The following is a 53,612-nucleotide window of genomic DNA, read 5'->3' on the forward strand; positions in this document are numbered from 1 at the left end:
TGGCTGTCGTATCCGATTAATCAAATAATCAGTTTTTGTGTTTGATTCCCATAGAATGGGATTTCATAAGGTCAACCAACCGCATAGCCCTCAAATAAAGGGGTAGATCATGACCCTGACAGCTTATAAATGACAAGTGCCCTTCTAAAGATATTGTTAATTAGAAAAACTTGGCATTTACATCAACTTGATTGTACTTTATAAAATACACATTAGATGGTTCAATATAAACTAATGAAACTACTAAATTATGCATGTTACTATAATCACCCTCTCCAAATCTCGGATCATTCAAAATCAATGAGGGCATGAGGAAGCTGTAGTAGGGGTGGCCACCCAATTAATGCTTCCCGATGAAACACTTAATTTTATTTTTGGTTAAGACATCAAGGGTATTCTCTAAGCAATTTTTTTCTAGTAAATTACTCTGAATACCTATAAATTTTCAAAGAATTGCATAAATGTCTCCTGTTTTTTTACATTTACAATAATCTACTTCCCTATGGGAGGAGGGACACCGTTTAATATTTTTTAAATAATTAAAGAATGTTAATGTAATATATAAGAAATGTTGGTATAATGTTTTTTCTTCAAATATTGAAGACACTTGTTTATTTATTCAGAATTTTCATCTAAAACTACTAAATAAACTGAAACAATTTAATTTATGTCGTGAGATGCTAAATTCAATTTTTAATTAAACTGAAACTGATAATCCACTTACTAATGAAAACAAAGATGCCCCTTTGTTTGTTCGAAAGCTGACAAGTTGTACAATCCAATTATTTAGTATGAATAATTTTACCATTTTAAAGTCTATCATGCAAGCAAGAGAAGGAATTGAAATTGCCCCTTTGGATTGAACACTTGATTAAATAAACTGCGCAGCCCTCCCTGAAGTTTTACTATGACTAATATAAACAAAATTACCCCTGAAAAACAAATAGTTGACAATTGACCTTTGACAAACTAACCACTAAATCCAAAACACCCACGTTGAGACCATGCAACTTTAAATATGTGATGGCATGGATTCAACCATATAGGAGACCAAGTTGAGCGCAAATACTTGACTTAACCAAGGAATCCTATATATTCATGTTACTGATGTAGGTTTGCATTTTATTTTTTTTTATGTAATACAATGTTATTTAGGTACTTGACGTCTCCATTATAATTGACTTTGCTTCCATTGCCGTACATTGCACATAACCCGAATCATAGTATCTTACATTGTCTTAGCCACCATTAGTCCAATCAAAAGCACTTTCACATGAAGCACGTACAAATATATATATATATATATATATATATATATATATATATATATATATATATATATATATATATATATATATCAAGATTCAAAGAATAAAATTGCAATTTTCCCTATAAGTCAACCATACAATATCCTACAACTCTACCCTATGCTACTATGTATTACGTTAAAAAAAACTTAATAAATGAATTCAATACAAATAATTTAGGAATTACTATTGATCATAATTCTTAAGCATAGGTCTCTATGCCTAAATTTTCTCCCTTTAATTTTAATTAATCAAACTTTTTTCTTGAAATTTCACCCTTGTTACTCCAAACTTTCAGCAGTGTGATAGTATTACTAGAATCAATTAATTAATCCTTAAGATTTCAAAATGAGTTTAATATACATGTATTATTTGCGCAAAAGTTTACATAATCATCAATAAAAAAATTATTATTAATATAATTTTTAAGTTAATTATTATAAAAATTAATAAATTTATCATAAATAATTATTTATGATTGAATACGGTGTACTAAACTTTTATATTATTCTCCTATATATTATTTATTCTTCAAAAATAGCTGCAACTATATATAATATTGAATTATTATCGATATAAATTCATTATACAAGCTTGACAAAGTGCCAGCTGATCCTAAACCGATAGCTACTACCAACTACATAGTAAAATAAGGCAACATGAATACCAAGAAAAAGAAAGTTATTACAGTCCAATACAATTTCTTGAGGAAGTGACTCCACCATCCACAACAAGATTATGACCACTAACATACTTAGATTCATCACTAGCAAGATAAAGAGCAGCCTGAGCAATGTCCAAAGCCCTCAAAGTTGGTCCTCTCAAGTTGGCAAGCCCTCTAACAAACTCCTCAATCTTCTCCACCTCCTCTGGGAAGGGCACCCCGAAATTAATGCCCTCATCATCACCATCACCACAAGGCTTCCATGCATTCACAAGCATGGAAGTGGCCACCCCAAATGGTGAAATGCAATTGACCCTAATCCCATACCTCCCCAACTCACAAGCAGTGTTCTTTGTAATCCCAACTATGGCATGCTTTGAGGCAGTGTAGGCATGTGGTCCAAGCCCCCCCATGACCCCAGCAACACTAGAAGTTGAGACGATGCACCCTACCCCTCTTGGAATCATCACCCTTGCAGCATGCTTGATCCCTAAGGCCACACCCTTCACATTCACACACATCACTTTGTCAAACTCATCAGGGTCAAAGTTGACAATGCTCTTGTTCTTGGACTGGTTCCCTAGCACCCCAGCATTGTTGAACATGATGTCAAGGTGTCCATAGCGAGAAATGGTGGAACTAATCAAGTTTTCAACCTCTTTTTCAATGCTGACATCACAGTGGACATAGGTTGCTGAAGGAGATAGTGTCTCTGCTAGCATGCCTCCGGCTGCATCTTCAACATCAGCAATCACCACCTTTGCACCATGCTTCACAAAAACTCTCACGGTTGCTTCACCTATGCCCCTGGCACCCCCAGTTACTATAGCAACTTTGCCTTCCAGTCTATATTAGTATCAAACATAAGAACATTGTATAAGAGAAAAAATAATAATAAATGATATGCTTTAGTTTGTTCTTTTTATGTGTATAATCTAGCAGGATACTAATTATTTCCTTATATCATGTGTCATGAGTTTCATCCGCAATGTATCTAAAGATATCTACCGCAAGAAAGAAGTCAGTTCCTTAAATAAAATTTTATATTTTAACAGATTAGTATCTGGCTCTCAAGTTAAAATAAATAATTCCATGTATATTATTAGACCATGCTAAAAATGTACACTTTTATACAAAAATAAAAAATAAAAAATTGTGCTTTATCTCCTTAGATTAAAGATTGTGGACTAGCCATTGGGTGGAAGAGACTTTTTTTTCCCATTTTTCTTTGTCAAACAAAAAATGATTTGCAAAATGTAAAGAGAAACAGAGAAATTAGATTAGAGATATATACAAATATTTAAATATTTGGTACCTTTTAGATGAAGGGGAAAAAGTGGTGTCTGTGATCTGTGGAGGAACTCCCTGAAGAGGTTTCTCAGACATTACAATCATGGTTGAGACTAGTGAGGGAGCAAAAGGAGAGAGAGACAGACAGGAGAAGCAGAGGGGATTGAGAAATGAATGAGTACGTGGTGTTACAAGCGCAAAACCAGTAGATATATATACACACATAACACGTATGTGTCGTGTGTGAGGGTTGCTTGCATCAAAAATTTGTTTCTTCCTTTTCTATTTGGTATCTTAAATAGTATGAATCTGACAACAAATTGATCTTTTAGTGTCATTTAATGACTGTTAAATTAATCTTTTAAAAGTTTAAAAGTTGAAATGCTGTTGAATATATACTTGAATTGGCTTTAAAAGGATAAAATTTGGTCGAGTGAATGGATATCGCAGTGGCAAGTAAAATTTATCTGCAGTGTTTTTCTTTGGATTAAGATTTTTCTTTATCAGTTCTTTGGATTAAGAATGAAATATATATAGAGAGAGAGAAAAAAAAAGAATGAAAAAGATATGTTGTTTAGATGGAGAAAAATAAGAAAGAAGGAAATAAAAGAATTTTTCTCAGTTTGTTTGAATGGATGAAAAAGAAAATAAAAAGAAATTAATGAATTACATAAAAAATAATTTATAATAGCTTAAAAATATATTTTTGTTATTTAATATTTATCTTAAAATAAAATTATTTATTATTCTTTAGACATATATACTATAAAAAGCTTAAAAAATTAATTCAGAAAAATGAAAAAAGAGAAATCATTCCTCTCATATTTGATTCCAATTTGGAGAAGAAATAACTTTCTAATAGATCCTAGAAAAATAATTATACACATAATCTTTAAAATTATTATCAAACCTTTCGTGAAACATGGATGTATATATAATAACCGATTAATAAACATTCAAGTAGTCATTAATAAGTTGCACATATTTGTTTAAATTTTTTTATGCAAAATTAATTTTATTGGGTCTCTTAGGATGAAGTTATTAATCTTATTTTTACTTAGGAGTAGTTAGATCAACTCTTTTATTTTTTAAAAATAAAATTTATAAGTCATCTAATTTATCCAGTGTAAAAATGGAATTAAACTACCTCATATTCAATAATCAATAGAATTTAGACAATTATCTTATTTTAATCATTAATATTATAATCATCACATTATAACAAGCGAATGCAAGAATTCAAATATTCATTAAATGTGCATCTTTTTTAATTATATTTATTAATTGGTTTAACAATACCTAAATATAAATGTGCATTTAAAAACCACTTTCTATTAAATATTCAACAATTTAATACTTCTTTCGCTCATATTTAATGGCCTAAGTTTAAAACAGTACTTGTTTATTTTTATAAGACTCATATCTTTGCATTAATTATTTTTAGACTGAAATATTTCTTATAAAAAAAGAAAAAGAATGTATTGACAAACTATTAGAAGAAAGAAAAATATTAATGACAATAATAGTTTTAAAAAAAGTTATAAATTTAAGATAAATTTATTTTTTTCAACTAAATTAACTAATTTCCTTAATCTTAATGAATTAGGTAATTTGATCTTATATACAAGAATATATGAAATATAACTTATTTAATAAATAAAAATAAAATAATTAAAAATATTTCTAAAGTGCCCCTATTTTGGGCCGGATAAAGTGCATAAAAACTTCCATACTTTATACTTCATTAGGACTAAAATATAAGAAAAATTAACTACTTATTGTGGTAGTTAAAAAACTTAATTTATTGGTTCAATCCTCAATTTTATATATGTTTTTTTGGGGTCAAATTAAACCTTAGACCTTAAGAATTGAAAACTATATCAAAGAATTTAAAATACTCACACATTATGTTCAATCAACTAAACTTAAACCCATTTAAATTGGGTATCATTAGTGGATGGGCCTAATCAAATAGGTTGATCTACATATTCAACTCTACTAATGAGCACTTAGACAAGTAGCATCATCTCTAGAATCAATGGATATTGTTTTTTGGGAATATTTCTAGCTAGGTTTTTCACAAAAACTTTTCCATGAAGGGTACTGAGAATCTAACTTTCTTAAGTTAATTTTTTTACTACAGCTAAAATAGAATGTTACTCTTATTAGATTATATTTAATGGGATAAATAATTAAAATGATTGATAAAAATATCACATGATTTTTTTATTCTCAAAAAACTTATATAAATATGTCCAAGAATATTTATGACCAAAGAAACAAATTTGATTCATATCTAAGAATCACAATTCTTAGGATTCATATTATTTTCTTTCAGGCATGCAAAAAACTTTTCCCTTAACACTTAAGATATTGAAATTCATTCAAGGAATTTACATCTTTTAACTTATATTCTTTCATACCTATGAACCAAAGTCAAACATCTTAACATGGAGTTAATTTATTTTAAAAAATAATTAATAATCAATAGAAAAAAATGAAAAGCAGGATTTAAATATATAAAATATAAAATTAAGGGAGACAAAATATATACATATTTAAGATATTTATATGTAATTTTTTAAAAATGAACAAATGCATGTATGTCCCTCAAATAAATGCAGATTTGTCACCGATATTATATGTCAAGTGCCAACTTCACACCATTAAAAAGTAAGCAAAATATATAAGTATGATTTATTTCCTATCTTAGATATATAAATATACTTAAAAGACAATGTTATATATTGAGTGTCAACCATATCACACCAATAACAATGTTATAAATATGCTTTATTTTGTTAAAACCAGTGGATATATAAATTAAAAACTAAGCAAAATATTTTCTTACAAGCTATGCATGCTTTATTTCCTATCCTTGAAAAATTCTTATGTATGTTTCACATGAATCACGTGTTAATTAATAACGTCTAAAATTGCAAACAAAGCAATTCTCATTAAATCAAAGAATAGTATATGTAGGAAGACCTTTTGAGACCAAAAAACAAAAGGAGAGGGACCACACCATTGATGGATTTTACACCACAAAAGACCTTAGTGAAATGCTTCCGATTCGCTGCTACTGTATTGCGCTTCTGGTCCCCAAACGTATGTTCATAGAAAACTTAAAGACAATGAAAGAAAGTAGAAATATACAACTTACTCGGCCCTATTCGCTTTTTATTTAGTTGTGCATTATCTTCCATCATCATAATTAAAAGACCAACTTTGAACACTGTCACTTGTTCTCTTATTGAAAATGCTTTTGCTTCAATTTGTAACTAGTTCTAAACCAAAACTTTGAGGGCAACAGGAATAAAGAAGAAATATTGTGCTCAAACGCAGGCACATTAATTAACTTGGACCACGATATACGTGACATGAACATAGAAAACAACGAAGGTAAAGATAGTTATTATATTATAACACAACCAAAAACAACTTTTAAATGGCCAAATACATTTTTAAAGAATATGTCGTGTTTCATGCATTGTGCCCAACATCTTTCCATCACCGTCATTTTTGAAATGTGCTTCATGCTTTTGAAATATGTGATTCATTTAAAAGTCTTGGAGGACCCGGCGGCAGTAATTACTATAAGGATAACACATTAAAGCTTTTCCTACATCAGGGAAAAGAAAAGTGTTTTGATATTTTTATGATCTTTAAGTTTTTATAGACTTAATATTAAGGTATATTTCACAGAATAATCAGACTACTGAGCCTAGCATGCACATCCATGTAGCCCATTTGGGCATCTGGTACGCATGCACTAAGTGGCAATGACCAACTCTTACACAAAATGCATGGGCTTCACAGATGTATTTTCAGATGGGCTTAGGCTTAAAACTCGACAAAAAGCCGAAGGTTTTCCTACAATTTTTTTAATAAAAAAACTCTGTATGATTCTTATGTTCTGTTTTTAAGTTTTCTTCAACTAATTAATGGTATACATTAAAATATAAAAAAATTGCCGAGCCTATGCTTCAACTTAGTCCATTTGGGCATCAATCGAAGATGCACTATTTGACAAGTTATTGTTTCTTGCACCTTCAAGTTGATTTTTGCACCTATTTTTGGCTTATGGAATGAACAATCCAAAATATAAAATTACAGGATTGATTACAGATTTTAAATTTTGGAATAACCAATCAGTAAGGTAAAAATAAACATTCTGGAAATGATGCAAAAAGAAACAACCCATTTTTGGCCATTACAAAATATGGGCTTCAGTTTTTTTTTGTTTTATGGGCTTCACAGTTCACACAAGTATTGCTGATGGGCTAAGGTTGATTTCTCAACAATTCCCTGAAAATTCATTCCTGCACCCCATTTTTTGCTTCATGCACTCTCAAATGTTGTAAAAGTTCCATGTAACCCTCCCTTTATTACAAAATCATCATTCTAAAAGTGTTTAGGTATTCTGGAATAGGTTTTTGGATTACTTATACAATTCCAAAATAGCTATTATGGAATATGAATTCCAAAATAGTTATCCTTCAAGTATATAAGTAATCCAGAATAGCTATTCCAAAAACCTATTATGGAATACCTATTCTAAAATATATGAAAATCATATTCTAGAATAGGGTGGCAGAATGTTGAGAACTCAAAGGTGTGTGCGCTAATTAGAGTGTTGAGTGATACTTCCAATGATGCTTTATATAGAAGTTGGTCATCTCGATTGTTATCTCCTCCACGATTGACCAGCTCTTGGATGTCTATACCTAATTCTAGACCTTGGGTACTTCAAGTTGAATCGTTTAAGGTTGTTGGATCTTGTTCATATGAGCTACAACTCCCGTATGTAAGATACTTCCATTGCATCTTCATCTTTATCATATGGAGTTTATTCATGATGTTATTTTTTATATTTCTTTATCATATAGGGTGTGATGGTAGTGAGGGTGGTGTTTGTGTGTGATGGTTGTTGGATGGTTGGGTGAAGGTGGGGGTGCATTGGTTGACAGCTAGGGTTGTGAAAGTGAGGGAAGGGGTGCTGACTATTACACAAAGGATAATTTTGTCCTTTAATTATTATAGTAGGTGCAGGAAGTAATTCCCTTGTATCCTACCCAGCCTATGGTGATCGAGGTCCCCCAATTAGTCAAGAGAGGTCCATTGTGTTAATTAGGTTCGTTCAGCTTTGACCAGAAAGGAGAGAGAAAGATAGTAGTACTTTACATTCATCTATCTTTAACTTTTTGAGCAAGGATATATATTCTGCTATTCTCTTATATTTTATATTTCCATTTTTATTTATAGCAACAGCCATTTTTAGACCGTGCATTAATATATAATTTCATATATATTGGAGCCACTAAATTCAAATATATATTTGTTCAACACCTTTTAGAGAGGAATTTCAGTTCTATATCTGCAGTCTAACGTTTAAGTCAGTGTTCATAAGAGGAGTATGATTATATAAAAGTTTAAGAGACAATACCTAAGGCACATATGATTTATTTATATTATTTCTATTTGGGCTATATATTGTAGTGTTTCATATGTGATGAGACGTAAAACATGCCTCCAAAGATGAATCTAGTTATAAAATTTTGTAGTTTTCTCATTTGGGCTAATTATTAGAAGTAATTTTGTCTTTTTTAAGAAGGTAATGAAGAGTGAATACAAAGAAAGCATTGAGTGTAGTTAGTGAAGTGACTAAGATAAACTAAGCTTTTAGCTAATATTTACTTTAAATATCAAACTCATTAACTTGTACTTGTTTTCTTGCTTCCAAATTTAAACCAACTCAATTTTCAATCTGTTTTTGGCTTTTGGCTTTTTACTTCGACTATGGCTGATCATGACCTTCTAGAAGCTCATTCCTATCTATGAATATTGATTTATCCTCTTTTTTTTTCTTGCTAGTTGATAAAACTACTGTTTTACTGTTCTGAATATTTAATCTCTCTCTTCCACACTTCTTCTATTAGTATTATCCTCAATCAAAGAGAAAGATAGTCAAGAACTCTCTGTTTCAAAAGATAAAGGATGCGTATAGTTTAGCATTATAAACAGTTAATATATTTAAGAATGATATTTTAGAAGTGAGTTTAAAAGAACTGATTTTGTTTAGATAGTAGAGTATAATTATTTTTTGAACTGTAATATAAATATATTTTATGAGTCTCACCTATAAAACCAATTCTTACCAACTTAAGGTGTAACATTTTATGATTTTAGAGTTGAAAAACTTAGATTATATATCAAGTGAAGGTAATATAAGTAGTGTGTGTAACACACATAACAAGAGTAGTTCATTTGGTGGGGTCCAAAAAGGCCAATTCAGTCTTAGGCAGGTGAAAACACCACATTGAAGGTCACCAACCGGAGATTTGTGTGACACAAAAGGGAAAGAGAGCAGTTGCTGTATAACCGAACTCCACTAATAAACTAGCTATTAGGCTATGTATGAGTCAATGAAGAAACTAACCAAAAGCATAGAGTTAGCTTAACAATAAGAAAAGGTGCCAACGGAATTCCCCCACCATATATACATACATTAATCAACCGACATTTTGATGTGCCTATGCAGTGTCTAGACTGTTTGTTGAAGGTGATCTTCATTCTTAAAATTGAAAAAAGTTCCTCAATTGCTTCCCCCCACTTCCGAAAGCAATTCCCAAAGCTTTCAAGCAAAGTTTACATCATTGTATGCAAGTTTATATATATACAATGTTATATTTTTCACTTCCTATTAAAAAAAAAATAAGAAAAGATTGAAGAAGAAAAGTTTAATTTTATATGCCAAACATAAAGATTTTTAAACTATCAATTAATTAGACAACACCCTAAATATAATTTTTTAAAAATAATTAATATAAAAGTTCAGAAATCTATCATACATAACAATCTAATATATGAGAATTAAATCTAAAATCCGTGTAAAAAATCTTTACAATTGTATGTTTGAGTGTGATCGATTAAAAGTCTTTACTGGACTGCCACGTTAGTTCTTTGGTACCAACAATGAGATCATTATTTTGATTGAGCAAAGCATGCAATTAAGATGAGTGGGTGGTCCTATATCTTCTTGATTCTGTTGCGCTTAATGTTAGTATATGATTAAAACTGGCCCTCTCGATCCCGTGATTGAGGCTTCTCCTAACATATTATTAAAGACCGAGTAACTTGCAATGGAAGGCTCTGTATAATGGGAAATTAATGGATCAAGTCATATTAAGTATCAAATTTATTAACATGAAAAGTGCATGTACGTAGAAGATGAAAAGGGAAGAGTTCCACAGTCCACTCATGTGTTGGAAAGCGCTTCTCAAATTCAATTTCACATGTACCTAACAACTGAACCTTTTGTTCTTATCTTTGTGATTTTCGAAAGTTTAATCATAATTACTTAATACATACAGAGAAAGAATCAAAGTCTTTAAAGGGTAAGCAAATATTTTCCAAGAAAATGCAAGGAAATAAACTTCTTCGATCGATATATGGTCTGTTCAGTGATAGCTTAAGGATTTTTTTTTATCAAATTAGGTGATTTTATAAAATTATATTACCAAACTATGTAGTTTAAAAACTATCATTAAAAAATAAGTAATTTTGACTTTTAATATTAATCATAATTATAACTGATTTAAAAATATATTTTTCTAAATTAATTATAATTATAACCGAGATTAAAAAAGTGACTTTTTATTACTAATGTAAAAAATTACTTCTCTAGATCATTTATAATTACAACCATTATCAAAAATTGAAATCACTCATTTCTTGTTAATTCTTTTAAACTAGACTAGCTAGTTTAGTAAATAATTTTACCAAATCGCTTATTTGTAAAAAAATACATAAAAATCGACAACTTCATATCCAAAACGCATCATTATAAATTGTAGTCAGACAGTATCATATGATTTTTATTTTTTATTAAGATAAATATATGTAAAGTAAATTTCAATATCATCTTCACTTTAACGAAGGAAAGGGGTAGCGTAAATGCTTATTTGAAGAGAAAATGTTTACTTGCACTTGACAATTAATAAACAGTTCTTAAGCAATCACTAAAGGATCAGGTTTTAGATTTGTTTTGAAGTAAATACTGTTAAATATTCATTGTGATTTTGCGATACTCATTGATCAACTTTATACTTAAAATATTGACATGAATCCATAAGTTTACCTTTTTTTTTAATATCAATCCATAAGTTTACTTAAACTTTAATTCTTAAGATCAAAGAGCCTAAGCACGTACTAATACCTGAGAAAAATTAATAAAGGAACTTTTCTTTAAGATAAAAGATTTTGAGATAAATGATATATTAATTTCTAACAAGGTTTATTAGTTCAACTTTCAGTTCAATGTTTAAAGAACAAATCAAACCAAATATCAAGAACGATCAAACTATATCTAACATTAAACATAGAAGAAGAACATTAATATATATATATATATATATATATATATATATATATATATATATATATATATATATTTTGAAGTATGAAATCAGATTAAAAATTATAAAAAATACATATAAGAATCAACTTAGTTATATCTAATCCAACCCAACAAAGGTGACTTTAACTCTTCATAGACATGTGTGGAACAAAAAATGAGTAAGAAATGAAAAAGATGGATGATGGAGCCATAGGACTCTAAATTATTAAAAAAAATTATTTACCAATTAACAATACTTATAAAGTGAAACAATTTTTTTAACTAATGATGGATGATGGAGCCATAGGAAGCACTATAAAGAATGATAAATTTAAATGCAGATAAATGACTAAACTAATGTTCACAGATATTTTATAAATCTGGTTAATTTCACTATCCAATCTTCTGACATTGTTTATTTTTCATAATTATTTTCTCATTGAGAGAAAGAGAGAGTAATACGTACTAGTATCATTGTTAATTTCTAATTAATATTATGAGGGAAAAGAAAGAGATAGAGAGTAGTAATAAATAACACGTTGAATATAAAAAAGCACGAAAAGTGATTTCCATAATTGCATGCGGGTATGTCCCATTGGCATCCAAGACCGTTTGGGTCCACACGGGCGCCGATTTTCTTTTGTCTGATCAAACGCCGTTTTCAAAAGGTCTTCCTTAACAAACGCTCTTTCTCTGTAATCATAATTATTTGGAATTTCTGAAGGTATTACCTGCATTGTAAATTATAACTATTATCTTTACTTTCCTTTTTAATTACTGGATCGTGTATCAAGGATTCAGATGCAAAATAAGTTAGATTAGTAAGAATTTATGGTCTTAGTATAGTATTATGTTTAGGCCCTGTTAGATTATTTAATTAAGAAAGTTAGACTCAAGTTATTAATTTGACATAAATTAGTCTTAATAAACTTATTTTTTATGTAATATCACTAAGGTCAAATTAGATCTTAAAACTAGGTCTTATTATTTACGTACTATTTGTTGTCCGTGAAAATAGTAGTAAGATTTTTTCATGTTACAAGTGTAGTTATGTTTTAATTAATACATTCATGAAACAATTATATTTTTTATTTTTTATATAATTAAATAGGTTAACAAAATGAAAAGGAAATTCTTAATTAATGAATGAACTGAAATTAGATGAAAGGATTGATTGATAAAGGATGCAATTTAGGGAAAGTTTAATAGTTCATGGTAATAAAGCAGTTAATTTTATTTATATGATAAAATATCACCACTTATAAAATAAAAACATAAATATGTTGTTTTTTCAAAAATTTAAAAGTCTCATAATTGAAAACGATTCTGCTTAATAAAAGAACTAGAAATATTATTCAAATTTATTTTACTAATTGTAAATTGGTATTTTTTTTTAAAGTTCTACATAAAAAAAAATATACGTACGACCTTTTGTAATTTTTTGTTTTTTAAAGGCAAAACAGTGTTTGCTTGTCTCAACAACAAACAAAACAAATAGAAGTTGGGAACATGACAAAGTAGACAAGATGATGCTTGTAATAATAAATTAGGGTCACAATCAGCTATACCCCAAGTTCCAACATTGTCTCCTTTTGCTTAAAAGAGTCTTCGGTTTGATGTGGAAAGTGGAATATCTATCATACTATTTTTTTTTAAAATTTAGATACTTTATTTATTCGTATCGTTCCAAAATTTTGTTCAATAATGTAGTAATATTCAACTTTAGTTTAGATAATTTTTTCTGTAAATATTTATAAAAAATACATGAATATAAATTTATGTGTATATATATATATATCTATCTTATTTTTAAGAAGTTAGATAATTTTTTATTATCAATATTAAGTATATAAGTTAATTTTAATTTAAAAGAGAAAGTCAATATTTTATAGAGAAATTTATGAAAACAAATCCATACAGTATTTGTTAACATTTGATTAATTGTTGTTTATGCAATTATAGGTATGATTTTGCTTTGAAATGAATATTGGTAGTGGCAGTAGTCTTACTTGGCATAAAAAAAGAAGGGTCGCAGGTGTGTGTACAGGAATTGATGTCGGATTTGAACAGTAAGTCAAGATTAGACTTTGGTAATCTCAAACTACCTGTTCACTAATTACATCTCTCTCCTTCTTTCACTAATTAATAATAAAAAGTTTATTATAATCACAATAAAATACATCGACAATACAGTATTTCTTAACAAAAAATAACTTTAATTATTTTTAAATTCTTTAACCTATATTTTTATTATTATATTATTATATTATAAGCTTATATATGATAACAAAAATATATATATTATAAGCTTATAGGAGTAACTGAATCCAAAAGTAACGTCATCCAACACCACCTACCGCATCATAAGCGCCACAATGCGCGCCCTTCAAAGGATTAAAAAAAGGTAATAGCATAGCACCATGACCCTCTCAGTATTTAATTCATTTTAAAATATGAGTTTATAAAAGTTTACATTATTTAACCAATAAAAAATTATTTTAGGTACATTTTAAAACTAATTATCATCAAAATAAATAATATAATCATTAAATTCAGCTATATATATTAAAATCTAAAATATCTACCAAGTGAGTAAATACTAAAGTCAAGTCTTAACTAGTATTTTTAACCGATAAATATCTCTCTCTCCTACACACAGAAACAGTACCTGTCTTCACGTCTCTAACTAACACTCACTCCACCCCATATATTAAATTAGTCATTCATTTTCTCTTTCCTAAAGACAACAAAAAATAATTAAAAAACAAAACTCTCTCTCGCTCTCTTTCTCTCTTCCATTCCCACGTTGAAACTGCCGGAAAACACAGCGTCGCCGGAGCGAAGATCGGAAAACGCAACCGGACCACATAATTAGGGTTTCTCGAAGAATGCCACTCTGCAGGCACCACATTCGGAGCGCGCACGCTCTGGCGGATCCGGAGCTGCGCCGCACCGCCGATAGCGACGACTCCGAAGTGCTCCTAGAAGCCGTCGCAATGTCCGGACTCGTCGGCTTTCTCCGCCAGCTCGGCGACCTCGCTCAGTCAGTTCGCATTCTCTCTCTCTCTAACTTCTCTCTCTAAAACCGCTTCCGTCGTCGTTGCGGTGGTTACGCAATTCGAGCTGCGCTCGTGGTTTGCTTGATCGCGATTAGTTTAACAGTGTGTTGCTGGGTTTGATGAAATAAAAAAAGTTCTCGTTTAATGCAGTGTTTAAAGTTTAATTCTTGTTCAGTTTAAAGTTCATGGAGTTTGTTAATGGAGCGTGAGTTGATTCAGCTAGTGTTTTTTTTTTTTTTTTTTTTTTTTGCATTTCCTTTTCTCTTTTGTCTGTGTTTGGAGCTTTTTAGTTCGTTCGGTGGATGGAGTTGGTGGCTGATAAGAGCTTCTTCTTCTTCTCTTCTTTTTTTTAACTTTTTTGTAATGTTTTGTGATCGTTGTTTATTTTTGTTTCCGTTTTGATTATAATTATTGCCTTTTATTTGTGTTTTTTCCTTGATTTTTCATTAGCTTTTGGTTCTTTTTCTTTGTATGTAGCTACTTTTTGGGAGGATGAAAAGGGGAGAGAAAAGGCGATTGGTGCATAGATTGGTTTAAATTCTGGGTTGAAAATGAGAAGATGTTGTATGGCTTTGTATCTATGTATGGGTGTTTGATTGAACGATGTGTGGATTACAACTCTTTGATTGATGTTTTCGATTTAAAGAATCGATGTATTTGGCTTAAATATGATTTAACTGTTGATAAAGTATGCTTTATGATGTTTTTGGGTATTTGCAGATTTTTAACTTTTGAAATCACTGAAGGAGAAAATGCAATTTAAGTACCTTATCTTTAAGCTGATTAGAATTAGAATTATAGATTTTTTGATTTTGAGTGAGTGTTAAGGATTCAAGGGATCCACTATCTGCAACCTCTTCATCAACCACCTGAACTGAGCCCATGTGGCGTAAGGCTTGGTTGATTGTGTTTTTCTTTTAAATACTATTCTGACAAATAGTTTTTAAGAACAGTTTGTTTGGTAAGTATCAATTTGAATGCAGTTTTAGAGATGAAAAATAAAAATAAAATTGCTTGGTAAATTTATTTTGAGAATGTGTTTTGGAACAGGATTAAAAACAGAATTAATTGTTTCCTTGTTTCTAGAATTAAAAAAGCCAAAGTGAAAACAGCCTGTAGCTGTTTGTGTTTTTCAGTCTTGAAATCAATTTAACTGGAAATAGTTTTGAAAATTAGCTTTTAAAAGGAAGCTACTCATTTTTTATTTTAAAAAAAACTGTTGAAACAGTTTAAACAGGACCTTAATCTTGTGAGTTTAATTCAAATGCTTCTGGTATGAAAATTTATGTATCTCACAAGTTGCAGTAATAGTGACATTCTTTTCCTTGCCATTCATTTTTAGAAAATTAGTTCCATTCTATAGAGTGCCCATCATCAATAGTTGACACTTTAAATTATAATTTTTACAGCCACTATCGTCTGTAATTTTTCTGCATTTAACTGTATCATTTTGTTTAGGTTTGCTGCTGAGATGTTCCATGACTTACATGAAGAAGTACTGGCTACTACCGCAAGAGGCCACAGTCTTATGTCTCGTGTTCAACAGCTTGAGGCTGAAGTTCCAGCACTAGAGAAAGTTTTTTTGTCACAAACTCATCATTCATCATTTTTTACAAATGGAGGTTAAATTAATCAGTACAGAGTCTTTTTGTTTATTGTTTGCTGAAATTTGTCATTGACAAGCGATAGCGTTCCCTTGACAACTTTTAACAAACTTCTTGCATTGTAGGGATTGAATGGCATCCTAATCTTCGGTCTGAACAGAATCTTGTTACACGTGGAGACTTACCTCGATTTATAATGGATTCATATGAAGAATGCCGTGGTCCTCCAAGATTGTTCCTTTTGGACAAGTATGGTGACTTTATTCATAAAACATAAATTTTAGAACAAATAAAAGATTTATTACTATGTTATGTTATTGATATTCGAAACTTTTTTTTTCTTTTGGCTCTGAAAGGTTTGATGTGGCGGGGGCTGGGGCATGTCTGAAGCGTTATACTGATCCGTCATTCTTTATAGTGGAGTCTGCTTCCTCTGGAAAAGCAACAGTAGAAGTTCAAAGGGAAAAGAAAATCCGTAAAGTTAAGGTACTAAAGCACTGATTCTATCATTTAATATTACAATTTTCAGGAAAATTGTTTTTTTATGGCACATGAAGCAATTTTATGCAATGGAAAATTGAATGCCTGCAATTTTGAATGTATAATATGTATATATTTTTTATCCAGCAAAAGAAAGGAACACGACTGCGGAATGGTGAAACCCCTGAAGTTGTATCGTCACATGCAAAGTAAGCTCCACTAATTTTATTGAGGTGCATTAATTATTCTTCTGGTTTTAGAAATGCAACAATTTGTGACTCAATTCATTTCTATTATTGCAGACTGCATCAGCTACTTCTTCAGGAGCGCATTGAGAATGCTTGTGGGGATCCTGCTCGTCTTGTGAAGTTGAAAAGGAAACAATTGAATGGATCTGCAGTTGAAGCAAAAACTGGGAAAAGTTACATGGAGAAAATTCTGGAAATCCCCTCGCCTGATTATAAAATGGTTTGTGAAACTTCAATCATTCCACAGCCTGGGAAGTTGGTGTCAGATGATACTAGTGAAAGTGGGATTAAAATACTTGAAATCAGTAGCATTACTCCTATGAATAGGTCTTTGGGAAATGAAAACACATGGTCGTCACCAAATGAGCAGGAACTAGAAGTGAATTCATACTCAGAAAGGGATCGGGACACAGATGGATATATTGTGGAGGTGAGTGAACAAATCTCTGGTGGTGTAACAGAGGAAATGTCTTCTGATTATCTAAAGGTACTCAATGAAGCAGGATCAGTATTTGATGAACAAAATAAAAGAGAATGCAACTTAGATAGCTACCACTCTGATGATGTGATTAGTGAGGTTGATGATTATATGGATGCATTAGCTACCATTGACTCTGAATTGGATACAGACAATGAGCGTGGATCTATGAAAGACTCATTAAATATTGAAAATTTAACTGATTCAAATGGCAAAGGTGAACCTCAACTGCGAGCTCGATTTTCAGATTCTCAATCATTTGGGGACTCCTTGACTTCTGAAGAAATTATTTCATTGGAGCAAGATAGAAATGGAGAGCATAATGAAGTGCAAGGTCAGATGTCAGATTCTCTGTCAACAGGGACTTCCTGGGCATCCGATGATAATAGTCCATTCAGAAGAGATATAAGTGAAGACCATTCCCAACTACAAGCACAGTTTTCAGATTTTCAATCTATCAGAAACTCCACATCAAGGATTAAAGATATGTCATCCAACCAGCTTCTCCCTACTTTTGAGTCGCAAAGGACTTACTGTCATGAGTTTGTTGTGCATGATGATGCACATGTTCAGGGTGAAGTGATTTCTGATTCTAGACCAGTCTCTTCTGGTTCATGTCTGATGGATTCTGGACATTCAATGTTTTCTAGTGATCTTGGAGCTGCCTCAGCAATGTCCCTATCTGCAGGGAGTCAATCACATGAAACACCCTCTGGCCCTGTTGAGCTTCATTTAAGAATAGAAGATGATGAAGAAAAGAAGTGTCTCGTTGAATCTATAGTGGCCAGATCTGATGCTCTCTACCCAATAAGAGATGATGCTTTACCAGTGGTTTCTTTTGATAACAATTATTTGAACTTGGATGTTTGTGATCCCCATGTCCATTCCAATGATCTGTTACAAACTTCTAATGAATTAAACTTAGCTCATGAAGGTGAATCTGGTGATCATTCTGGGATCAAAGTTTTGCAGGCAGAATCTCTTAATGAATGCTCTTCTGAAATATTGGTTAGTGGAGATGTTAGTTTACAAGGGGAGGATCCCATTTTCCCATCTATGGAAGTAGACCTGAATCCAGATACTAAGCTGCTGCTTGATGTCCAAGATTTAAAATCTGAGGATGATATTATAGCTACCCAGCTTAACTCAGAAGATCTGTTTCCTGTTGCAGAGACTACAACGAAGAGCAGCATTACAGAGGAGCTATGCTTTGATTTTATAAATGTAAACAAACCAGATTTAGCAGAAGTTGAAGTTTTGCCTCCTGACCAGCAAATGAATTTTGAAGAGGTGCCAAGCATATTGCCTGGTAATGAAATAAGCGGGTCCACCTGCAGTTTGGATCTAGTTGAAGATGATGGTCATATTATTAAACATCCATCTTCAAATATCATATCTTCTCCAATGAGTAATCATACAAAGTTGGAAGAAACTCTTTCTATTTTTGCAGATCCTTGTGAGAAAGAGATGATAGTCAATGAGGCAGGAAGTAGAGAATCTTTGACAGAATTAGCAGCACAGAAGGTAGAGGATCAACCTGAAATTACTTCTACTGATGTACAGTTGAACATGAACAGATCAGGTCCATGTGATCCTTCGGATTTTGGAATGTGGAATAATACGCAGCATTCATCTCTTAAGGAGAAAATCCAGTATAGCTCTTCTATCAATGACCTGAAAACAGTGCCTGTATGTTCTGAGCTAGACTCTCAAATATTATCTGGCCAGGGAATTAATCCAACAAAGCATGTAATGGATCCACTTAAACCTCTTATTCCTGAGTTCTTACCCAAGGCATCTAAAAACAATCTTGAGGAGATGCCACCTATGCCCCCTCTGCCTCCAATGCAATGGAGAACAGGCAAGGTTCAACATGCTTCCCTTTTTACACAGAGAGAAGACATAGAAGTAAACCTAGCCTCACTCCAACCAATACAGCCAAATAAACTTGACGATATTTCTCAATTTGGTTTACCCACTTCTGAAAAAGAGACCTTGCCATATCAGAATCTATTTTTGCCTGTCATGGCTGTGGAAAGTAATATGCATCAATATTCTTCTGGGTTTTCAGTGGGAATGTCAGAGCAGCCTGTTGCTATTCCTTTTCAACTTCCTGTAATGGTAAATGAAGCAAATGGTCAATATAATTTCCTAGTTCCCGAACATAGCCAAATCCAGAACCCTTTCTTATCATTACAGGACAGGCCTCCACTTGGATATGCTGTTGCTTTGGAGGGAGAAAAGGTATTAAATCCAAGCCCATGCCCACCATCGCTACCTGCTGAATGTGTTGTTTCTAGGGCTGATCCGATTCTTCAACAAGAAAAATCAACTCAATCTCCAAGTGAATTAACAGAAGTTACCGGCTTAGAAGTTACAAAGGATAGACCTGAAGAATTGCATTTAGTTCTACCTGCAGAATGTCCAGTTTCTGGAGATGATCCCATTTCTCCTAAAGAGAAACCAACACAATCTCCTAGTCAGTTAATAGAAGAGACTAGTTTAGAAGTAAAACCTCTTGAGCAGTCTTCCATTAATCTGGAAAGGGAACAAGAAGATCCTTCAACCTCACCCATGTCACCTCCTAATCTAGAAATTGAGGAGACCAATCACAGCCTGCTACCTTCAGATGGAGAAATGGTGTTTCCATTGGTTACATCTTCTCAAACACGTGAGCGTGATAATACTGAGATGCCAAATGGAAAACCAAAGAATAAGCATCGTCTTCCCCAGGATCCTGTAATTGATCCTGTTGCTGCCCTTGACAAAAGCAGGGTAACAACAGTTTTCTTCTTCTCTAATAATGTACTCTTTATGTGGTCTTGAAATTCTTGCATGACACACTGCCTTTGAACCACTGCAGCTGAGGAAGGTCACCGAACGTGTTATGCCCCCCAGAGCACCAAAGGAAGATGAAAGAGAATCACTGTTAGAAATGATAAGATCGAAGGTTAAAGCTCACAACTCTTTCCTTATACCCTTTTGTTTCTTGTATTTAAAAGATTAAAAAACATATATATATATACATTTTTTTGTCAGTCCTTCAACTTGAGGCCTGCTGCAGTTCAACGACCACCCAGCATTCAGGGTCCAAAAACGAACTTGAGGGTCGCGGCCATCCTGGAAAAAGCAAATGCAATCCGTCAGGTCTATCCCTCACTCTCTGTTTATTGTAACAAGCTTGTGCTCCTCAACCCCTTCCCTCTTCCAGCACCAGCTAAGTACCAGCCAACTAAACTATTCTTCATTATTGAATTAGGCATTCGCTGGAAGCGATGAAGATGATGATGCAGATAGTTGGAGTGATTCTTGATCTGACTATGGAATGAAAAGTACCGGAACGAGTCATTCTTCCCTGTAACGAATAGGAAAACTACGTGATAGTCATACAAAAGATTCTTTGTCCTACACTATGTTCATAGAATATGATAATACTCTAGACAGCATACGTTCTTTCCCTAGACCTCCCAATTCACACATAGATGCATGAACATTGGAGCAGGCATACAGCGTAGCATCAATTCGGAGGTGAAACTCACTTCAGTTAGACTCAGGTTCAGTATCAAACAAGACCAACAAACAACCTATCAACAATTTTTTTTTTCTCTTCATATAAGAACGTGTATATTTGTGTTGTGGTTGTCGAGTTTTTCAGTTATCAATTTTGTAATCAGCTGATGTAGTAGTTATTTCATAATTGCCTCATATCATGTAGCTCATCTGTTTGTGTCCAATACAATAGTATATATATACCCTCGTGTGTAAAATACTTTGAATGTACAGTATCCGGCTTTATTTTTTAATCAAAATAATATTAAATTGAAAATAATTTATTAAAATTAAAATTATATGGTTGTATCGCCGTATATTAAATATAATTACATTAAAACTATGGAAGGTAATTAATTATATTTTCAATTGAACAAATCTTGTTTTAAAAAATATTGTGATTTTTCTTTCAATTCATTAATTACAATAATCAACATTTCAGGTTAAAATCAAATACTTATCAACACTAAAATGTGTTTCAATTTAGATTAATATTCTCTAATTAAAGTAATTACTAAATTAAAATATTTAAAAATCCTTGTATAAATTGTATATCAAATATCATTGATGTGAGTAATTTAATTATAAATCTAATTAAATCAAATCAATTCACTGTTGTTAAATTAAAATTTTAATCAATGACTCTTTTTTTTTATCGTGATTAACGGCTTTACTTATAGAATATAAAGATAGATATTTAAAATTTGAATAATATTTTTTTAAAAGAATAAATAAGATTAAATTAAAAAAAAGTATACTGATATATACATTAATTTATTTATTAATTTCTATCTTTAATTATGAATTTTAAAAAATTGAATAATAAATCACTTTATCACGAAAATGTACGTGAATTGTATAATAAAATTATTATAGTAGAAGCTAGTTAGTCTCCATTGAATATAACTAGATATAAAATTATAGTTATTTTATATTAAACATGATTAGATGACGTATAAAATTATAATTTTAAAAAATTAGAAAATCAAATATTATAATTAAAATTAAAAAAAAACTAAAATTATAAATTTAAAAAACTAAAAAACAAAATTACAATTTAGCCTTTATATTATCCGTATAACTTATTTTCTTAAATTATATATTTGTTGATTTTATGCTAAAAAAAATATAATAACAAGTAACAAGAACGTTCTTGGAGAAAAAAACAGCTATGAACGGCGCCTGATAGCTGTTTCTCTCTTTCTGTCTTTGCTAACTACAAAACCCCTTCTTAATTCTTCTTTCGCCATCTTTACATAGCATTGTCAAAAGCACAAAGGTACCAACTTTACATTCCGTATTGCAATTCTCTCTCTCTTCGTGTTCCAGTTCAATCTGAAACATGCCCTTGATTTTGTATTTTCAAAAGAAATATGAAAAAATCACCCCTTTTCACGAAACCCCTTTTGTGTTTTATTTTTTTGTCGCAGATACGAAGGAAGAAAAAAGCCCCAGTTTGTGGAATTGAGACATGGAGAGCAGCAGTGGGATTGAGAGCACGGGGGGGCGTGCGCCACTGTCAGGGGTGGTGGCAGATTGTGTGAAGCGGTGGTTCAAAGACACTCTGAAGGAGGCTAAGGCAGGTGATGTTAACATGCAGGTCTTGGTTGGTCAGATGTACTATCATGGCTATGGTGTTCCCAGAGATGCTCAGAAGGTCTGTTGCTTTTTCTTTCTTTCTTTTTTTTAATCGGAAAATGTTTGTTATTAGTATTGTTAGTTTTTGTTTGCAGGGGATTTGAACTCTGCGACCTCCCCCATCCCTTCTGCCTTCACCACTAGACCAACCTTATATCTCCATTTTTTTTTGTTAGTTTTGGGTTTTGTTTGTTGTTGTTTCCTTGGATTCAGTCTACTTCATTGAAACTCTCATTGGATTGGTGTGGTTTGTTTGTGGACAAAACTTATATACAGTTGTCAGGGGTTTGATTCCTGACCATGTGATTGGAGAAGACTCTGTTGGGAGAAACAAAATCCACTTATGTTTCGTAGAGGAGTTAGTTTCTGACTATCTGTTGGGGATATCCTTGGTACACAAAAAAAACTTATATGCAGTTTCTTAGGTGCTTTTGATGTTGTACTTCAATTAATTGGAGTTTTACTTCGGTAACCTATGTTGATTTTTTAATGCTACTCTTTATTATGCAGATTATCAAAGTGAAACTCTAATTTTGATGGGAGAAAAACACCAAAATGTACCTAAGAAACTGCATAAGTTTTGTCCTTTGTTTGTTGGGTGTTGAATTTGGGGTTTATAGTGCTTCGAGAAGTCAACGTAACTAGACCAAAGAAAGAGGAATTAGCTTTTGAAAAGAAAAAGAAAAGGCAACTTAGGTGCAGTTCTTTTAAGTGATTTTGGTGATTTCTGATCAAAATTGGAATTTTACTTCGGTATTCAGCATTGTCCTTAAAAGTCAAGCATTTGTTGTTTCAGTTACTGATGTGAAATTTAAATTTTACTTGGAGAACAACACTAAAAGCACGTAAGGAACTTCATCTAAATATTATTGTAAAAAGATGAAGTAAGCATTTGAGTTCTTTCTATGGTCCTAATGCATGTATTATGTATATTCTGACATACAAACATTTATCATGCTTATATCCCTATCTACATGTGTCTAGAGTAGCAATATAAGATGTTCTATTAAGTGTAGATGTAATGGCTTGAGAAGTCTTTTTAGCTTGCTATTATGAGGTCAGGTTTTCTTCTTTTAAAAATGTCAAAACTCAATCATTGTGTTTTCAGATTTGTTGTTTTAATGTGTAGTACACAGAAGTGGTTGCAGAAATGGATTTAAAGAGTTTGTATTGTGAAATGTGGATTATGGACCATTAATTGAATATAAAGAGCTATGGTGTAATTTTGAATGATGTGTGGAATGTAGATGTATGCGTCTGTCTTTTTCTTTTGTTTCCAAGGCTGATGTTATTGGTTGGGGAATGAAGGGAAGAATTTGGCTGACTAAAGCGTCGAGGGTTAGGTCTTCAGTTTGGAGAGTTGGTGGTAAACGTCCAGGTAAATCCCCCCTTGTTGCTAGCAGAATATCATCTTTGTTTTCCTTTGTAATTTAGTGTGACTATTTTCATTTTGGTGCATTTTCGTTAGGTTATAATGCAAGCGACTCTGAGTCTGACGAAGAAGAAGATTCTTAAACAGACTAAATTTGATTTCATGTCCAAAATTTGAAAGGTGAGTTTATCTTGATCCCTGAACCCTTTCTTTGTGTTGCTAGTGATTTTACTCTTTTTATCTAATAGAAAAACTTGAGGCTTGTGCTCATGTGCCTTATTTCTTCCTATTTAGATTGTTGTGTGTTTTGTATCAAGTAATTCAAATTTATTTCTGACTTGGGAGTGTTATTACCTATTTTCTTATTAGTTGTATCTGTGTCATCTTTGAGAATGATGGGTTTTTCACATTAGTTCAATTGTGATTCCAGTTCCACAGTATTTCTTCGGCAACATCTGATTGATGATGGGTTTTATGTTCCGAGATCCAGAAATATGTTTTGCATGATTAGGCATGTGATGTGACTTCTCTACATGAGTATATTAAGAGTTTATGCCTAGTCTACCTGGGAGAGGGGTTTCAGAAATTATAAGTATTTTGTTTGTATGATGATTACTTTCTCTTGGACTTGAAAGGTTAACATGGATTACGTGTCCTCTTTTTATTTTGTATGTTGTTCCCCCTATCTACAGTGTTGTGCTTGTAAAATGAGATGTAATTAATTTCATTAAAAAAAATGAGACATGGTAAAGAGTACAGACTGCTAACTTGCCAAGATGCTAAGCTTATCCTCTATTGCTTTGTATATAATTTGACTGTTGTCTACATTCTTGGGAGAATAAGCTTTCAATATGCGGTTTAAAAGATATAGATGACGTTACAATGCAATTAATCTGGTGATTGAGTTGGTTATGGCTCTTTCTTTTTAACCTTCTTGAAGTTTGATAGTGTTACTGAGAAAGTCTGCTGAAAGTTTTAAGTTAGATTATTAGCAAGGGCAGGGATGGGGGAGCATATAGATTTTGGGGTCAACATACTCAATTCGATCTTTATTTGCACAAAGTGAGAGGACAGCGTTGAAGAACAATATTGCATCTTTGTCCTTCAATGTTGATAAATATGAAGTCATGGCCAGTTTACCATGTTTAAATAGACTATAATTTGCTGTGGTGAAATCTGTGCAGTGTGAAACAACAAAGCAACAGTGTAGATAAAATCAATTTTTTTAAGCCTCCACATAGCATCAAATGAACAAAATATGTAAAGAATTTGGAAATGCAATATACTGATATTAAAGTACAATGGAAATTAATGTGGTAGGATAACTGGCCTGAGCCATTGTTCCAGAAGACATCATTTTGAACAATATATGTTTCCTGAATTGAGCTAATGGATTTTTTTGGAAGGGTTAACTTTGCATTGTAGTGCTTCACATTATAACAGACCATTCTTGATTGACACATTAAACTGTCATTCTTTGTATATTGATCTTGAGCTCCTTTGTTTTGTAGGTAGGTGTGGCATCCTGCTTCTTCATAGCCACCACATATGTTCTTGTGACTTCCGGTTATCATTTTGCTTCCTGATCTGTGTATGATATGCTACATCATTTTTCTGAATCAAGGAAAAAGAAAAGGAAATATTATTACTTTTTGTGAAAATTGTTGCTTGTTAATTGAGGGGCATTTTCCCTTTCCTTGACACATCACCATATCATGCAAATAGAATAGGAACGTATATAAGTTAATACTTTCTAAATCCGAAATGAAGATTCAGGCTTCCAAATGATGCTTACCCAAGTTTTCGATATTTATTTGTTTGGTTTCGTGGCATGCTACATTCTATGCTACCTTCCAAATGACTGTTACCACCCAAGACTAATATATAAATAAATAAAAGATTGCCAAGTGGCTGTATTTCATGTGCCATTGTTGCACTACTCAAATAGTATGAGCTAGGGGAACAATGGGCAGGATTTGATCCTTACAATCTTAAATATACCACCCAATCCCTCTACCGGGTTGGAATTGAAAGAAAATTGAATTACTGGGTTGAGTTTTTTTTTTTTTTCGGGGTACATTTGTGGCATTGAAGTTTGAATATATACTATCTCATTCCATACTAAAACTCTTAACCACTTAATTATTAGCAAGAGTTAACTTGGTTTTAAAACTTAATGTTTTGACCGAGTTGCGTTTAGTAGAAATGTTATTCCCTCTGTTCGTTTTTTTTTTCAAAACTATTGATGTTTTACAAATTTATGTTTTAAAAATTATACAACTTTTTTTCAACTATAGTCTCTAGACTCCGAATATTGATATTGCTTGGAAGCATGGCTTTAGAAGTTTTACAGCTGAATCTGATTCTCAGGTTGTGATTAATTTCTTTACCAAGTCATGTCCTGGTTCTAATTCTTGCTTTGGTTTGGTGAATCGGATTTTGAGATTTTGCTGGATTGAAGGAAATTTAGAGAGGTTTCATACACTGCGAGAAGCCAATTAGGTTGTAGATCTTCTTGCAAACTTTGTTCAATCTTTGGAAGGTGGTTAGAGAATTTTTTATTTTGTTCCTTATTTTATTTTTCATGTCGTGTTGGCATATGCTTCTTCAACTGTTGCTTTTGGGGCTTTAGCTCCACTTATCTAAAAAATAAGACTCCAAATGTTGATGACTGATTCCAATTAGTATAGAAATATATTAATTAATATTTCTTAATGGGTCGCACTAACTTTAAACATCTATAGTTTAGGAGGGGAGGAAGTAGCTTCTCACAACATGATAAACTAAAATTTGAATCTTTGTTTAAAGATGTGCTTACATTTAATGTTTGTGTTTCAGACAAGGTTGTCTTTAAAAGGAAGATACTGTATATGTGAAAAACAAAAGAAAAATCTCGTGTTTTGTTAATCACTTGTAAGTTCAAATAATCAAATCTTAAGTGGTCAGTTTTTAACTCAACTAGTTTTAAATAAAATCCAATAATAATTTAGGTTTAACCAAATCAACTTTTGTGGACCAAACCGTTCCTCATTTCTCATGGTTGCTTTTTCGTTAAAAAAAATAAAATAAAATTAGCGACCCAAGTATAAAATGAAACCGGTTCAAGAAAAACAGAGTCCATTCTACACTGCCGATAAATCTTTGATGATAGAAGGGTACATTACATATTTTGAACATTTCACAAGGCACAAATACCGTCTGCTACAGGAATATGGCAAATCCACCACACCTAACAGGAATGAGCGTCTAAATGTTGGAAAAAAAGTTATTCCCAATAATCATTTACCAAGTTGTGGCCATGTTCTTATCTTTAAGAAACAAGACGACATAACTATACAGTTGAAGCTGCAAATAATTATTATGTAGGAACTTAAAGGAGGACAAAACATGCTCATCCACGAGAAAGCATTCAAGTTATAATCCACAGTAGATTTTGACAAAGGAATCTTATTGGAATGAAAATTATTCAACAAACACTTCAGAAGCCTTGAAGGAGCACCACCATTTGTGTCGAATAGTCATCACGCAATAATTATAACACTTATTTGATAACCAACTTTGAATAACTTGGATTGTGTGCAAGAGGTAGAGCCTAACTAAACTACTAATAGAAATACATATTTGAAACAAAGGCAATATGATTGTGAAATAACAACTCTCTGTTCATAGTTTTTAACAACGGTTCTTAATCTCATGATCTCTAGAAAACACGGAAAAAAAAACTGAAATTTTCATTGCACATAATTGGTACAGAAAAATTGGTCAAGTACTGTTCTCTGGATAATTTTTTTTTTAACAAAAAATTCTTCGTTGTGAAATAACAAGTACTTATAGAATTTGACACCACATATTCTGTTTAACCGAATCATAGATTGACGTTCTCCAAGTACCATTTGTAGGTATCAGCAAGCCCATCCTTGAGTGAGACTTTTGGTGTCCAACCCAGACTTGCAAGTTTGGAGCTATCCATCAGCTTCCTTGGAGTCCCATCTGGCTTCGTAGAATCCCAAACAAGATCACCCTCAAATCCCACCACTTCCTTCATCAACTCGGCCAATTCCTTAATAGTAACCTCCTTTCCACTCCCTACATTCAAATGCTCAAGTCCGCTATACTTTTCCATCATGAAGACAACTGCATCTGCCAAATCGTCGACGTGCAAGAATTCCCTCAATGGACTTCCTGTGCCCCACACCACCACCTCCTTGGCACCATTGACCTTTGCCTCATGAAACCTCCTCATGAGAGCAGGTAACACATGTGAATTCTCGGGGTGAAAATTGTCGTATGGTCCATATAAGTTGGTGGGCATTCCAGAAATTGCATCCCACTTATGCTGAATTCTGTAAGCCTGGCACATTTTGATCCCAGCAATCTTGGCAATGGCATACCATTCATTGGTGGGCTCTAACGGTCCAGTAAGCAAAGCATCTTCCGGAATCGGTTGGGGTGCATATTTGGGGTAAATACAAGAGGAACCCAAAAACAATAGTTTCTTAGCACCGTTGCGATAAGCAGAATCAATGACATTGGTCTGGATTTGGAGGTTGATGGCAATGAAATCGGCAGGGTAGGTGTTGTTGGCATGGATGCCACCAACTTTGGCTGCAGCTACAATGACAAATTCAGGTTTTTCAGAGGCAAAGAAGGCTTCAACATCAGATTGTCGAGTGAGATCAAGCTCGGCATGGGAGTGCAAGACCAGATTAGTGAACCCAAGTTGAGTGAGCTTGCGAACTATGGCCGAGCCAACAAGACCTCGGTGGCCAGCGACAAACACCTTAGCAGATTTGTAAGCTAAAAATGAATTTGATGACAATGCTACTGAAAATACACCGGAAGAAAAAAAAAAAGTCAGGAACACATTTAAAATCAAAGAATTACTAAAAATTTTGACTAATTCCTTTTGAAATTTGAATTTAATAAGAATGCCCTTACACTGTCATCTAATCATAGATTATCATGTATAGTAAGTAGGTTAACTTTATTGATAATTATTTTAAAAGTCATATCTAGGATGATTTCTGACTAGTTACCAGTAAAAGAATCTTTACGCTGCATGAAAACTAATCTCATTTTTTTTTTGCTAGAATGAGTCGGCAAGAATGATATTAATACTTAGACCAACATAACTATTCTAACAATCACCCTTTAATCGATCAAACTCTAGTTGAATTCAAAGTTCTAACAAAAGTTTCAGGATATGTAGCACTACTCATCTAAGAATTAAGACATTCAATTCAAGTAGGGATTCATTTCAAGGGGTTTCAATTATTAATTCTCTATGCAATCAAACAGAGAGAAGACATGAATGAAGAGAAGAAAAACCGTTGTTGTCTTGGCTTCCCATGCTTGTGTGTGCTGGCTGTTTTACACAACAGTTAAGCTATTCCAACTTCAAATCAAACCTGAAACGAATCAACAACATTAACAAAAAAAAAAAAGCAACTCATTTAACAGAGGAACATAAAGCTCAACAACATCTACACATGTAACACCCCACCATCCAAATCAATGAACGACACAATTATTAAAGTCTCAAATCTGAAACCCACTTCCAAAACGACGAAACAAAACGAGGGGAGCAACAAAAATCGAATTTTTACCTCGAATTTGAAGCGAAATAAAAACCTTTTATTGAGAGGCTTAAACTAATAGTGGAGCGGTGATACCTAAGAATCCGACCCAGATTGAGTTGGATTCCGACGACGGCAAGCTCAGATCTGAGAGATTAAGGCGAGATCAAATCAGAATCTCCTTCTCTCACTCACTCACTCACTCTATGCTGCTATAATTCATTTCGTTTTTCACCATCTATATATATAACAGCAACATTATCTTTTGCAATATTATTATTACTACTATTTATTTATTTTTATTATATTCAACCGTCGTTTTTTTTTCAACCAATCCATTTTAAATATAAATGATATACTAAATATTTATTATATTTAATATATAAGTATATTTTAATAAATATATTTAATAAGATATTTGTCTACAAGGTATAATGTTAGAGTATTTATAACAAGAGTTGCTTAATGAGTTATTTAAAAAAAAAAATTGTGTCACAAGAAATTTTAAATTACTTAAAATTGGGGAGCATTACACATAAAATAACTATTAAACAACTTACTATAAAGTTTAAGGTAGAGAGACACAAATGAAAGAAAAAAAAATTGAATATTATTTTAGATAATGTTCAAAATGAGTAAATCAATTTTTACATGAATAGATCGAGTCTTATATAACTATACTTGTAACTAACTAAACTAATTTATAACTAACTAAACTAATAACTAATTTGTAACTAACTAAACTAATCTATATCTCTAATATCCTTTCCAACTTGGAAAAAATAATACATTTACATCAAAGGAAATGAAAATAAAGTCTAAAAAATATATGTAATAAAGCCGGAAATACATGGATCAAAACTTTAGTTTCTAGAAATCTTTGACCAATTTCGGTTTTCTCAATCTTCTTCCAAGAATCTAAAGCAAGCATCAAAGCTTAATCATCACGCGAAATCAACAACAAAGTCATTTAGCAGAAGCTCAAATCATCAATCCAGGAAATTATCAAAGTTTAACCACCAAGCAAAAATTATATCTCAAAGTTTAACCACTTGACAGAAACAATAAGGCTTAACCATCAAGAGCATAAGCTAAAATCAATGCTTAACCACTCAAGATAAAAGCAAAACAACAATTCAGTGCTTAACCATCCATGGCAAAAACTTAAACAATATTTAATCACCATGGACAGAAGCTTACATCAACAAAATAGAAGAATAACAAAATCTATCTTCAATGATAATTTTTCACAAACACTTTGTAAATCAACAACTAAGGCTTAACCATCCATGACAGAAGCTAAAAGAATACTTAACCACCATGAAAAGAAGCTTAAAATCATGAAATCAAGCCTAAAAGGCTGAAAACAATAAGCCAAAATCTTCAAAAGTATTTAATGAAACACCTTGTAGGTAAAAACTGGGTAGTGTTAGACATGGAGAAACTTACTCTGGCTATGCAAATTATTGGTTTTACAGTAAGGTTATCATCCTCGTTGTTATGGATTCAATCTCTTCAACCAGGTTTCCCAACTCGTTTTCGTTCGAATTTGTAGGATGTGGCCACCTAACAATCCCTTGGTTACGACTATGTCAATTTCAGCAACTCTCATGATGCCGCAAAAGCAATTGATGTGCTGAATTTCACTTTGCTAAATGGCAAAATAATTAGAATAATGTGCTCAGAAGAGTGGCGCAACTAATGTTTTCATAAAGAATTTGGACAAGGTGATTGATCACAAGGCTTTGTACGATACATTTTTTACTTTTGGGAATATTCTATCTTGCACGATTGCGACAAATGCTTTTGCCCAGTCTAAAGGCCATGGTTTTGTACAATTTAAGAGTGAAGAATTTGTAGGATTCAATGACTAAGGCTGAGTTGAAGAGAATTATTTTGGAGAATATGGAGCTATTACTAGTGTTGTAGTGACAAGAGAAATCATAAATCTGATATTGAAATTTCACTTTGACGAAGAAGGAAAAGATAAGTGCAGCAAAGAAAAAAGAAAAAATTATAATGAATTCATTATTCTGATATCATGATAAAGTTCAAGGTAAAAAGATAGAAATGAGAGAAAAGAAAAATTTGAATATTACTTTAAATAATGTTCAAAATGAGTAAATTAATTTTTACATAAATATATTGAGCTTTATATAACTATATTTGTAACTAACTAAACTAATAACTAATTTGTAATTAACTAAACTAATTTATATCTCTAATAACTTACCAATAAAAATATTTATGAAAGAGAAAAGTAATTAAGTTACTTGAGTTAAGGTGATATAAATTGAGTTGCTGAATATCATTGAAAATATTCTTAGTACACTAAATTAAAATTATATAATTATGAATTTTAGGGGATACATCGTTGTGCGTTTTTCATGTCAAATGCCAAAATTAAAATGGAGAATTGTTTGTACCAAATGCATTAAATAGTCGTGCCTAGGGTACAATGTAAACACAGCAACTTCCATAAACTTTCGTGCGTCCTGGAGCACCGACAATGGTTGTGAGATTTACAAATTACAAGTGATTGCATGTCGTGACAACCAAGTTAGATTCCTCCTCACTTGAGTATTATCTCCAACGCTTTTCTTATGATGGGTTGTCTTTTCTTTTTTGTTTGTTTGTTAATGTGGGTTGTTTAACTTAATCAACATTCCTTAACATATTTCTTTTCTCTTTTGGAGCAATTGACTCCGTTTTCTTTTAACAAGTACTTTTGTTTATACTTGCAACATTGCTAGATCAATTTTTAACAATAAATATTTTTGGGTCTAGAATCAATAGAGAAAGAGGAGGGGAAATTAATGTTCTTATTCAAAATGAAGTCCAAAATCGGTGGTCACAATTTATTAACAAGTTTGGGAAAGAGAGAAATAACGAGAGCGAGTTAACAGAGAGAAATAGACCAAAAATTAATTTTGACAAGTACGACCCATTTAAGCAACTAATCATTTGGAGGCAAAAATAGTAAAAATTCTTATGTGTAATATATGTAGGATTCATCACCCATAAAGGAGTTAATAGCAAAATGAGGAACACTACTGTAAAAACAGACCTCCGAATTTAAAGAAAAACCAGACTGGGCAAAAGAGTTTGCCAATTTATTTTTTTCCCTAAGAATATGCACGATGAGGCACTACTGGAATTTGGCTTTAACATTTGCAATCTCAGAGAGAAAAATTAGGCTGAGTTTTTTTAGGATTAATTATATAATTGATGTGTTAATTATAATTAAAAATTTATTGGGTCCATTTGTTATAAAAGTTCAATCATATCTTTTAATCGTTTAAAATATTACTGTTATATCTTTTCCCTGGACTCTATTAGTTTGATTGACAAAAGTTTTGTAAATAAATATTTTTATATTGATTGTATTGATAATTAATGTAAAAATATTTATTTATATCATATACAAATCTTAACAGATGTCATTTTTTAAAATTTCTTGTTTTGTATTAGTTATATTAACAAATGAGGTAAAAATGTTTATTTTTGTTAATCAAATCAATGAAACTCACAGGAAAGTATAATATATTAGAGACTAAAAATAAATTTAAGCTTTGTTTAACCAAATTAAAATTATTTCTTGTCCCATTAATAAAATTTTGTGCATCCGCCACTAGTAGTAATTATAATAATAGGATGTGATCTAGGTCTAAAATTAAGAGGTCCAAAGATTTATTTGATATGCTAAATTACTTTAAATACATAATATGATATTTTGTTTTGTTTTTTTTTTTTGGTATTTTCCTTTAATTCCTAAACATTAGATTATGACACTTGTAGGATTGTTATTCATTAGATTTGCTATTTATTGTAAAGTTTATACTATATTTTTTTATCAGCAAATTTATACTATATTGAGATGTCGAATGAAAAATACCACTCTATGTTTTATCTTCTCTTTTAGATTTTTCTTTAGTGTTAGTCCTTTTTTTTTTAGGTTCTTTAAGGATAGTCTTAGTTTTATAGTAACTTGTTTTATTTTTGCTTCTCAACAGTACCCCTGAGGGAATTTTCAATCATAATTTAGGGTTGAGATTAATCATTAATTATTTTCACATAAAAAACTATTTTCTTGTTGAAATTTATATAAATTTTAAATACTAATATAGTGGACTTATAAATAACAAATTTGTCTTGTGTTATTCTTAGTTTTATTTAAATTTTAAATACTAATATATTATGTGTGTGTTCACAATTAGGCGAATTTAAATTAGTTTTCATTTTTAGTTTTATGTAATATTTTTATACATTTTTTATTTAATATTTTCTATATTTTTGTATTTTTTATATAATGTTTTCAATATTTTATATTTTTTATATTAATACTAATTATGTAAAACTGAGACATAATCATAATAACTATCTATACAAGCAAGTTGACCGTTAATATTATTTTTATTTTTTAATTTTATGCTTGTGTTTAATTTTATTGTATATTTTATATTAATATATTATGTTGTTTTTATTTTAAGAACTAATTTTATTAATAAATTATTTTCTTTTGTTAATATTAAAATAATTTATTAAATAAAATTAATTAATAATATTGTATAGAATTATTAATTTATTTAATGATAACTGTAAAAATTAATTTGAAAATAAATTAATATTATTTGACAAATTTTAAGTTAATATTAGTAAAAAAATATTAAAAAGATTTATTAAAAATTAAAAATAAAAACTATTTTAAATTCCTGAATAATTAATTTAAATAAAAAACTTACATACTTTGAAGTCGTAAATGATTTACGACTTCTAATAAATATTGGAAAAAAATTAAAATATTTATGACTTCAAAAGGCATAATTAAAAAAGAAACAAAAGTCAAATTTTTTAAGACTTTAGTAGAGACAACTGTAGTTGAATATCATGCCTTATTCTTTCAATAAACAGTTTAAAGTAAAACTCTTGCCTTGAAAGCAAAATATAGTTACTTTACATTTTATTTCATAAATGAGTTAAACAAGAATTTTCCTCTTTCAAAGGACGGAAAAAGGTTTAAAAATCTTTTCATGAAAAAATAAGAAAAAGAGGTCCTACCGGGAGTCGAACCCAGGTCGCTGGATTCAAAGTCCAGAGTGCTAACCACTACACCATAGAACCATATTTGTAAGTTCTCACCTGATTTGTTATTTAATATATTTAACTTTTATATATCCATGACTTTCCCCACTCTGATCTCATGAACGAACACGCGCGAAAGAACACAAATTAAATCGCAGAAATTATTATTATTTTATTTTACATTAGTCTTTTAACTACTATTAATTTAATGCGATATCTATGCACACATACACGTTCTTACTCAGTACAAAAACCGTGTTTTTTCCAAAAAGGAAAATAAAGTACAATTTTACATGTATTATTACAAATTAGTTACCTACAAGGTGTTCATAATATAACTATTTATTGGCTATAATGCAAGGTGCCAAGGTGTAGCGTAATAAATATACCTACATGCCTGCATATCTTATTGGCTTCAGATGGCATCTCCAGCAATAATTTATTCTCCGTTATCTCTTTCAGTAACTCAACCCAACAAGAAATCTTCACACATAAAACAAATCTAAATTAAAAGAAGCGTCTAAAGTTATTTAACCACTTCAAGAAATGAAAAACAACCAATAACCCCTCTAACAAAACGGTCCAATAAATAATTGATCATAGACATTATATGTTTAGTTTGTTTGATAACATTGGTACCACATAATCAGACAGGAACTCGATCCAATAACACATCCCATCCTATGTTTGCAAGGCGCCCTTCTCTTTCTATCAGGTGAAAAAATTATTGTATGTTTCATCTCTATTTAGTCTTCCACAAGTTTCATGTGATACATAATCAAATTTTATTAATTTTTTTTCTTATTTCAAAATATGATTATGTATCATGTAAAAATTGTCAGAATCAAAAATATATAATGATCTAAGATTACATAATAATTTTTCTTCTACTTACATCATATTTTTTTTTATTCCTATATTGTATTCATTTTGCAATCATAATTTCTTTCCTAGTTTAGTAGTGATGCAACAACTATCTATCCAATAACAAGTTTGTTCCTTAAATAGCAAAGACTAAAATAATGAATGATTTTAATGATAGTATAAAAGAGACTTATATCAAAAGTACAATTTTATAAGAACTGAAAAAACTAAACTAAGTGTATTTTTGGAAATCCGGTGAAAAATTATTTGAGGCAAAAGTATTTTTTATCAAGCATCATAATGTTTTATTTTTATTTTCATTTTGTTTTTATCTGGTTGATTTGCTTTGAAATACATGTCACACCAATTTTAACTGAAAATCAAATATATACTAAAATTAAAATTGTAAAACATATTCTTATTGGAATAAAAATAATAATTTTTTTATAAAGATTAAAACCATATACACATACTAGAGAAATATTGAAGCCTACATCTTAATAATGTAATAAGGGTAGTAAATGGCAGGTTGTGAGGCAGCCCAGTCAAACCCACAAGTCTTGACCAAATTCAGTTTTCCACGGTCAAACATATCCTCAGCTTCCAAGAAGCAGCTTCCAAGACTTTTTTGCTGCTTATCACAAGCTTTTGCCTTAAAATCATACATCAATTCTCTCTCTCTCTCTCTTCTATATCACTATATTGAGTCTTGTCTCCTCTCCTTATATCATGCCATAGACTCCTTTTCCAATATAAATTCAAATCCAAAGCAAGTTTTTTCTTCATTGCCACCCGAATTTCAATAGGACACATATCTTTGATCTTTCACAGTTTCACTCACCTTCTTTCAACCAATAATAAACAACAATATTACTAGTAACATGACCATGGGAGATCATAATAACTGGGGAACTTCTGAACTTAGTCTTAATAATCAATATCAAAATCATAATCAAGTTGGACTTGATGTTCCTAAATTCAAGTCTGTTCAACCTCCCTCACTACTCTTCTCTCCCTCATCAATCTCCCCTTCTTCTTACTTCAACTTTTCATCTGCTTTCAGCCCTTCTGAGTTCTTGAACTCACCTTTGTTTTTTCCTTCTCCAAATGTAAGTCATAAACTCTCTCATGCATATTGACAAGTGTGGTTTCATGTTTTGTGGCATTGTTACTAATTGTGGGTTTTCATTTCTTTGTTGTTGTTGTTGTTGTTGGGCGTGTGGTTTTAGATTTTTGCTTCTCCTACTACTGAGGCTTTGGTTGGCCAGAGCTTCAACTGGAGGAACGGTTCGGGCGAAGAACAACAGCGTGGCAAGGAGGATGAGAAAAACTCCTCCGACTTCTCTTTCCAAACCCAAATTCAATCTTCCTCAAACATGTTTCAAGTGGTGAGCACTGTTTTTTTTTTTTTTTTTTTGTCACCATTTGAATTAAACAAGTATATTATTGTGTGTGTCTTTTTGGTATTATTTCATCATCAAAGACACTTGGAGGCCGGTTCTTATTTGCTGTTATCTACATATTTGGACTTTTTTTCTTCTATTATTAGCTTCTTCTGACTTGTATGTCTTGTGGGGTCAGTTTCTTGTTTTTAATGGTCCATTGAATTGTCTTCTTCTTTTCTTTGTTCATCTCCTTTTTCTATTTTATTTTTATTGGTATAAAGACGGTTTGAAGGGCTAAAACAAGGTTCATAACTTGCCTAGCATATTCCAAGTTGAAAAAGTCTAACCTAAAAGTATGTCAATGTATTTTTATGTTTTGACAAACAATAAACTTCATTGTAATGTTATAATCAAGATGCATAATTCATAGTAAACAAGGTTTGATTAATTGATGGCTTGAAACATGTCATTCTTGTCATTATTTGGATTTGTATTCTAAATACTTTGTTCTACTTGGACAACAGGAACCGCTTAAGAAACAAGACATGTGGAAATTCAATGAACCTACAAAACAAACTGATTTTTCACCTGAGCGGACAGCAACAAAATCTGAATTCCCTTCAATTCAGAGCTTTTCCTCAGAGATGGCAGAAGGAAAACCAGAAATACAAAGTAGCTCAGTTCCCGGGTCTGGTTATTTTGACTACACAAGTGCATCTCAGTCTGTAAGAGAACAAAAGAGAACAGAAGATGGGTTCAACTGGAGAAAATATGGACAGAAACAAGTGAAAGGGAGTGAAAATCCTCGTAGTTATTACAAGTGCACACATCCAAATTGCTCAGTGAAGAAGAAAGTGGAGAAGTCTTTGGATGGACATATCACTGAAATAGTATATAAGGGCCAACATAGCCACCCAAAACCGCAGTCTACTAGAAGAACAAACTCTCAATCAATTCATCAACCTTCTTCGTCTTGCACAAACTCAGGGATAACTGATCATTCAGTGGTGACTCTAGGAAATCCACAAATGGATCATTTCTCCATACAAGAAGATTCTTCAGCTTCTGTTGGAGAGGAAGAGTTTGAGCAAACACCGCAAACCAGTTATTCCGGAGGAGACGGAGATAATCTTGGACCTGATGCCAAAAGATGGTAAGATAAACAAACTACAATCTAATGACCTGATCCACTGTTTTAGAATGAAATTGCATAGTTCACTTGGTTTGAATATAACTAATTCTTATTCTCATTTTTGCAGGAAGGGAGATAACGAAAACGATGGCTATTCAGTCTCAGCAAGCAGATCTGTTAGAGAGCCTAGAGTTGTTGTTGAAACCACAAGCGAAATTGATATACTTGATGATGGCTTTAGGTGGAGGAAATATGGACAGAAAGTAGTCAAAGGAAACCCAAATGCAAGGTAATTAATTAACTGATGAAAACAAAGACCCTTTAGTTAATGGTTCTGACTTCTAAGTGTTGCAATTCATGTTGTTTGTTACCAACACCATAACTTAACTGTTCAGAACATTTCCATCTGCAGGAGCTATTACAAATGCACCGCCCCTGGTTGTTCAGTGAGAAAACACGTTGAGCGAGCCGCACATGACATCAAAGCTGTGATCACAACTTATGAAGGGAAGCACAACCATGATGTGCCTGCTGCACGTGGTAGCGGAAAATATAACCCGAACAGAAATTCTCAGAACAGCAACATATCAGCGCCTATAAGACCCTCGGCAGTGAATTGTTATTCTAACTCATCAAGTTTCACAAATTCTCTCTATAATAATACTAGGCTTCCAGCAACTGGAAATCAAGAATCATTTTCACTGGACAAGTTCAAGAATCCTGGAAGTTTTGGCTATTCAGATCTTAACAGACCAATGGGTTCACATACCAATCATGCACAATACACAGATGCTGCAAACTCAAGGGCCAAGGATGGGAGGAAGGATGATTCATTCCTTCAGTCATTTCTCTCAAAGGACTTCTAAATTTGGAGTGGACCACAACTTTACATATTATCCTGGACATGTTTTTGTATAGCATGTAGGATTTTAGTTATTCACAGCAGAATATAGACAAAAAATTGCAAATGTTTACTTATTTACCTCTTTTAGATTAGTGACTGGCACTACAGCCATAGTGACAGAAAATTGCTGCTATACCTGTCTGCCAAGTTCTTGTCCAAATTGAAACTTCAACTTTATCATAGGATTGACTGATGAATTCTGTTATTCTTTTGTTGTATTTGTAGGGAAAAAAGGTTCTTCTGGAAGAATCTTACGATATTTCATTAATCAGTAGCATGTGTGCTTGTGTTGGCTATTTCTACTATGCTCTTTCTAATTTTAGTTTTTATCAAATGATTTGTGATGAATATCAGGAGGTCCAGGACTTCCATAATTTGTACCAATATCATCACCGGGATTTGATAAATTTTCAATTCATAGTCCTTGATGTGAATCATAGTCCTTAATGCAATTTTTGTTGATAACGATATGTTAACTGACATCTGATTTAATTAGAAAAGAAAACACAATTCAGGAAAATTTCCACGCCTGAAAAATTTGTGATAAACTGTGTCTAAAGGTTGAAAGTTGAACCCTCTAGGATTTTAACAAGTCAAAATTCTTTTTGGATGTACATTAAGTAGTCAGATTGCAAAGAAACAAAAAATGAAATTCAGTTTCTAGTCTTCTGACTTCCATTGCTTGCGTCTCACAGTCAGATTCAAATAATGCATTCACCACATCATCTTTTTTTGGTCACATTGGTCAATAAACAGTCTCAAGTACAAGAAACATGACTAAACATTACATGTATTCGTATATGAAATCAATATCAAATCTCACTGTATAACATATGCACGGAGCCAGAGAGGTGAGGCCTGACTCCTTTTCTCATTAATATACATAAAATTGTGATTTGTATAGATGTATGAAACAATAATTGGATGATTTTTTGCAATAGTTCAGACTTCATATATAAGGTTGAGTTGATAATTTGTAGCCTGAAATGAGGGCTGATACTGCTAGACACAAGAAGGCAAAAATTGACATGCTAATGGCTGCAGCTGAAGAGTCTGTGAATATATTGTCTGCCCCTTCCCTCATTCTATTTGTTATTGGAATTGCTGAAGATGCTGATGATATCAAAAGATATGCAATGATCTGAAACAAAAAACGGTTCTCGAAATTAACATTTCATAGTCCTTAAAAGGCAAATATTTCATAAATCCTAGTCAATCATAAAGGTTTTGAATAAACAAAATAATCTAAAGCTTTGAATTGTTCAAAATGAAGCCTCAATCAACCCATGTGTTATCTGAATATTATATGGTGGTGCCATATGTAGGACTAATTAACTTGTTTAAGACAATATATTAAGGCCAATAAAATTCCCATCCCCCCTTGTGATTGCATTATTGAAGCACTTAAACATCATTGAAAGTTGTACATCCTTAGAAAAACACTTAATTTTTGTTACTGATTTTTTAAAGCTAGATAAGCTTTCATTTTCATTACTTCCGTAGGGGTAACTTGAGAGACAAGTCACAAGTTTCCAATTCAATCTCTTCAACATCGGTGATAGCTCTACGACTCAACCACAAAGGGGCAACAAATTAATTTAATTTGCAATATATTACAAAGCATCTCATCAACATACCAAAAAGGTTATTTAATTTTAAAATTTCCCAAACATACTCAAATTAACAAAAGTCGTCTGAAAATGAAATTCCTTTGTGAATTGATTTCAACTTAAACTTAAACACACTGACTTTGATTAGTGACTCCTCACTAGCCATAGAATCAGATATGGGATAAAAAAAATAGTGACAGAACCATTGAAATCAATGAAATAAGAGAAAACGAATGTCAAACCTGATCACCAAAAAAGTCAATCATAGCTGCCATTCTTGGCTGAAGCAATTGTTTTGCGGTGGAGAGTTCCTGAAGTAGACGGAACGCTTGGGCTCCAGTGTACAAACTAGACAAAATCGCTATAGCAAGCAAATACCTACAAAAACCAATTCAACTTCATCACTCTCGTGAATCCCACTATCTAAAAAGCCTAAGTTAAAGACATGTGATACACCTTATATTACATGAATTTAATTAAAGACATGTGATACATTTTATATTACATGAATTTAATTAAAACATCTAATTTTTTTTATGTTGCCATCCAATTATAATTTGTATGTATGATAAAGATTATGTAATTTATAATAATTTCTTTAAAGTGTAATTTTTTTGAAACAAGATCATAAGTATTCTTTACAAGAAACAATTGAGTGGATCATATAAAATTATTATATGTGGAAAAAAATTCCATTTAAATATTTAATACAATTATATATTCTGTGCTTAAATTATTGGCTAAGTTAAAATAATTTCATACTAATTATTTAACACAATCACCATTGATGGTCTTTAAAGTGCAATTTGATTCATAGGCTCAAAATAAAATTAAACTCATTATATTTCTAATTATAACATTATGTAATAAAAACTAATAAATTATCCTAACAACTTTGACAAACTAAGGGGTGTTTGGTTTGGTTGTTTTCTGTTTTCATTTTCACTGTGTTTAAAATGTGTTTGTTGGATTTCTAAAAACATTTTCAGTGAAAATGAAAATAGGAAACAACCAGAAAATGAAAACAATAAATTTTTCGTTTTCAATATTTTCAGTTGAGAACAGAAAACTCATTCCGGGTAAAATGAAATTGTGGGGAATAATTTTAAGTAAATCTAAAAATGCAAAAAGACAAGAAGTCAATATATCATAAATTTTCATATTTTTATTTCATGAAAACAGAAAATAAGAAGTCAAACCAAACACATTTTTATAATTCTAATCTTTTAAAAATGGAAACAGTTTCTTTTTAAAAAAAAAACAAGAAATGAAAATGTAAACCAAAGACAACTATTATATCACACTGCGATTCCGAAATCAACATTAATAAAAACGAAAATTTGACCAAAACCCACACTATTCATCATCCAAAATTTTCAAAAGGGGTGTGATGTTTCTACCTGTACTCTTCATATTTATCGAACTCTCTCCAATCCCCATGCTTATTGCTGGCCATGATAAAGAACGAAATCAGAGAGAAAAGCAGAGCGACCCCTCTCAGTCCCAACGACCCTCTCTTGATCAAGTCCTCCCTCTTCCACCGCCGCAGGATTCCGCCGATTCCGCCGTGGCTCGCCGGCGCGAGGTGGCCCTCACTCGGCGCAGAAGGCGCCACCGGCGGAGTCTCAACGTGTATCTTCGGCGAATCACCGTCGAGATTTGACATCTTATTATTGTTTCGGATTCAGATTTGAACGAATTGAAGTAAAAGAAAAAAAAAATTGAACGGGAAGAAGACACCTTTGTTTTCCGTGTGTAATGTATTGGTTTTTTCTGTTTGCTTATGTAATGTAATTAAGGTGGCAACCAACGTTGGTAAAATCGTTAGTTATGGAAGTTAACGAAGTATCGGGGTAGAGTTTTCCAGCGAACGATGAAGCGCGCGTGAGATAAAACCTTAGATGACGTGGCGAGATGGCATTGGTTGGAGGAGTGTGGAGTACGATAAAAGGCAATGACAGCTGCTACAGCAATGTGCCTGGGTGGACATGTAGATAATAACATGGGAAATTTGTTCTTACCCTCATCCTCAAAAGCCTCAAACCCTTCTAGATAGTATTCAGGAAAGGTGTGCTATTTTATTAATGTGATTTAAATATAACAATTTATATACTCATCATAATTGTTGTGTAATCATAATTGTCATGGACTAAAAAAATTGTCTCAAAATAATTATTATTTTAATTTTTAATATAAAATAATATTAATTATTTTTTTTACTTATATCCTTTTTAATATATTTCTTATAATATTAATAATAATAAAAAAATTTATAAATGAATTAATGATAATAGAGTAGCAGCTTAGTAAGCCCACTTTGCCAATACTGCTTGCTACTCATTCTGGTTTTATAGATTTTAGATATGGGCAAAGCCTATATACCACTTTCTAAAACTTTTTGCAAGCTTAAACAGAATATGAACATAGAACTGTAGATCTTCCCAGCGAACAAGGCTCCCACCTACTAGGGTAGATATATCATATATGTAGCCTTACCCTTACAAGTGGAAACTGTTTCCATGATTTGAACCTGTGACCTTCCGGCTCACAAGGCAGCAACCTGACCTGATTGTTGTGCCAAGAATCACCCTCATAGAACTATGAGTAAAGATTTATTCCTTCATTTCAGCCATGTAGTGTGCAAGAGTTTCTATTCTGACAGCAATATATCTTGCCATTATATTTACAAAGAAGGTACATGAAATTTTGTTTCTTCTACACACACACACACACAATGTTCCACCGGTTTAGAGAAGCCAACTGACTTTCTTTCAAACAAAGTTGCTGCAAGCTAGCAATAATTGTTTACTTTTATGATTCAAGCCATTCCACAAACATCAAAATATGCCATGCAAGTGGCTCGTTAAAATCTAAAATCTTCTTATATCAAAAGAGTGCACAAAATAATTAGCTGGCTCAACTTAAAAATTAGCTGGAAAATAAAGACACTTAGATGTTGTTCCATCTTATTTTTAAAATGCATCAGCAATACATGCGGAATCACCAAAATCACTCTTCCATTTCAATTATCTAATTTGTTTTCTCAAGTTCTCTTGATACCTACAATGATTTTAGTTCATCCAACAACTACATCAAGTTGTTGTAAGAGGATCCACCCTCCCCTATAGTCTTCTTGGCAGCATCACCAAGTTTTCTTGCTCTACTCATTTCTCCGCCCTCTTCTTTTCCCATCAACAGAATGACAGCCTTCGCGATCTCTTCTCTTCTCACTGCTGGATCCACACCAATATGCGTCCAGAACTTGTTCTCTTTTGATCCCACTGGGACTCCAATTTTCAAGACATTAACTACAAACTTCTCATTGTAAAATTGGTCTGCAAATACAGGCCATGTGACCATTGGCAAACCAACACTCAAGCTTTCAAGAACGGAGTTCCAACCACAGTGAGTCACAATCCCTCCTGAGGCAGGGTGGTCCAATATCAGCAACTGGGGCGCCCAGTTCCATATGATATAACCCTTCTTGCTTTCTTTCATCCTTTGCCCAAAATCTTGCAGGAAACTCTCTCCATCCTCATCTCCATCTCCATACCTTTTCCGAATAACCCAGATGAAATCATGACCAGAATTTTCAAGCCCGTGAGCGATTTCAACAAGCTGAGCATGAGGGAGCCTGATTCGGCTTCCAAAACTTACATAAAGAACTGACTCATTTTGCTTAGAGTTAAGCCAGTTTAGCCACTCTTATTCTTGCACAAGCTCCTCCTTGTGTCCCCTATTGGCCTTTTCTTCATCGCACTGATTAATTAACCCAGGCTGACACCGGTCCTACACTCCAACACTTGACCCCCTTTGTGCTCTGATAAAGTTGTTCATAATCACCTTCAAGTTCATGAAAACTGTTGTACAGTGTTCCATAGCTTCTCCTCTCTGATTCGTATATAGCATTCAAATGATCTGTGAAGTAATTCTTAGTCCTTACCCATTCTTCCACCTGCAGAGTGGTAATCTCAATGTTATGTGGAAGGCCAGGAATTGAAAACCTCTGGTTATTAGAATCCATCCTTTCATGAGGCTTATGCTTCCGCATAAAATGACCAGCACAACTATTGAAGTAGCTTGAGCTGTAAAAGTAAAGCCTTGGAATGCCTAGTTTTGCAGCAAACTCCACTGTCCAAGGATAAAGCATGGCAGTTATGATACATTCTGGTTGCATATCTTGAAACAGAAGCTCTATTTGATCTTTGAGAATCGATAGTACAAGACTGATTTTGTCCAACATTTCTATTGAAGTGATATCTTTGACATTCTCAACCCCATCAGGGAGACCTACTTGGGATGCTGGGAATTGAATCACATGTGTTCTGATGCAGTTTCCACAATTAAAGTCACTGTCTATGGCCTTTTAGAATGTCAAAGCATTAGCATGGGTAGTGATAATGGTAACACTAACCCCATGCTTGGAAAATAGCCTTGCTGTGTCTACCATGGGGATCATATGGCCAGGAGCTGGATATGAAAGAAAAATTGCATTAAGTTGCTGGGGTTGAGATTCTGTCTTCGTGACTAGTTAGAGATGAAAAAAACTGGTCACACTTCTCTTTCCAAACACAATCAGAGCCTTTTCGATCTTCCTACTCCCAAGAGCATTTCTTCATGTGGCAAGTAATATTCTTTTTTTTTTTTTGTGGTTATATATTTAACAATTGTAAGATTTTATTGAGAAAGAAAAGATTTATTATACTTTTATATTTTTTATATGATATATGCCTTTTTTCAATAAAATTTACTCCTTTTATATGCTTGAAATAAAACTACCTCTGTAAGCTGACTTTAATGTTTTCCTTCTTTTTATATGGCCTGTTGACTTCAAAAGTTGTCATTAATTTGATTATTAAGCCGGTTCTTGTTTCTCCCGTTATTCTTGACATCTATACTTGGACATGCTTTTTGATGACCTTCTGAATTGTCTCTACTTTTTTGTTTTATATTCTTAAATTACTTATTTTTAATTTTCCTTTTTTATATTACATCCTAAAACTATGACATCCATCTGTGAAGGTCATTATTATATATTCTCTAAGATCTTAAATATAAGAAAAAAATATATTTCTTAATCTTAAATATAAGGAAAATTCAATTATTTTTATTTTATTTAATATTATTATCTCTAAAATATCTTTAATTTGATTGAGATGTTAATTTTAATTATTTTTTTTATTTCTAATATCAAGTTCTAATGAAGGATAAGTTGAGAAAAAATTACTTTTTAATTGAGATTGATGATATTAAATATCATTAACTAACTTTCTTAGTTAGTGTGAATTAATTTTTTATTCTTCTTATATTTAAAACTAGATGGACTATACGGAGTGTCTTGATGTTTTATATTTTGGACATTAATCGTGTTAATGTCGTGTTTAATACCTCTGTTAGAATCGACACTTCATAGTTCTAAAGTGGTTTCGATGACATCAATGATTTTAGCTCGTACATAGATTTTATAAAGATTTGTGTCACTTAACACATATTTTTTAGATTTTAAAGATTAATATATCTTATGTTGGAATGTTTTTCCTGTACAAATTAGTGGTAGAGTTTTTGTTAATATAGATATTTTTGGAAAGTCTCCTTAGTTGTAGTCACCACTAGCCCACCTTAATTGTGGCCTTCCTTAAACATCAAGGGTGGTGATTTAGTCTTACATTGACTAAAGATGAGTTCAATTGAGCTTATAAAATTTGAACGATTCTCACCTTACAAGTTGATTTTATGAGACTCAATTAGATACTAAGACCATTTTCTAAAATGCATTTTCATAGATATTTTTAGGCCAAAATGCTATTATTATATTTTCTCAATTGTTAACCATACAACTTAGGATTTATTTCTTCACATTGATCTCCATTTCACTTACTATTTAATAAAAGGCTAAATGAAACTTAGTACCTCAGAAACATGACTAATATGCTTGATAGAAAAAGAAAATATTGGATGCTATTCTATCTTATTTGAAACCTTCACCCAAGACTGTCACCCCATTTCAATTTTCAAGTTTCAAGTTTCTTTCTCAATTGCCTTAGATGCCTTCAATGACTTTAGTTCATCTAACAACTGCATCAAGTTGTTGTAAGATGATCCACCCTCCTCTATAGTCTTCTTGGAAGCATCTCCAAGTTTTCTTGCTCTCCTCCTCATTTCTGTGCTCTCTTCTTTTCCCATCAACTGTACCACAGCCTTTGCAATCTCTTCCCTTCCCACCACTGGAACCTCGCCCAGAGTTGTCCAGAACTTGTTTTCTTTCGATCCCACTGGGACTCCAATCTTCAATACATCAACTAGCAACTTCTCATTGTAGAATTGTTCTGCAAACATTGGCCATGTGATCATTGGCAATCCAGCACTCACACTTTCAAGAATGGAATTCCAACCACAGTGAGTGACAATTCCCCCTATGGCAGGGTGGTCCAATATGAGAAGTTGTGGTGCCCAGTTCCATATGATATAACCCTTCTTGCTTTCTTTAATCTTCTGCTCAAATTCTTGAAGAAAATTGTCTCCATTCTCATTTTCATCCTTTATTCGTACAACCCAGATGAAACTATGACCAGAATTTTCTAGTCCGTGAGCAATTTCAACAATCTGAGCAAGAGAGAGCCTGGTGAGGCTTCCAAAATTTACATAAAGTACTGACTCATTCTGCTTGGAGTTAAGCCACTTTAGCCACTCTGACTCTTGTGCATGCTCCTCCTTTTGTCCCCTATAGACCTTTTCTTCACCACTTGTGTTAGCCGAGGCACAAACTGGTCCTACACTCCAAGACTTGACCCCCTTGGTGCTCTGATAAAGAAGCTCATACTCACCTTCAAATTCATGAAAACTGTTGCACAGTGTTCCATAGCTTCTGCTCTCCGATTCATATACTGCATTCATCAAATCTGAGAATTCATTCTTAGTCCTTTCCCATTCTTCGAGCTGCAGGGTGGTCATCTCAATATTATGTGGAAGGCCAGGAATTGAAAACTTCTGCGTATCAGAAACTAACCTCTCATGAGGCTTATGCTTTCGGATAAAATATGTGGCGCAGCTTGCGAAGTAGCTTGCGCTGTAAAAGTAAAGCCTTGGGATGCCTAGTTTTGCAGCTGACTCCACTGTCCAAGGATAAAGCACATCGGTTACAAGGCAATCTGGTTGAAGATCCTGAAATAGAGGCTCAATTTGACCTTGGAGCATGGATATTCCATACATGATTTTACCAAGTATTTCTAGGGAAGTGCCATCTTTGAGGTTTTCAGCCCCATCAGGGAGGCCAAGCTGGGCTGAAGGGAATGGAACCACTTGAGTTCTAATGTGGTATCCACAATTGAAGTCACTGTCTATGGCTTTTTGGAATGTCAAAGCATTAGCAGGGGTAGTGATAATGGTAACACTAGCACCATGCCTGGCAAAAAGCCTTGCTGTATCTACCATGGGGTTCAAATGGCCAGGAGATAGATATGGTAGAAAAATTAAATTGAGTTGGTTGGCATGCAAATCTGTCTTCATGGCAAGTTTAGGTACTTCTCTTTCCAAACACAAAGCACAGCCTTTGTCTCTCTTTCAATCTTCCACATGCATGTTTCAAGTGGCAAGTGATATTCTATTTATATGACCACCATGGCCAGACTTAAAACAAGAACCACTGTGTTAATTATTAATTTGGTCACTAGGCCGGTTCTTGTTCTCCTTGTTATTCTTGACATGTTTCTTTCATTATCTTCTGCTCAAACAGTTAGTGAGAGCAGGTAGTTTTTAATTTTAACTTGTTTTTTTAATGGCCCTTTGAATTGTCTCTTCTTCTTGTCTTCTCTGTTTGTTTTTGTTGAGATAGAAACGGCTAGAACAGTTAAAACAAGGTTCAGAACTTGACTAGCCAATAAACTTCTCATTTTAAGTTGAAAGAGCCAAACCTAAAAGTATGTTATTGAAAAAATAATTTATCCTAAATAAAAAAATTAGTGTGTGAGTCATGGACAATGTTGCTTTTTTTAATGCGTTTTATGGTACTAAGGATATTTTTCTAGAATTACACCCTCTTGTATGACTTGAAAAGTCACTCTAAACTTACCTGAAAATATGACTTTTAAAGTCACTCTAGCGGCCAACTGAAAATATGACTTAAAAAGTCACTCTAATAACCAACCGAAAATTTAATGCGACAGAAAAAAAAGGGAGAAGTTTGCTGGAAGAGATGTTTGCGGGAAATGCATCGACTGAGATTTGGGAGGGAGAAAGAAAAGTTGAAAAAATATTTCTCAACTTAAACTATACAAAATGAAGAAAGGAGTTCCCTATAATAAAATACTATTCAAATATTTACCTGAATCATATGAGACTTAATTTTTTTTTTTCAAACTTTCATCCATTGTCACCTTCACCTTTGTTTTAACATATGTTAATGTCTTTTTCTATGTATTAAAGGCCAATGAACTTTGATAAAACTAATATATTAATCATATATAATATGAAACTTGTATTAAGATATTATAACACTTGAATAATGAATATAAAAAATATAATATTTGAATAATGAATAAAACATTCTGTAGAATATCCTAAGTGTACAAACGTATTTAATGCTGTATATTTTAGGATAGGAATCTGTTTTTATTTCTATCTTTATTAGGGAGATTTATTTCCCCTTTTGTACCTTAGAAATGGCTATTAAATCTGTACAGAGTACAGACAGAGAATTACGATCAATGAGAAATAATTCCTCAAATTTTGTCTTGGATAAATTCTCAACACACACGGGCAAAAGAACCATTTCCAATGATTTCTGGGTGCTTCCTTCTTCATCCACAACAAGAGTATAGCATGGTTAGCAGCAGATTAAGTACACAGTCCATATCATAACCAGAAATCCGTATCCTGAATCCTGATAGGCCAAATAGGTCTCTCCTGCCTCTTGGAAATGGCCAAAGTGAATGTTGTAATGGTTATTTGGAAAAATCAAGGGAATAAAATCCATGTTCTAGAATTGTAAGGGTTGGAGCCAAGATTGGACCTTGCTCCATTTTTTAGTAATGAAAAACTTTTCTTAAAAAGTTAAACCAACTCGCTCTAGATATTCTCATGACACGTGGAGGCCTGTTTCGAGCACTAGCCACACTATCTTTTGTGGCAGAATTTGAAGAAAATGGAACCATGCTATACTCTTAGTGTGGATGAAGAAGGAAGCACCCAGAATTCATTGGGAATGCTCTCTTTTGCCGATTAACACTAGATTCTTTAATAATAATGATATCAAATTCTTCTTACACGTATCGAAGTGTAAAATTTTAAAACATTATAAAATTGACATTATATTTTATTTTAAAAAATAAATTGCATACATTAATGTCTTAGGTTATTTGGGAGTACTAACCTTATATATAGTCAATAAAAACAAAAGTTGGTTTTATTTTTTAATCTAAATTTTGATTGGTAAAAAGATAATGACATGAATAATATAATGACTGACTTGTCACATCATAAGAAGTAAAATATGATAATGATATGTAATTTATTTTAATAAATTTTATTTTTAATTTCTCATCAATTAGTATAACATTATCAACTAACTATTATTTAATTTAACACAATAAACTTGAACATAATGTATTTTTTATATTTATTAAATTTAAATTAATCTATTTTTAAAATTAATTTTTCATTTTTTTATCTTCTATAAAAAGTAATTAACTTAATCTTGTACTTATGTTACCCCCGTGACGCATGAGTAACCACACTCTATAATAAATAAATATATAAATTATATTATAATTAAATATCTCAATAAATAAATATGCTTAAATATATAAATTATATTTTATACTTATAACAATAACTTAAATTATAATATATTTTTATTATTGGCAATTTCTTTTAACTGTTTATCTTTAATTCTGTTAAAGACGACTGCAAGTAGTACTGCTGTAATTAGCAATACTTTCTATTCATTTGACATAAACACTGTAAACATGGTTTTTCCTTAAATGGCATTAACTATATGGTGAGTTACATGAATATTACTAGTAGTTTATTTAATCATGCATAGAGGAGCAAGGCATTAGACATCAAACATGGGCCTGCAAAAGGAACCAAAAACAGCACATAGACTCCTTTCTCTCTTTCACATGTTGACAATCACAGTATACCTCTCCATTAGAACAAACACACATGGCAGAAATTCATATTCGTAATTTGCAGAAAGGTTTTTTTATTTGTTGAAAATTATAATGAAAGAGTTACTTTAACTTACATCGGGTGGGGACTGGATGATGTTGGTAGCTGTTGTGCTGGGCGGATCCTTGCGGTGGTGTCAGTGGGACCCTTTCAGTCGTATTCTGCTTGTGTTGGAAAATTTGAATTATATTTTCTTAATTTAAGAATAAGAATTTAGAAAGAGAGAATATTAGAGGGAGCAACGGTTTACTAGCTCACACCGAGTCACGCTGCATTCTCAAATTATGTTTTCCCGTTTTGCCCCTGGCTCCCCACACTTGAGCAAGATAACAAAAGAAAATCCAGAATCCAACTTCAATTCTTTTTCTGCCACCGCACCCAAGCCTGCTTCTCTCCATACGCTTTCTCCTCTTCAGCGTTTTGCTCATCGCCCGCAGCGGACCTCTCGCGCTCCAGTCTGCCACCGCCGCCGCCGGTTTAGTGCAGCCGGGGCTTTACACCAGCAAGTACTGGATCAACGGCATTCGGTTCTACTCGTCGGCGTTCCAGGACTTCATCGCCGGCGGATACCTCTCGCCGGAGTCGAAGGCTCTGTGCGTGGAAACGCCGACCGGACGCGACGTCTTCGCGCTGAGGGAGATCGGCGAAGCCGCTCGTGAAGTTTGGCCGCGGCGAGCGGATTCCTTTCGGGGACGGAACCTTCGATTTCGTGTTCTCCGGCGAGGACTCGTTCGTGCAGTCGGCGAAGCCGGCAGAGTTCGCGGCTGAGATCGGCCGGACGCTGAGACCGGGAGGTTTCGCGGTGTTCCATTTCGCGATCCCTAAAGATACGTATAGTTTCAATTCGTTCCTTGATTTGTTCAATTGTTTCAAAGTAGTTAAGTTGCATGGCTTGGAAGGCTTTGATTCTTCGATGCCGTATATACGTGAAATTGTTTTGAAGAAAGAGTGTGGTGATGGTGCTGGGAAATTCGATTTCGATGATTCAAATGGAAAGTGTTATGTTCCTGGTTATAAGCATGATTTGGTTAAGATAGCTGAGCCATTGATTGAGGAGGAGCCATTGAAGCCTTGGATTACATTGAAAAGGAATGTGAGGAACATAAAGTACCTTCCTTCAATGGCTGATATAAGCTTTAAGAATAGGTATGTGTATGTTGATGTTGGAGCTAGAAGCTATGGCTCCAGCATAGGGTCTTGGTTTAGGAAACAGTACCCTAAGCAGAACAAGACCTATCATGTGTATGCAATTGAAGCTGATAAGACTTTTCACCAAGGGTACGGGTTGAAGAAGGGGATCACTCTGGTTCCTTACGCCGCATGGGTGAAGAATGAAACCTTGATGTTTGAGATTCATCGCAATCCCAGGGAGCATGTTGAGGTTAAGGGCAGGGGGATGGGTAGGATTCAGCCTTTGCAGTCATCGTTGGGGAAGGGGGAGTTTGATGGCAAAGTGGAGAAGATACAGGGATTTGATTTTGCTAATTGGTTGAAGAAGATGGTTTCGAAGAATGATTTTGTTGTGATGAAGATGGATGTGGAGGGTACTGAGTTTGATCTGATTCCAAGGTTGATTAAAACTGGGGCTATATGTTTGATAGATGAGATTTTCCTTGAATGCCATTACAATAGGTGGCAGAGATGTTGCCCTGGGCAGAGGAGTTCAAAGTATGAGAAAACATATGATCAATGCTTGCAGCTCTTCAATTCCCTTAGACAAAGTGGAGTTCTTGTTCATCAGTGGTTCTAACTGCCCAGCATGATAGGTGAAATCCTACACTTCTTCAGTAACATTATTGTTTTCCTATTAACCTTCTACGTGTTACATTTTACCCCAAACAATAGGGAAGATTACTGTGTTTCAAATTCCTTATCATGTAACAGTTGCAATTGAAAATGAAATCATTTCTTCAAATCGATGATATTTGTTGCAGGACTCTATTATTCTTACCCCTTGTATAGATATGGAAATGGATAATTGAATTCTGTAATCTCTCTTTCTCTCTCTTTATCACTGAAGAGAATATAACTGTTCTGTTTTGTCAGTACATGTAAATTACAAATTGGTTTTTCAATGTATGAAAATAGTAATTGTTGAGGGGATCTTAAGTCAAAAGTTCCAGTTCCCTGGATAGGATGGCGTTGTTCATTGCATAATTTGAGCATCTGAGTGATTTGTGACACTTGATATGTCAATGTCATTGACCTATACTCCCATATGCATATTGCTGAAAATTCAATCAATTGAAAATATCTGGATTCTGGGGACAAATATGATCAACTTTAGAATGTAGCAGGTAGTTCTTTCCTTTGTTTTGTAATAATTCTAAATCCTCTTACAAAATCTTCTTACTAATCCTTGTAAATAAAATATTGAGTATTTTTTAAGTTTTCATCATATTAAATGTATTTATTTTTACTTTTAATATTTTCTTCATAGAGTATTAGGAAGATTTGTAGGAGAATTTAGAGAATATAACACTACACTTGTTTTGTTAGTTCGTGGTTTAGGTACCCATTTAATTTCTTGTTACTGAGAATTGTTGGGAATTTTGAGACATGCGGGAACTAAGTAAACAGTCCTAATTTTACAATTGTTTTTTCTTTGACTATATTAAAGATATATGTACCTACGAATTACTTAGAAGAGTAGTATAGGTAACTTGGCAGAGAGCTGAACCTTTGACATCACTATCACACCGAAATCTGGTACTAATTGAAGTGCTTTATTATTCCTTAAATGGATCTAATGTGGTTTCGTGGTTTGTTTGTTATTGGATGTTTATTGCATGTTAGCTATTGGGT

General features: G+C 32.6%; 7 protein-coding genes, 1 non-coding gene and 2 pseudogenes across 8 annotated transcripts; 4 read left to right on the forward strand and 6 right to left on the reverse strand.

Annotated features, from left to right (window-relative positions):
• Positions 1-1,851: 1,851 nt before the first annotated feature.
• Positions 1,852-3,509, reverse strand: LOC114367535 (short-chain dehydrogenase reductase 2a-like). The gene is made up of 2 exons (XM_028324732.1): positions 3,287-3,509; positions 1,852-2,817 (listed from the first exon to the last, which is right to left on the reverse strand). The coding sequence occupies exons 1-2, from the start codon at positions 3,484-3,486 to the stop codon at positions 1,992-1,994; spliced, it is 1,026 nt and encodes a 341-aa protein (XP_028180533.1). The 5' UTR covers positions 3,487-3,509; the 3' UTR covers positions 1,852-1,991.
• Positions 3,510-14,370: 10,861 nt separating this feature from the next.
• Positions 14,371-21,354, forward strand: LOC114425349 (protein SCAR2-like). The gene is made up of 9 exons (XM_028392244.1): positions 14,371-14,702; positions 16,177-16,340; positions 16,448-16,571; positions 16,679-16,808; positions 16,950-17,011; positions 17,105-20,303; positions 20,392-20,478; positions 20,568-20,675; positions 20,788-21,354. Exons 1-9 carry the CDS (start codon positions 14,548-14,550, stop codon positions 20,839-20,841), a joined length of 4,083 nt encoding a protein of 1,360 aa, XP_028248045.1. The 5' UTR covers positions 14,371-14,547; the 3' UTR covers positions 20,842-21,354.
• An 849-nt stretch (positions 21,355-22,203) lies between these two features.
• LOC114425853 lies at positions 22,204-25,881 on the forward strand. The gene is made up of 5 exons (XM_028392814.1): positions 22,204-22,356; positions 22,508-22,734; positions 24,024-24,093; positions 24,184-24,267; positions 25,599-25,881. The coding sequence occupies exons 2-4, from the start codon at positions 22,549-22,551 to the stop codon at positions 24,228-24,230; spliced, it is 303 nt and encodes a 100-aa protein (XP_028248615.1). The 5' UTR covers positions 22,204-22,356; positions 22,508-22,548; the 3' UTR covers positions 24,231-24,267; positions 25,599-25,881.
• A 1,824-nt stretch (positions 25,882-27,705) lies between these two features.
• LOC114425350 (putative GDP-L-fucose synthase 2) lies at positions 27,706-29,892 on the reverse strand. The gene is made up of 3 exons (XM_028392245.1): positions 29,694-29,892; positions 29,416-29,495; positions 27,706-28,911 (listed from the first exon to the last, which is right to left on the reverse strand). The coding sequence occupies exons 2-3, from the start codon at positions 29,435-29,437 to the stop codon at positions 27,953-27,955; spliced, it is 981 nt and encodes a 326-aa protein (XP_028248046.1). The 5' UTR covers positions 29,438-29,495; positions 29,694-29,892; the 3' UTR covers positions 27,706-27,952.
• Positions 29,893-34,712: 4,820 nt separating this feature from the next.
• Positions 34,713-34,784, reverse strand: TRNAQ-UUG. The gene has a single exon. It is a non-coding gene; the product is annotated as a tRNA-Gln (tRNA).
• Positions 34,785-36,282: 1,498 nt separating this feature from the next.
• Positions 36,283-39,332, forward strand: LOC114425351 (probable WRKY transcription factor 33). Its single transcript, XM_028392246.1, has 5 exons — positions 36,283-36,718; positions 36,839-36,997; positions 37,519-38,147; positions 38,254-38,415; positions 38,539-39,332. Exons 1-5 carry the CDS (start codon positions 36,491-36,493, stop codon positions 38,990-38,992), a joined length of 1,632 nt encoding a protein of 543 aa, XP_028248047.1. The 5' UTR covers positions 36,283-36,490; the 3' UTR covers positions 38,993-39,332.
• A 281-nt stretch (positions 39,333-39,613) lies between these two features.
• On the reverse strand, positions 39,614-42,457 carry LOC114425352 (CASP-like protein 4B1). Its single transcript, XM_028392247.1, has 3 exons — positions 42,041-42,457; positions 40,883-41,018; positions 39,614-40,171 (listed from the first exon to the last, which is right to left on the reverse strand). Exons 1-3 carry the CDS (start codon positions 42,304-42,306, stop codon positions 39,980-39,982), a joined length of 594 nt encoding a protein of 197 aa, XP_028248048.1. The 5' UTR covers positions 42,307-42,457; the 3' UTR covers positions 39,614-39,979.
• An 829-nt stretch (positions 42,458-43,286) lies between these two features.
• LOC114368568 lies at positions 43,287-45,654 on the reverse strand (annotated as a pseudogene).
• Positions 45,655-46,426: 772 nt separating this feature from the next.
• On the reverse strand, positions 46,427-48,411 carry LOC114367470 (soyasapogenol B glucuronide galactosyltransferase-like). The gene has a single exon (XM_028324658.1). It carries the CDS (start codon positions 48,144-48,146, stop codon positions 46,659-46,661), a length of 1,488 nt encoding a protein of 495 aa, XP_028180459.1. The 5' UTR covers positions 48,147-48,411; the 3' UTR covers positions 46,427-46,658.
• LOC114368569 lies at positions 48,258-52,916 on the forward strand (annotated as a pseudogene).
• Positions 52,917-53,612: the final 696 nt, after the last annotated feature.

The sequence above is a fragment of the Glycine soja genome, chromosome 9, assembly GCF_004193775.1.
Source record: "Glycine soja cultivar W05 chromosome 9, ASM419377v2, whole genome shotgun sequence".
In the NCBI taxonomy this organism is placed as follows: Eukaryota; Viridiplantae; Streptophyta; class Magnoliopsida; order Fabales; family Fabaceae; genus Glycine; species Glycine soja.

What these genes read in the sequence shown, in the direction of transcription:
- LOC114425350 (XM_028392245.1), bottom strand. Translation starts at nt 29,437, where the DNA reads ATGGGAAGCCAAGACAACAACG. An exon ending in GGGAAGCCAAGACAACAACG is followed by an intron (nt 28,912 to 29,415) that starts GTTTTTCTTCTC and finishes GTGTATTTTCAG; the next exon opens with TAGCATTGTCATCAAATTCA.
- LOC114425352 (XM_028392247.1), bottom strand. Translation starts at nt 42,306, where the DNA reads ATGTCAAATCTCGACGGTGATTCGCCGAAGATACACGTTGAGACTCCG. An exon ending in GATAAATATGAAGAGTACAG is followed by an intron (nt 41,019 to 42,040) that starts GTAGAAACATCA and finishes TGGTTTTTGTAG; the next exon opens with GTATTTGCTTGCTATAGCGA. An exon ending in TTGACTTTTTTGGTGATCAG is followed by an intron (nt 40,172 to 40,882) that starts GTTTGACATTCG and finishes TTTTTGTTTCAG; the next exon opens with ATCATTGCATATCTTTTGAT.
- LOC114367535 (XM_028324732.1), bottom strand. Translation starts at nt 3,486, where the DNA reads ATGTGTGTATATATATCTACTGGTTTTGCGCTTGTAACACCACGTACT. An exon ending in TTTTCCCCTTCATCTAAAAG is followed by an intron (nt 2,818 to 3,286) that starts GTACCAAATATT and finishes ATACTAATATAG; the next exon opens with ACTGGAAGGCAAAGTTGCTA.
- LOC114367470 (XM_028324658.1), bottom strand. Translation starts at nt 48,146, where the DNA reads ATGAAGACAGATTTGCATGCCAACCAACTCAATTTAATTTTTCTACCA.
- LOC114425853 (XM_028392814.1), top strand. Translation starts at nt 22,549, where the DNA reads ATGGAGAGCAGCAGTGGGATTGAGAGCACGGGGGGGCGTGCGCCACTG. An exon ending in TTCCCAGAGATGCTCAGAAG is followed by an intron (nt 22,735 to 24,023) that starts GTCTGTTGCTTT and finishes TGGGGAATGAAG; the next exon opens with GGAAGAATTTGGCTGACTAA. An exon ending in AGTTGGTGGTAAACGTCCAG is followed by an intron (nt 24,094 to 24,183) that starts GTAAATCCCCCC and finishes CATTTTCGTTAG; the next exon opens with GTTATAATGCAAGCGACTCT.
- LOC114425349 (XM_028392244.1), top strand. Translation starts at nt 14,548, where the DNA reads ATGCCACTCTGCAGGCACCACATTCGGAGCGCGCACGCTCTGGCGGAT. An exon ending in ATCATTTTTTACAAATGGAG is followed by an intron (nt 16,341 to 16,447) that starts GTTAAATTAATC and finishes CTTGCATTGTAG; the next exon opens with GGATTGAATGGCATCCTAAT. An exon ending in AAGCAAATGCAATCCGTCAG is followed by an intron (nt 20,676 to 20,787) that starts GTCTATCCCTCA and finishes TTATTGAATTAG; the next exon opens with GCATTCGCTGGAAGCGATGA.
- LOC114425351 (XM_028392246.1), top strand. Translation starts at nt 36,491, where the DNA reads ATGACCATGGGAGATCATAATAACTGGGGAACTTCTGAACTTAGTCTT. An exon ending in GGACCTGATGCCAAAAGATG is followed by an intron (nt 38,148 to 38,253) that starts GTAAGATAAACA and finishes TCATTTTTGCAG; the next exon opens with GAAGGGAGATAACGAAAACG. An exon ending in AAAGGAAACCCAAATGCAAG is followed by an intron (nt 38,416 to 38,538) that starts GTAATTAATTAA and finishes TTCCATCTGCAG; the next exon opens with GAGCTATTACAAATGCACCG.